General features: G+C 38.9%; 2 protein-coding genes and 1 long non-coding RNA gene across 6 annotated transcripts; all 3 read right to left on the bottom strand.

The window, feature by feature from the left end:
* Nucleotides 1–4,774: 4,774 nt before the first annotated feature.
* LOC143846786 (LOB domain-containing protein 22-like) lies at nucleotides 4,775–18,825 on the bottom strand. Of its 2 annotated transcripts, none has more exons than XM_077355350.1 (3): nucleotides 18,114–18,825; nucleotides 7,059–7,170; nucleotides 4,775–5,365 (listed from the first exon to the last, which is right to left on the bottom strand). In XM_077355350.1, the coding sequence occupies exons 1-3, from the start codon at nucleotides 18,761–18,763 to the stop codon at nucleotides 5,231–5,233; spliced, it is 897 nt and encodes a 298-aa protein (XP_077211465.1). In that variant the 5' UTR covers nucleotides 18,764–18,825; the 3' UTR covers nucleotides 4,775–5,230. The 2 variants fall into 2 exon arrangements, with proteins under 2 accessions (XP_077211465.1, XP_077211466.1); XM_077355351.1 differs by having other exon boundaries at nucleotides 7,059–7,167.
* A 7,466-nt stretch (nucleotides 18,826–26,291) lies between these two features.
* Nucleotides 26,292–33,001, bottom strand: LOC143845686 (uncharacterized). Of its 3 annotated transcripts, XM_077354093.1 has the most exons (3): nucleotides 31,168–33,001; nucleotides 30,860–30,974; nucleotides 26,292–28,906 (listed from the first exon to the last, which is right to left on the bottom strand). In XM_077354093.1, exon 3 carries the CDS (start codon nucleotides 28,007–28,009, stop codon nucleotides 27,095–27,097), a length of 915 nt encoding a protein of 304 aa, XP_077210208.1. In that variant the 5' UTR covers nucleotides 28,010–28,906; nucleotides 30,860–30,974; nucleotides 31,168–33,001; the 3' UTR covers nucleotides 26,292–27,094. The 3 variants fall into 3 exon arrangements, with proteins under 3 accessions (XP_077210208.1, XP_077210206.1, XP_077210207.1); XM_077354091.1 differs by lacking the exons at nucleotides 30,860–30,974; nucleotides 31,168–33,001 and adding an exon at nucleotides 29,037–29,575; XM_077354092.1 differs by lacking the exons at nucleotides 30,860–30,974; nucleotides 31,168–33,001 and adding an exon at nucleotides 29,055–29,575.
* A 351-nt stretch (nucleotides 33,002–33,352) lies between these two features.
* On the bottom strand, nucleotides 33,353–35,029 carry LOC143845825 (uncharacterized). Its single transcript, XR_013234539.1, has 3 exons — nucleotides 34,081–35,029; nucleotides 33,904–33,993; nucleotides 33,353–33,641 (listed from the first exon to the last, which is right to left on the bottom strand). It is a non-coding gene; the product is annotated as an uncharacterized LOC143845825 (long non-coding RNA).
* Nucleotides 35,030–56,553: the final 21,524 nt, after the last annotated feature.

Genomic DNA, 56,553 nt, shown 5'->3' with positions numbered 1-56,553 from the left:
TAAGCTTATATGAGCTCTAGCACACAAACATTAGAGAGAAAGATGTAAGGGAGGGTGAGAAAGTTGTGAGGGTGTAAAAGGTTTGGGGGAGGAGAGAGAGTATGTGTGTGTCTATACCGGTTCTTGTTCATGAGTTTTTAAATGGGGCTCGTGGTACCACTAATTTCTTTTTTTTATTAGCTAGAGGGGTTACACAGACCCCAAACCAGATACAGAGCAGAAAAAGAAAAAATTACAATCGAAGATACAATGTACCTTCAACATCCTCTTTGACAATGGAATGAAGAGGAGGGGTAACAGAACGGTTCTCAATACAAGCCCCTTTGATAGGGCAATCTGTCTTTGAGAGGAAGTCAGCTGCTCGATTAGCTTCACGCCAGACATGGGAAACTTTCCAAGAGGAAAAGCTATCAAGAATCGTATGGAAATTAGCCAGAGATGGTCTTCTTCGCCAGGGACATTTGCTGCAACCATTGATAACATTTATAGCTAGCAGGGAATCCGGTTCGATCCACAAGTTTTCAATGTGCTGAGATGAGGCAATAGTTGCACCATGGAAAATAGCCTCCAATTCCAGCTCTTAAATTGTCATGAGCTCCTTAGGCAATGAGAACACTATTTGAACAGAGCCATTTGGCTTACGAATAAGCCCTCCAATAGAAGCACTGGAGTCTATCAAGGAAGCATCACAATTTAGCTTCATGACTTGCTCTTGAGGGGGAATCCAGCATCAGTGCTTTTCATCTTTTTGAATTTTGAACAGAGGGAGATTCAACTCTTTTGATAACGACAGAGCAGCTTGGGAGCAAACACTATTAAGCCCAAGAAAGATGCATCTTTCTCTGATATTGATTAGGATCCGATTGAGAATGGATTGCTTGTGGGTTGGGGAGACTAAAAAAAAAAAAAAAAACACCATCAAATAGCCTAAACCTTGATAGCATTGAAAACTAGTTTGCACTTCTATGTTTTGAGGTTTTTCTTCAGTTAAGTTCGTGGCTCTATAGTTGAAGGCTGATGGCTTTTACAAGCAATTATCGTATGTATAAGCTTACTCTGAGAAATGGGACGCATCTTGTGTTGGAGATTTTCAAAATGTTTTGGGTAAATTCAAAATATTTGAAAGTGTTTTATCAAAATAAAATAGAAATTAAAACAGATTTTCAAATAGGACAGGTCGACTGCGAAGGTTCGGTCAACCTCGGATTGGAATCTGAAAATGTATATGATTTCCAGAAAGGTATGGCTGGTAAACCGCGGTAGCCCGGTTGACCACAGTTCTTTGGATCGGAAAAAATAAAAAGACCAGAAGCATATCGGTGGGCGACCGCGGCTGCAAGAAAATCTATCCGTTGGGAGAAATATGGACACATCTTTTTGCGAACTATCACCACCGACTCCTTAAAGAGTTTTTTATTTTATTTGGTTTGCGTTTAAAGTTTGGTTTATCAGTAGCTATATTAGGCAAGTTAAGAAGAGTTTGTTTTTATCTGGACTTCTAGAAGATAAGGCCATTTTATCTCTAACTTGGTTGTGGTTACCAAGTGAGATTAAACTATCTTAATGTACTTAAATACTTGAATCGTGTGAATAAACATAGTAGTGCCTATTCAAGTTTTTATCTTGGCAGAGAGTGCTTCACGTTTTAGCAGAGTGCTGTTTTCACTGTTTGCGTTTTGTGCATATAATCTCTCTCTCTCTTCAATAGTGTGTTGTCTTTCTTCTTCTTAGAATACCAAAGAGGGGTTCACAAGTGGTATCGAGCGGGTTGTTCGATCGGAACCGGTTTGTTCTTTTGTTTGCTTCGAGGGGATATCGAAGTGGAAATACTGATTTGTTCTTTGGTTGCTTCGAGGTGATATCGAGGTTGGAAGAAGAGACGACGGAAAGTGTTGGTATGTAGGCGGGAATTGAAAAGCTCCACAATACCAATTACATCTATTGGAAGTCGTGTTTGGAATCGTATCTTCAAGGCCAGGATCTATTGGAGATAGTGAATGGTAGCGACACCGAAACACTAGTAGAGGGAGGAGTGGATACACTACAGAAGTGGAAGATCCGTACCGGAAAAGCATTGTACTTATTGAAGGTGTCAATACAGAATGAGTTGATTGAGCATATTAGAGATGCGAAAACTCTGAAAGAAGCATGGGAGGCACTCTCATGTCTCTTTTCACGGGCGAACGATGCACGGTTGCAATTCTTGGAGAACGAGATTGGCTCATTAACACAAGGTAATTTATCAGTTTCTGATTATTTTATAAAAGCTAAAAACCGTGTAATGAGATATCTCAATTAGATGAGGAGTCTAAGATTAGTGAAAGCCGGATGCGGAGAATGATTATCCGTGGCTTGAGGCCCGAGTTTAGCGGATTTATCACCGCTATACGTGGTTGGCCAGCTCAACCGTCTCTCCTGGAGTTGGAGATTCTCTTGGTTAATCAAGAGATGTTAGCCAGGCAGATGGCCGGATTATCTGTGAAAGAAAGTGAGTAAGCGCTTATGGTGAATAGCAAGCGGAAGTGGCAGAAAAATAAGAAGCCGAAGGATGGCTATAGGAAAGGTGATCGAGCTAATAATAACGAAAAATCACAAGAAAAACCTGATTTTTTATTGCTATGGATGTGGCAAGCCTGGTCATATTAGAAGAAATTGTCGGGCTAAGATTGAGACCGATGATGGGAATGTTATCATCGAATCCAAAGACAAGGAGAATGATGACGATGGTGAATGGGACATGCAAGCTTCTTTTGCATTTGATGTGGCGGTGGAAGAGACTGCTACGGAATATGACTTTGAGGGGGAGGTTTCTTTTGCACTGAGTGTTGCAGAATCCCCTGTTGTGAAAAGTCAAGTGTGTGCAACAGGTTCTTCAGGAAAGAAGACTATTGACTACGAGAACAATTGGTTGATTGATTCAGGATGGTCCTACCACATGACTGAAAACCGGAATAAGTTTATGTGGTTGCGGAAATATGATGGAAATGATTTGTCTTAAAGAATAATGAATGAGCAGTAATATTGCTGTTGCCGCTCTCTTAAATGCTATTCGTTAAGATAGTGTAAAGGGTGATGTTGAACTTAAATTCCTGCACTTGTGAATTCTAATAACTGGCTGGATGATACTTTTCATAAGCAAGGTTGGGATTCTCCATTCCAGTTAAGTGGCTTGTATTTGTTAAGAGGGGAAAACAACAATGATATCCCTTGAATTTCAGTGGGCAATCACCACATCCTTATGGCAGAATTCTGTCATATGCCATGACTGTTTCCATGTCCTTTTCATGCACATTTGAAAACAGATGAAAGCCTTACTCCTTAATCTCACTAATTTCCAAAGCCCTTTATCAATAGTAAAAACATAGATGTTGTTTTGGTTAAAACAATCTTATTAACAGTTGATAAAAACAACAGACCAATGTGATGTCCACAAAGCCTCAAATAGGACGCTCTCAGTTTTTGGTGGGATCAATTGTGTGTGGAATTTAGCATGTAAAGGTATATCTTAGAAAACAGTCCCAATAGCGAGGATTCTATAACTGGAAACCATTAACTGTACGTGACTGAGCAGTGAAGAAATTTTTCTCATCTCAGTTGAAATACAGTGACAAGGATTCTGAATTTGACAACTCTCTACAACAATATTGAAAAAAAAAAAAAAAACATTCACCTAAGGCTAAAGGTTTAAATCCATTTCATAGGGTCTACTCTCAAGCCAACAGCCAAGAGTCTCTTAGTTTGAGTAACAATTGTAAGGTCGGAGATTTGTAGGACATTCCAACCAAATTATAATCGGCTTAAGGGAAATTTCTATATGCAGGAATCGCAAAATTTCTGCTCAACTGAGAGCTAGCAACCAGGGATATGAACCAGTCCATATCTGACTAGCAGGCAAGCTCTAATTCCATTCAGTACTTCAAGCAAATGATTTAAAGGCATGATTTTCGCTCTCCTACACTGATTAGGACTGGTCATTTATTATTAATGAATACCCATCCCAATTCTAGCATATCACGTTCAGGTCCAGATCTAACTTCTTTTACAACCCACGAGCTATTAATACTTCACTAACAGTTCATATAATCAATTCATCTAAGGAACTTGTAGGTGCCGCTCATCACACAAAAATTCTATTCAGACCTGATGCAAGGGGAGAAGATGTAGCTGGCTTTAAGAGTGACGCTGGCTCAAAGACAACCTAGACTATTTTCTTGTCCACAACAGATCCAGATGCAGGACAATTATTGGGGTTCCACGCAAAAGCAAAGATCCCACATCGGAAAAAGTGAGGTGATGTGGATGGGCTTATAAGGACTTGGGCATCCTCCCCTCAACAGTTAGCTTTTTAGGGGTGAGTTCGACCTGGGGCGTGGTAGCTCCCTTGTGCCTCCGAGGATGGAAAAGTCTCTCAGGGAAAATCTTGGTAACCCAAGTGTGCCTCCGAGGACAGAAAAATCTTTCCACGTTACTCCCGCGTGGAGGGGCGAGATTATTAATGGACAACTCGAGGGCATCCTAATATCATCTCTATGTTTTGAATTCGGAATTCATCTTGGTACTCAAGGCGGCACCTAAAATTTTATTGATAGAAATAAAGACGTACAAGAGGAGGGCATGCCACATTGCCACATTACCTCTAAAAACCCATACAAAATACAAGAAACCACGCCACAATATAAAATATTTATCTAACTTGAACATTGGTAATACCGATTTTGACATCATTTCTATAAACAAAAAGAAAAGAAATAGCCTCTTCACACGTTAACAATAATTCAGTAATTTACTCTTTATTTTTTGCTTTTTTTTCTCAAAATAGCAAAACTATTTTGGGATTTGTTCGGTTCCACACACAGTTAGGTAGCCCTCAAAAGAAAATGATATAGGGGATATGACTGTGAAATCTAGAGAATATCAGTGATAAATAGACCCCCATATATCTTAAATTGACTAGTGCTTAGAGAGAAAGAGAGAGGAGAGAGAGACATGGGGGTCGATTTATCACTGCCCACAGTAATGTAGAACATTATATCAGACAACTGCCATTGTCATGGTCCCGCTGAATTGGCACTCGTGCAAAAGATTGAGGATTAATGGGATGAGACTGACTGGATGAAGGGCCAAGAATAATCCAATCAAAAGTTTCTCAACAGATCCGATCATGTACACAAGCCACAAGTGAGCCTTAATATGTAGGGGTGTCAACGGATCCACTTCGGATATGATCCACCTATGCCTCACTCAGGATCCATTCAAATCCCTTATCGGTAAGATGAGATTCGGAGTGTTCCTTGTATCCTACTTCACTTGTCTTGGTCACGATCCATTTCAAATCGGACCGTCCGCTGGAGAGTCCTAGTAGGTCCTACACACGTTGTGTGCACAGTTAAAATTCTCAAAAGAGGGTGAGGGCTAGTTGCAGCAGCAAAGCAGATTAGGGAAATAATGTCAATGCTTAGAGAAGGAAGAGAAGAGGGTGAGTCAAGACATGAGACAGATGAATGACAAGATATTAAAAATAGCAATTGCTCGGAAAATGGGCGAATTAGTTTTACTAAAATACCCTTGAAATAACACAATGTTACAAAAATTGGAGGGTATTTCATAAAATAATATAATAATATCGGATTTAGGATGCTCAAGCGGGCAAAGTTCATGTGTGAGATAAGGTGACACATCATATGGTCCTGAATTTTCACATAAAATAAAAGGGAGATAAAAATCGAGAGAGACCTTCTGAAATCTCCCTTAATCTGAATTTCTAAACCTCAATTCCCAGACTAATTTGCACATTATGCATAGTAATCGACAACCGTGATTTAGGCGACGTGTTGGAAATTACTTCCAACAATTTCATGAATACCAATAATGTTTGAAAAATAGATGAATACCAATTATGTTTGAAAAATATATTATTTTGACATAAATCATGTTTAAGGCATTTTCAAAATATACATACAATTCTTAAAATTACTTAAACGACATTTTATAATTTTTAATTTTCCAAAAGATCATAGATACCACTTATTACATAAGGGAATTGCTAGGACATTTCGTAAAAGTGAATGAAGACAAAACCTGCTGAAAAGTGATCCTGTGTGGCTGCTCTGAGAGCATGTGCGGAATGGCTTTTGCAAAATGCCCTAGCAAATCCCATTAAATAATTAGACATTTTTGTGAGGAGGAGTTGGTGTACTATTTTGAAACTTTTTTGAGATCTTGATAAACAAGTTTAGCCCCACTTCAAGAACTTTAAATGACTTGTTAGATATATTTTAATAAGGGGCGATGATAAATTCGCTTCACTTTCACATTAAAAATCGTTTTAAGCCTGCCACATATCCTCCTTTAAAGGGGTGCGAATTAACCTACATGGGGTGCTGATTTATCATTGCCCTTAACAAATTAGGTATTTATAAGGAAAATCCATTAACAAAAACAAAAACGACGACTCACTGAGACTCTTGTGTAAGACATCCATGATTAGCTTCCATTTTTGTTGAACCATAATAGGATAGGTGTCTAATATGAGTTTGATTCTCGTTTAACACCTTCCGACCCTGTATACTGATCTCAAACTTCCTAGAAATCTTAGAACAATGTGTTCCACAAATAGTTATTGGGTGCTAGACCGTGATCTCGTTGGCGAGTCTATCAAAGGAAGAGTCTCTAGAACCAAAGGCTGAAAACCCTCCCTACCTTATATAATTTCCCCATTGTCCACTCTTTTGAGATGGCGGGATTCCATGTACCAATGATGAGGCAACCATACATGCATTTTGACCCAAAAAAAGGGCTTTACATCCATCAAAATGCACCCTGGGTGGGGTGGAAGAGGGGATGCAACCAAACCAGGCCCAGATGAAATGCAGTAGATTCAATAACAATTAAGGTGCTGCCCGGGGTTCTAAAAAGATGAAGTGCAGTGGGGATTATTTGAAAGAGATACAAAAGAAAGTCAAACAACTCAAAATAACAACTCAAAAATGATACATGTGAAAGGATGAAAGATGTGCTGTAACACAAATAAAGGGAATCCCCCAAAGATAAAATCATACTTGGGAAGTATTGCAGTTTGTGAGTGTTAAAAAAGAGGCCACACCCTTCAAATCATGCTCTTGATCATGTTCCGAGGACTCTTGCTCTTCTTTTACAGCCATCCTGCTGCTGCTGAAAGTCAAAAGACATAGATTTATAGAAGAAAAGAAAAAACGAGAGATCCAAAAACAAATGGAATTCGAGAGACATTCGTTTAGTACATAAACAAGCATGAAAATATGGCTAGATAGGCATGTCTGTCCCATCACAAGCAATGAAAGGAAATGGTTTAGGTTCTTAATTTGTACAAGGCCATTATATTAAGAACAGTAATCTTGTTATAAGTTCACAACGTAGATCATAATTTCCCTTTTTTCTTCTTCTTTTAAGAGCTTATCTTTAAAGAAATATATTGTAACAGTATCAATATAATGGCAAGAGTAATGCTCGGGAGACCGAGAGTATGAACGAAAAGGGGACCGAACAAATGGGTTTTGGCCACAACATCAAAGTGACATAATCCCATCCCTTAGGAATTGTTGAGTCTGAAAAAATTGTAATTTTTTAATCTTAATTGCGATACAAATCTCCAATGATTGGTCTCGGTAAAAATTGAGTTTATTCATATATAGTCAATTGAGAAAGCCAATTGAAAAAATTCAATAGAGAAATCATTTAAGTTGTGCAACAAATAAGAGATTTTTTGTAATCCTAGGATAATAGATAAACTCTTATACCATCACCCATGAGCTGGCACCTGATCAAATCTCTAGTGCAAATTACACTATTACTTTAGAAGAGGTTGATCGAAAGTCATATAACTTGTAGCTTCAGAGTTCGAAATATATTGAGAATCAAAAGGATGGTTGATCGCCTACCATGGTTTAAGATGTAATCATGCAAAATTTTAGACAAGTTGTTGTGAAAAGCAGTATAACCAAAATCACACTTCATTCTTCATAACTCAACAATCAAGCACATAGTTCTATAAAGGTTGATGTTTTAATGTAATTTATCATTGATCATAAATTAATAGTATGATGCACTCATGCCATTAATAGGATACGTCACAAAACTGGAATCAGAAACCCTGTGATCGATGGTTTCTGAATAAGAAACTGTATATAATGGAGGTATTCGATAATTGATTTAGTTTTGAATCGTTAATATGAGATTAATGAGCTTGAGATTGTTGGAGAAACAACTCATGTATTGCGTCTCAAATGGTTTTAAGGCATGGAGAGATCAAGGACTTGAGCTACAAGTTCCTCAATAAGGGTTGTGCTAATTCAATATTCGACAAAGTGATTATTTATCCTGTAAGCTATAAGTTGGAATTAGGTAGGGTTGGTGATGAAGTAAATCTTCCCACAGTCATTGAAAAAATTTAAGAATAATATGAATAACAACTGGAGAGCCATTGAAAAAAGACAATAACTGGCACATCCATAAATTATGAAGAACTATGGTATAAGAGGAGTAGGAGTAGGAGTAGAAGACCCAAGAGGAGAGCCAAGGAGTTAGACCAAGAGGGTTGAAAATATCAATCATGTGTAAGATACGGGGAATCTAATTCCTACAAAATTAGGACTCACTCTTCTGCTCCATAAGATTTATTTTGCTTGAGTTATTAAGTCAAGTTGCTAGGGCCTACATCTTTTATTTCTTCCAATTTATAATTTAAATTAGTTCATTTATGTGATGGGAGCCAGGTCTATTACTTTCTTTGAGTCAAGTTATGTGAGGTGGAGTCCATTGTGTTTAAGTTGTATGTCATTTAAAGTTTAAGTCACTTAGTATTTAGAGTGCTATGAAGTGAAATCTTGAAGAAAAACTCAAGGTCGATAATAATGCTTTTTTGAAGACGGTTGGGTTGCCATAAGTTGTTGGTAATCGAAGATGAGAACTCGGGGGCCAGTTCTTTTCAAGAAAGGTAACTTGTATAATATATCAGCCCGACAACATTGAAGAAATTGAAGAATGACATTAACAACAACTAGAGCATCCAAAGATTATAATGAACTATGATAGAAGAGGAAGAGGAGCTGAAAAAATTCTGAGAGCAAGAGGGGTGGAAATATAAAGCCATGTGCAAGAGAAGCACAATGCACATATGGCAGTACATTTCCTTGCACGTTAGCTCATCAACATGCCTTGATATTATCTAGTCATCATCTTAGGCATTAGATTTAGTTTTTTTATTGGACTATTTGGACCTGTGTTACTTTCTTTTTAGATAGTATTTTATTTGATTTATTAGCATTTTATTTAGAATAGATGTGGAAACATCCACACCAGCCTATGGCACACTTTACCTCATTTTTCATGACTTATCCTTTTAAACCTTTCGCTTATAGTGTTCTATCCTTGGCCTACTTATTTCTTATTTGTTATTGGTTAAACTCCCCAATCAAAGCCCTTTTAAAATATATTTTTAACCTATTGGTCAAATATAAAGTCCCATGACTTAAACTCAATCCCTTCATATATATATATATATATATATATATATATATATATATATATATATACTTTGAACGGCCACCTAAAACTCCCCTCTTTTTTCTTCCCTAATCCTATCCTCAACTATCCTTCTTCCCTTCTTTCATCATCTTCTACACGATCCATCGCAAACATCCTCTTCCATTCTTACAATTACCCCCTCCACTCCTCTTGGTATTCCTATTTTTTGTCATTTTCTCCCCTTTTCTCTTCACCATTCATGATTAGGTTTATAAACCACTTTGGATGTTGAAATTTTCTAGATCTTGATCTTGTTCTTTTTTTTCATCATGATCTCTTATTTATCTTGATCGTTCATGGGTACCTCTTTTCCTCCTTCTGGTGATCACTTGCCCAGTACGACATCACAAGTATGGATCCATCATATTTCTTTCATTGGCCTATCTACATCACCCTTTTCAGCTCTTCTAACCACTTAACTATCTAATGCGGGTACTTAAGAGGGAAGAAGAAGAAAAATAGAAATCAAGAACACAACAAGAGAAGAAGGAGAAAATGGGAGCAAAGCTCAACCCAATTGATATTCTATCAATTACATAAGTTAATCAACATCCAAAATCCCCTCTAAAGATGGTTTCTAACTCTTTAAATAAAAGAAAACCAAAGCAAATTCATTCAAGCTCCTCCACTAGCTAGCTTAGGGGCTAACATAACATTAATTGCATTGGAACTCACTAACTTTGACTGTTTTGGGAACCCAAAGACACAGTCCACAAAAACTGACATAACTTTCTACCCTCTTGTCCAATTTTTGAGCAGAAATACTTGTTGGAAAGATCTCAAAGAGACCTACAACTTTGTAGTTTATGACTTTCCATAATTCTAACATTTAGAGGTCCAAAAAATAAATTCAAAAAATAGGTCAGCAACATTACTGCAGGAATGCACCTTGGAACTCCACCAAAAACACTTAGGCTTGACATGGCTGCTATGTTGGCACTACATCACTATCACATTATTTTCCCCAACTCATCTCTCTTCATTGTCCTTAACTCTTACCACACACTCACCCTTGTAACTAGCTCACAATCCATCACACCTTTGTTTGGCAATAATTAGATATTTTTTTAATATATCTGGTTTGTTTAATAGATCAGATTGGATATCTAATTTTCTTGTTTAGTAATCTTATCTCTCTGATTTAAAAATTATTATATGAAACCCGCTTGAGTAATTGGGTTGGTGAAATAATTATAAGGCTTTGAATCTTTGTAAAAATTTTGCAGGCATTTGATTACTACTCGTTCTTTATCTTGTTATAAGAAAATATGATGTTGTTTTATTGATGTTAGAACCTATTTGAAGTTAGAACCTATGGGGGCACGGTATCTGAGCTCAACCTCAGATAGCTTATCTGTGCTAGCCACTATAAATACACCATCTCCCATGTTGTTTGACTCATCCAACCCATTCATTTTATAAAACCTGACATAGATAGGATCTTCCTAAGAAACCATCCCCATACAATCATCCTAACCGTTATATCTGTACAAGCACAAAATGGACCCATTTTCTAGACGTCCATTTTAAACCTCCACAAATCAACACTTACCATGATTCTATGGAGATGATTACTTAGGGCCAGCCTATCTATGTTAGGTCCTATAGAATCAATATGTAACATAACCCAAACAACATAGGCACCCACCTTATTTAGAGTCTGTAACTCAAATAAGCTATCTGAGCTTGAGCTCAGATACCATTTACCTTATATATATATATATATATATATATATATATATATATATATATATATATATATATATATATGAGGAAAGGGTTGCTGCTAACGTTAGCAGCTAAGCTTAGCTACTGACGTTAGCATAAAATAAGGTCGGGCCCACATTGTTGGGGGATCCAAAGCATTCATTTGGAAGGCCCATTCATGGATAGGGTGTGTACCAAAAATCAGCTCAATTGGATCATCTTAGGGCGTCCATTTGTGGGGTGAAAAAATGAGCAGATTAGTGGACAAACAGTATCCGTCTATTTTCAACCTCACAAATGGACATCCTATGATGATCCTATGAAGCTGATTTTTGGTACACACCCCATCCATGATGGGGCCTTTCAAATGAATGCTCAGGATCACCCCAACAATGTGGCCCCACCCTTGTTTTATGCTAATGTTAGCAGCAACCCTTTTATCTCTCTCTCTCTCTCTCTCTCTCTCTCTCTCTATATATATATATATATATATATATATATATATATATATGAGAATAGAGTTCCTAAGGTGTCACCTCATATAGCTTATATGAGGTGGCGCTTAAAAACATAAGGGGCCCACTTTGTTTGGGGTAATCCAAACCACTCATTTGAAAGGCCCTTAGATGGATATGGTGCCTACAAAAAATCAGGTCCATAGGATCATCCTAACCCTTCCATTTATGGAGGTAAAAAATGGGCATATTTATGGAGGTTTATACCCATCCATTTCAACCTCCACAAATGGAAGGGTTAGGATGATCCTATGAAGTTGATTTTTTGGGCACACCCTATCTATGTGAGGGCCTATCAAATGAATGCTTTGGATCATCCAAACAAAGTGGGCCCCTTTTGTTTTTAAGCGCCACCTCATATAAGCTATATGAGGTGACACCTTAGGAACTCTATTCTCTCTCTCTCTCTCTCTCTCTCTCTCTCTCTCTCTCTCTCTCTCTCTCTCTCTCTCTCTATATATATATATATATATATATATATATATATATATATATATATATATATATATATATATATATATATAAACAAATTATAAACAAATAAGAGAATAATAAAACAACCAATTATTCATTTTTTCATCTAGACTCATTAATTTAAATAGAAATTATCATGATTATTTATTCAATATCATAATAGGGATTGTTTTCTAAAATACTTGCCATATTCTAAATAGGTATTTCCCATCCAAATCTATGAATATTGGAAAATAATCGTAAAAATAACAAAAGACACATGTTCATATCAATTCTCAAAGAAGGAGCCTGCTAATAGAGCTAGGGATATGAAGTTGATGCCAATTTGAGTTGTCTTTATGACTTAGGAGCGTGGTTCTATTCTCCTGAAGTGTTGCATGCTCTCTTACGGCTACAATAATTAAAGATGGTTTCTACCTGAGAAGAACCTCATACCTCTTTTGACCCTTGAATTCTTGAGTGGTGCCCATACCCTCAAGCACATGCATTATGCTTGACTGGTCCAAACTAGTTCGATTTGTTCGAACTCTTCCTCCTTCATTGTCTTCTTGTTTCTCACAAGAGGGTTTTTGGACTTCTTCTAATAAAGAAGGGGAATGGAATCTTTTGATACAAAATTTTTTTTTCTTTTATACAAAACTTAATTAGGATTGGGGTTGAGCCTCTTAGCTCAACTGATAAAGATTGTTCTTTCACCCTCAAGTCGGGGGTTCGATCCCTACTTACCTAACAAAAGAAAAACTTAATGAGGATAAATCACGTGAATCATATAAATTGTATGCTTTTGTAAGATTCAAGCAAAAATTTGGAGATTCATGCAAAATAAGATTCAGCCATGGGATTCAATTGAAATCCATAATATTTGATTTGAATCGTAAATCATAAGATTTTGAAAACAATGTGGGTAGTTATACCCATCTCTACTCTTCTCCTGTCATGAATTACCCAAGTAGTTATACTCGTCTCTCATCTTCTTTGTCATGTGTCACTTTGGTACTTATACTCATCTCTCCTCTTGTCATGTGTCACCCATGTAGTTATACACATCTCTCATCTTCTATTAATAGTCACCCAAGTAGTTTTGCTCATCTCTCCTCTTCTCTTGTCATGTGTCACCCTTGTAGTTATGCCCATCTCTCTAAAAATTTTGCAGTCATTTGATTACAACTTGCTATTCATTTTCTTATAAGAATGTATGATGCTAGTTTATTCAAGTTGGAACCTATCTAAGATCCGAAAGTTCTTAGCAAATAACTTGTGAACGTTAGGCTTTCACCATGCCTCCATCTTTAGTCTCCACCAACAGGTACACTCTAGTGTCATCTCTTATGGCCCCTTGCCATATTAGGTTTACTCTACCACAAAGCTTCACAAATCTTTTTTTTATGGGCATCTCTTTAGTGTCACTGGAAAGCCAACCCTCTCATTATATCAAAGCTCTCTGGACATATGATAATCACATTATTCGACTACCTAACACTGCAAAAGACAATGTCTACCTTTTCATCTACCACTTCTGAACTTAAATCGAAATCGTAGGTTGAACGGCAGGTGCCACACGACGACTGCTCTTTTACTTCTAGCGCCTAGGAGATCCACTGAGCAACACTAGCACCTTCTTTGAAAGAGAAAACTCTACTCATGACACTTCGAGGTAGAGGAGTACATGCCACCAAGCCTCTCTTCTTTACTGCCTTGCTCTCAAAGCAGCACATGCCACATGTCTAGCTCAATGATGTATCACACAATATTGGGAAAGCTCAGCATCTACATTTCAGAAAGAATCTCCCGCATTAGCTTTTCTTGGCCCCTTGTCATTCTTATATGAAAGTATTTTTTCTCAATCAAAGATTATCAAGTTGTAAGTTGTCACAACTTGGCCAACATTTAGCACAAGTCAAATTTGCTGCAAAGGTGATAAGGTTTCCATTCTCTTGTGCCTCTACACTTGAGATGGACCAATTATCACAATCATTGCCACATCACTGCCACCAAGTGCTGACACATTTGATATCATTACCTGCACCAAAATGCGAGCTTCACCTTTGATAGCCTCGGATATGGTCATGCCAACACCCAACTGTGCAAGCTTGCAAGGTCTCTCTCTCTCTCTCTCTCTCTCTCTCTCTCTCTCTCTCTCTCTCTCTCTCTCTCTCTCTCCACATTTTCTACTCGATCAAGTAGATAACGTTATCTACTCCGTCGACATAAACATAGTGTGCCTACATTATTTGGATGATCCAATGCATTCATTTGATAGGCCCTGACATAGATAGGGGGTGCCCAAAAAAATCAGCTCCATAGCATCATCCTAACACTTTGATTTGTGGAGGTTAAGAATGGACAGATTTGTGGATGTTTATATCTGTCCATTTTAACCTCTATGAATCGAAGGGTTGGGATGATCCAATGGAGCAGATTTTTTTGGGCACACCTTATCTATGTCAGGGCCCATCAAATGAATGGTTTGCATCACCCAAACAATGTGGGCCCCGCTGTATTTTTGGCTGATCTAGTAGATAACATATCACTTGATCGAGTAGAAACATCTCTCTCTCCATATATATATATATATATATGAGGAAAGGGTTCCTGCTAACGTTAGCAGCTAAGCCGTTAGAATAAAACAAGGGTGGGGCCACATTGTTGGGGTGATCCTAAGCATTCATTTGAAAGGCCCCATCATGGATGGGGTGTGTACCAAAAATCAGCTTCATTGGATCATCACAGGATGTCCATTTGTGGGGGTGAAAATGGACAAATACTGTTTGTCCACTAATCTGCCAATTTCTTCACCCCACAAATGGACACCCTAAGATGATCTAATGGAGCTGATTTTTTGTTGACACCCTATCTATAAAAGGGCCTTCCAAATGAATGATTTGGATTCCCCCAACAATGAGGGCCCGACCTTAAGCTAACGTTAGCAGCTAAGCTTAGCTGCTAATGTTAGCATGAACCCTTTCCTCTCTCTCTCTCTCTCTCTCTCTCTCTCTCTCTCTCTCTCTCTCTCTATATATATATATATATATATATATATATATATATATATATATATATATATATATATATATGTGTGTGTGTGTGTGTGTGTGTGTGTGTGTGTGTGTGTGTGTGTGTGTTAGGGGTGTAAACGAGCCGAGCCGAGCCGAGCTTGGCCAGGCTCGGCTCGGCTCGTTAAGCTCATAAGTGAGGCTCGGCTCGGGCTCGGGCTCGGGCTCGGGCTCGAACCAGGCTCGGCTCGGCTCGGCTCGGCCAGGCTCGCGAGCCTTACCGAGCTTGGGTTATATTATGTTCACACCCCACATCTTCCCTGGACAGCCCTACTAGTGTAATTTGACTACTTTTTTTACACTATGGGGGGTGGTCCTAGTAACAAATGGGGTTCCAAAAATGAAGTGACATATTTTGCCCCCCCTTTAACTCCATGGACAACCCTTTTAATGTATATATTAATATATAATATATATATTTAAATATATTAAATTCTTAACGAGCTTTAACGAGTCGAGCCGAGCCGAGCCTGGCCTAACTCGGGCTCGGCTCATTAAGCTTAACGAGCCGGCTCGGCTCGGCTCGGCTCGTTAAGGATTCGAGCCGAGCTCGAGCCGAGCTTTTTTCGAGCCGAGATCGAGCGAGCCTCCGAGCCCGAGCCAAAATTGACACCCTTAGTGTGTGTGTAAGCCCACTTTTGAGGGAGTTTTTCCGTGAATGAAAAGTGAAGAGTTTTTTCTTAGATTTTTTTGTCTGCAACTTTGTTCTTTTCTTTTCTGTAGATCTTGTAGACTTCTAGGATTCACGATGCTATCATAGTATCTCGGTTAACGAGAAAGCTCGTCAAATTACTCTTTATGCCATTGATATAAGACAGTGATAAGCATGGCTAGTGATATTTGTGGAGTTGATGGTTCATTGCTCAGTTATAAGGATAGCTATTACACCGGTACTTTGCCATGAATTTTTTAGAAGGAAATATCCTGATATAGTCAAATTAATGAAGTTGATAAACCTAATCGGTTGGTTTTGTTCAACCTTGGATAAACCTGTGCTCTATAGTATACCGTACTTCACTACTGTGCAGGATGGCTAATTTGATCTGTACAAGACATCAAAGAATTGACTTATAGTTGTAATTAACTAAGGTATGATCTTTTTTTTTACAAAAAAAATTTAAGCTATTGATTCTTGAACTTTTTGAGTGTTTAATTTTGAAGAATCATATTTGGAGATAGTTATTAATCCTAAATTCATAAAATTACTAGTTAATTCAATTTTAATTATATGAGTTGTTGAGGCATAATTGGGAAGTTATCTCGAAGTTTCATAACATTTCTCCATCTTAAGGCTTTGGGTATTATCTTCTAAAGCAGTTAGTATCAGAGCATCTATAATTAGATCTGTTCTATATTATTTGGTATCAGATCCATAGTAGGATCGGTCCCGCAACATTTGGCTTGCATCTTTAACTGAGCCTAGACTTTTTATAACTTGGGAAATTGATCCATCAGTGTATCTGATTAAATCAGAGCTAATGAGGATTAGTTCAATCTAATCTCTATAGATGACGTCGTTGGTACCATCTAATCTAACAGACACTGAATTGATAATAGGGAGAGGAAATGTTAGGGCAAAGGAGACAGAAGTGATGCAAAGGGAACAAGAAGAGGAGAAGATTCAAAGTGATGATCATAATGCTAAAGAAAACAGTTAGAGGAGATCACAATGGCAATGAGGAGGAGAGAATCAGAAGTGTGTGTGTGTGTGTGTGTGTGTGTGTGTGTGTGTGTGAGAGAGAGAGAGAGAGAGAGAGAGAGAGAGAGAGTACAAAAATTATACAAGGTCCTTGGCTTTGGGGACACCTACTAATAACTCAATGTAAAATATCACTTTTGAAAAAAATACATTTATATTTGCAAATTAATATTTAGAATAAAGAAGTTACCATAACTCATCATAGAAACAAAAAGGTATAGAACATGGAGGTAATTTGATAGATTATTGGAGTACAAAAAGAACAGTAAACTATACATTCATTATGGAATAGGGGTTACTGCTCAAAAGTCATTTGATTTCCTATAAACTAGGAATGGTTTTCTTTTCCAGGAAATTATTCTTTTGAAAACACTAATAAATGAGTACAAGTTCAATTTTTCATTCCTTTCTTTTTCCTCTCTGTGTCTCACTTATTTCCTTCTCCACACTCTCTTTTCTTCTTCTTTTAAAGAAAGTAAGCTTTGAGCCCTCGATCTCAGAATCATATGTTTGAAATCATGGTCAATAGTTTAAAGGCAACACCCAAAAACTGCTGCTGAAAATCTAACCATTTTTGTTTCGGTAAGTTGCCATTTTTATAGCATAAAGGAAGATGTCTTTTTTATTTTACTAAAATCAAAATGGTATATAGGGTTCGAATTATGGAAGTTCCTATATTAGAAAAGTCTTTCTCGCTTTCTCTAAAGTAAAAAAAAAAAACCTATTAGATTAGTAATTTTACTAAATGGTCTATTAAAGGATGATTAAAATAGTAATTTTATGATTTATTTACAAAAATTAGTAAAGATCATGAATCCCCCATCCAAACACAAATCAAACTACTCATAAAATAAATCACTTTATGAATACACATTTGTCTTAATTGTGTGAATCAAGACAAATCTTTTTCCTTATTGCCTTCTATTTTTCAAGGTTTTCAATCTTTTGTTTTGCAAAAGTATGATTATATGCATAGACACATCCATAATTAACAAGTTATATGTATTTAGTAACATCCTATAAGCCTGGTGATGTGAAGATTCTTGGTGATGTTGATGATGAAGAAAAATTAAAAAAACTAAAACTAAAAGAAATAGAATAAACCTGCATGGGAATGATTCTTCAAGAAACGCTTGTTTTCCATTCAATTCTTGTTTGATAGCCTCACATTCATCAACGAATTCCGGTCTCATCATATGAATAGAAGAAGAAGATGAAGAGGGGTGGATGAAATTCTTGTTGGCATGCGGTAATATATGAAGATCTGAAAACTGATTCCCCATCATGTGAAGATCTGAATAATGATAACTCTGCTGTTGTTGCTGTTGCTGTTGATGATAGATCGGATGATTATTATAAGCATTCAAAGAAGATTGTTCTTGACTCCGAGCTTGATCTCTACAAATCTGAAGCTGTCGATTTACAAGTTGTAATTCCGCGGAATAATTATCGATCTGCCGTTGAAGTTCAACTATGATTTTGTAAGATCCGCCGACGGGATCTCTAGCACGAGCATCGGATTCGAAAATAATAGATTTCATTGCTTCTGGTTTTTGCACAGGGGCTAAATGTTTGATAATTTTGAGAATGTTACTCACACCGAAAAGCTTATGTGCGTTGAGAAATTGGCGTTGTTGGTCAGGTGGGAAATAAGGGGCTAGAACACATTGAGGAGCGCATTTTCTTCTCTGATATTTACACGCAGCGCAAGCCTGGGTGCCGGAGCCGGAGCCATTGCCACCCCTCACGCTCATTTTTTAACAGTCTCCGCTGCTTTTACGTCCTTTTTTTTCTATTTAGGAGAGAATATTAAGGAGAGATAACAATAAAAAGAGAAAGGGTGGGAGAGAGAGAGAGAGGAGAATAAGAAGGAGATCTCAACCGATTTTTTCTTATATTGCGGGCTATAAATCCGGAAGACTCATGGAGAGGCTTCAAATTAAAGATTTTTCAACCCTTTTTTTACTTTAGACAGCCCCTTGTAGTGTAAAAGAGAATTTACTATTTTACACAAGAGCAGTTGTTCCGAGTAAAAAAATGGGGAGGATATATTACTTCCCAATCTTTTTTGTTAGTTATCGTAAGATTGTTGTGATATTATGGGATATTGTTTTTATGAGCTGTCCCCAATTTAAGATTCTATACACCCTTTATCTCTTTAACCTCTGCGAATGAAGGTTAAGGATAAGTTTTGAACTTTTATAAGGTAGGGAAATGATAAATGCGCCCCTCTGATGGGTGTCCCTAGTAATGAAAAGAGGCTTGTTTGATACATCCACGCCTTTTGATTACTTGGGACACCCTGACGTGAAGTACATCAGTCCTTTGGAGTCATTGATGCACGGCTGCTGGGTGTCCCAAGTAACTTAGAGGGGAGGATCTATCACTTATTCTTTTGCACGGCATCTATGTATATAAAGAGGAGGGGGAGTTTTACTATTTTTAATCACCTTTAAGAAGGGATTTGCTAGGCAATCTGGGGTGAAGTCATCTGGCTGCTGACTTTTGCATGAGAGAAGCAACCTCAAATGAAATAAGTGGATAGGACAAAGTCTGCTGAAAAGTATTCTTGCTTGGCTCTTCTCTTGTGCAAAAGTTAGGCTAGCCACAAAATGTCTTCCGGCAAAATTCCTTAAAAATCCCTTCTAAAAAAATATTGGAGATTTGCTAGCGTCCATCGCAGAAGGCATTTCACGGATGGATGGTCTGTTGCATCTGACAGCAGCCACACAGGCTCACTTTTGAACAGAGTTTGCCTTCATTCACGAGTTGGCTCAACAGACCATCTGCGAAATGCCTTCTGCAATGGACGCTAGCAAATCCCAAAATACTGATACCCGCACCAACCATAATTTTAGAACGGGGAAGTCACCTTATTTGACTTGTTTTAACCAGCACGCTATTACAATTTCCAAAAATCACTAAGCAGCAAATTAGTGTAGAACAAGGTGATTAACCCCATTATCAATACATGGTCGCCCGGATATCAATAGCCTTATAAAAACTCTTTTAGACATCCTATAGAAACTAACACTTCCAACTTTTATATGTTATTTGCTTGTTGTAGGAATATATTGTTCGATGATCCAATCTATTTGCCACTACGTAAATAATTAATCACTGCTGAAAATCATGTCCATATGTTGACGATCCTTACCTTCCAAGTGGTTACGGAATATTAGGTCCATGAGTTTTTATAGGATGTGTGCGTGTGAAGTCTGGTATCTTTTGAAAAATAGAGTGGCCCACTTCAAAGGATGATCCAAACCGTTTTTTTGATAGAGTGGGGTTCACATTATTTGATGATCCAAAATTATTCATTTGTTAGTCCGTCCTGCATATGATGTTCTTTAAGCACTCCACTCTCGATTTTGTAGTTCTTATTATACCACACCATCCGTTATACTCAAGGTTTTAAATTTCTGTTCCAGTACCGATTTCAGACCCCACCGAAATCCGAAATTTTGGGCTGAAATTTGGTATTTTGGCTTGACTTTTTTTAAAATAAAAAATGGCATTAAATCGAAATTTCTGACCGAAATTTGGAATTTCGCAAAATTTCCAATTTCAGGAAATTTCGGTTTCTGTCCCCACAGAAATCCGAAATTTATCCGAAATTTAGGATTTCGGTCGAAATTTAAAACCGTGGTTATACTATGGGAGGGATTTGCCAGCCTCCTTCACAGGAAGCACCTTCGAGCCCGTACTTTGCATGTGATGACAGCTACTGTACTGAATAAGACAAAATCTGTCAAAAGTCAACATAGATGGCTGTCATCACATGCAAAGGTCGGGCGCGGAGGTACTTTCTACAAAGGATGCTAGCAAATTAATAGGATATCTTTTTATAAAAGTAGGGCTGTTCGATTTGTATAGGTTTCTAAGTACCCCTCCATCGTATCACACCACTGTACATGGGAAGGTTAGGATATTTTTGGGGCGTGATTATTTGATTCGACTAATCCATGAGTTGAACTCCTACTGTAACTTTTATGCATGGTTTTAAATTTCGACCGAAATCTTCGGTGGGGACCGAAACCGGTATTTGGCGAAATTAAATTTTTCGCCATTTATCAAATTTCGGCCGGAATTTCGGTAATTTTGGTCCGAAATTTCTGAAAATGCAATTTTTATTTTAAAAAAAAAAACGTTACAAAATTTCAGCCGAAATTTAGGTTTTCCGAATGTCCGAAACGGTTACCGAAACCGAAATTTTAAACCACGCTTTTATGCACGGCATATGCATTACTAGTATTGCTGGCATACATGTTTAAAATGGTGGGCCCCACCCCATCAAAACATGGGGCTTTAAATCTTTGAGCAAGGTAGGCCCCACCCATGCTTTTCAAAATGAACTGTATAGCCCGCACCATAGGATGAGCTACCATCAACAACTCATCCGCAGGATCCTCAATCGAGAAAAGCTAGTTGAGGGGAAGGGCCACAACGTAAATAGGTTGTCCTAAAAAATCATTTCCATAGGATGATCGTAGCCCTCCGATCTAAAGAGAAACTGCATATTGTGGAAACCTCTATATATTATATGATTGTGATCATCCTATGGAAATGATTTTGGGGGAACAATTCATTTACGTTGTTGCCCAACAAATGGACGGCTTGCATAATCCTTTGGTGTGGACCATGTTAAAGAATTTGAGGGTAATGTTGGTGATAGAAAACAGAAACTGTTGCTTCAAGGCATGATATCACTTTCCTTAAGACAAGATTCGCCCCCACCAGTAGTGTGCAAAGGGGATCCGCGAATTGCCTCCAAGATACAATGAAGCTAGTAGGGAAGCCCTACTAATGTTTGATGACGCTTCGCACTAGCGGAATCAAACCCGAAATGCCCTTCTGAAATTTCAAGCCTTACAGAAATTTCCAGATACTGTTTCTACAGAAGAAAAGTATCTAGAACAGTAAATTAACAAAAGAAAATTAGTATGTAGAAATACTTGGGGATTTTGAAAGAATGTAGAAGAGAATTTAAAGTCTGTTAGAATTGCCAATTCGTTTCTGTAATGAAATGACCGAATTCTGCACATTTTATAGACCACCTGGTGTCTTTTCTGTGTGAAAAAACACCTCTACAAGGCACCTTTCTAGAAGTTTGAAATCTAACAGTTACATCGTACTCATTTGATATTGAATGGTCCTGATCGATCTTAGAAGTAACTGTTGGCCCAACCCAACCGAACCATTCGGTACTGGGCTTGATGAGCCTACGAACCATTCTGTCCACCCATCCAACCGGTCCACCTTCATCTTGATCAAACGGTCCAGATCAAATCTGAAAAAATTAAAGGCTCCAATCGCTCCTCGCGACATTGCATACTTGCGAAGTGCAAAGTGCGCCTAAAAAGCGCCAATAAAGCGTCACTATGCGTCCTATTGCCCACGCCGCGCGTGCGTGTGCGAACGGTGCGTTGCACCGTCCCGCGGGTCCAACCATGGGTTCAACCCAATGTGCAATCAAACAAGTAGTAGAGAAGTGTAATGCTTTATAAGCCATTCTCTTTTCTTTCTCTCATTCGGAACGGAACTATATTTTCAACTACACTTCTACATCCTTTTTGTAAAAAGCAAATCTTTCCAAGAAAACGTTTTCTTTTTCCCAATCGCTATTGAGAAAATATTTTCCAAAAACACTAAAACATGGCAAAATATAAGATTTTGAAAATCCAAAATCACTAACAATCCCCCACCATTTTCAAAATCAAAGAAAATTTTCTCATCAGGCTTGAAAATCTTATGTATAGATGAAGGTATCTCTCAATTTGAACATTCACTTAGTGAAGACACATCAAAGTCAACCAGAATTGCATAGTAAACATATCTTTGACCTAGTTATTCTATTTAGTTAACCGGACACGTTTCACACACAAGATTTCACCTCTTTGGGCAATTTCTAAAAAACCGACACATGTACTGGCCTTGTGTCTATATCTTGGTTTCATGAGCACTCTAGAGACTAGCCAGGTCTTATATGAAGCGGCACCACTCCCACACTCACATAGGTAGGCTTATCAAGAGTGCCCCTGTAACTAAAACACTCCAACACTATGTTATAAGCCTATTAAGAGTTTAAACACTCGGTCTTCTCCTTTTAAACATTACAGGTTCCAAGCACTTTACCTTGGGATGGCTAATAATACATATTATAGTGCTTGTAATCACTCCATATGATGTACTTGGACTCATTGAACTCAAGACTTAATGTTTATTCAAGTGTTGAGTTGAGGTTCCATCATTGGTGACTATTGGTTAATGGCTTGAACCCCATCCCTAATGATATTTTACACACCAGATCTCTTGCAAGAGCTTTAGTGAATGGATCGGCCAAGTTTTGGCTCTATCTCACAAAATCAATAGTTACTACTCCATTAGTAAGTAACTCTCTTATAATACTATGTCTAAGTCCTATATGTTTGGACTTACCATTATAAACATGATTATATGCCCTTGATTGTGTGACCTGACTATCACAGTGGACATAAATCGATGGCATTGGTTTAGGCCATAACGGAATTTCCAATAACAAATTCTGAAGCCATTCCGCCTCTTTACTACTTCCATAGTTGAAGTTGTTATACATGTCTGTTTCTTAGAGGTCCAGGAGGCTGCTCCCCCACCAAGGGTGAAAATTCACCCACTGGTTGATAAATGGTCTATACGCTCAGTTATCCAACTAGCATCAGTGTATCCTTCTACTACAGTTGGATACCCACTATAACATAAAATATAGTTTATAGTTTTCTTTAAGTATTTTAAAACTCTATAGACTGCATTCCAATGATAAAAACTAGGATTACTGGTAAACCTACTAAGTTTACCTACAACAAATGCTATGTCTGACCTAGTATAAGTCATAGCATACATAAGGCTACCAATCACACTAACATACCCTAGTTGAGAAATAGTCCTACCAGAATTAAGATACAACTTCATATTTGGGTCAAAAGGTGTTGAAATGGGTGAACAATCAAAATGGTTAAACTTTTTGAGAACTTTCTCAATATAATGTGATTGTGTTAGAATCAAACCATTATCATGTCTATGATTCTGATATCCAAAATCACATCAGCTTCACCCATGTCTTTTATATCAAAGTTTTGAGAAAGCAATGATTTAATACTTTGAATGCTTTCAATGTCGGTACTAAATATTAACATGTCATCAACATATAAACAAATAACAACACTTTTGGCACCCTTAAAGTTACTATACACACATTTATCTGACTCATGAATCCTATAACCATTTGACACTAAGACTTCATCAAATCTTTCATGCCATTGTTTAGGGGCTTTCTTAAGGCCATACAAAGATTTGATTAGCTTACATACTTTATGCTCTTGGCATGGCAGAATAAATCCTTCAGGTTGTTCCATATACACTTCTTCATCAAGTTCACCATTTAAGAATGCGGTTTTAACATCCATATGGTGAATGTGAAGTTTGTATATGGAAGCAAGAGCAATCAACACTCTAATGGTAGATATCCTAGCAACTGGTGCATATGTGTCAAAGTAATCAATACCGGATTTTTTGAGTAAACCCTTTGGCAACTAACCTTACCTTAAACTTTTCTACGGTCCCATCTACTTTACTCTTCTTCTTGAAGATCCATTTACATCCTATAGGTTTAGACCCAGGTGGTAGATCAACCAAAATCCAAGTTTTATTACCCATAATAGAATTCATTTCGTCATTAATTGCTTCTTTCCAAAAAACAATGTTTTACATAACATTGCCAAATGTTATCTTGACCACAATGTAGGATTGATTTTCTTAAGATATGCATAAGCTTGCTTATCTAGCTTCTCCATCTCTACCATGTGCCTCTGAAATTCAATCGGAGTGCTAGCATATGCTGCTGCCCACATAGTATCATTCAAAATCTTACCCTTGAACTCCGCCTTAAAGTTGTTATACATATGCCTGACACAAGATCTGTGGTCCGTATTTGACAAGATATCTTCAAGAGTTTCAACCAATCCCTGCAATAACAAGGTGATATGTACAATTATAGAATTCTAGAATTAAATGACAACTAGAGTACCATATAAACACTTGAAACTGTAAATAAATGATGTATACCTTCTCTCTGTCAGAAATGAAGGTCCAACCATGAGTCTCAATTGGACCAATGTCATTGAAGAGTGTTGTCAGAAACCAAGTCCATGAGTGTTTCAATTCAGCCTCCACTATTGCATAGGTTATTGGGAATATCTGATCATATGCATCCTGCCCAACTGCACTTAGAATTTGGCCTCCCTATGGACCTTTCAAATGTCATGGCCAATGTTGGGGTAGAAAACTTCTTCCGAATCGGCCATTAAGAGAGGTTTAAAAAAAATTAGTGAGAGGAGAATTAGAATTAAATATTTGAGCAAAATGTCGCCCCCTTCTTGATTGGCGATCGTCGTCCTCGTGTTAATCACCAATCGTCGCCCTCTTGATGAGTAGTTAGTGCTACTAACTAGAGAGAAGTTGATTGGAGAGAGGGAGAAGTTGATTGGGAGAGAGAGAGAGGGAGAAGTTGATTGGGAGAGAGAGAAGTTGATTAGAGAGAGAGAGAAGTTGATTGGAGTGTTTAGATAATAGCGAGAGAGTGAGCTTTAGTGAGAAATGAAGGGGGAGGAAAGTTGTATTTATAGGATTGGGTGGGTTATTTTTTGACTTCCCAAAATACCCCCCCCCCCCCCAAAACTAGTTGTTGGGGGTAATTTGGTAAAAGACATGAAATGACTTAAATATCCAAAAAAAGAGTTGTTGGGGAGGGTATTAAGGGAATGTAAAAGATTTAAACAATGAAAATCCAAAAATACCCCACAAAACTAGTTGTTGGAGGGTAATTTGGTAAAAGACATGAAATGACTTAAATATAAAAAAAAAGAGTTGTTGGGGAGGATATTTATGGAAGGTAAAAGATTTAAACAATGAAAATCTTTATTTATTCAAATAAAATATGAACCAATTGTGAGATTATGAACCATCCATTTCTATGGCCAAGGTCCCCTGATATGAACTTTGTTTAGAGATCTGTAGCTCACACCCAAAACAGAGTATCGGAAAAGAGAAATGGAGAGACCGTTCAGAGAAGGAAAAATAAGAACACAGAAGAGAAGAGATGAGAGAAGAAGAAGAGCAAGGAGACAAAAGATATTTTTCATTCATACCTTTTCTGCTAGGGCTTACTCCCTTAAATAGGAATATGTTCCCTTTTACAACTAATTACAATTGAAATTGCATTTAATATATAACTACCAACTAAGGACTCTATTATTACTTAAGCTGGTTCATTACATAGTCTCCCACCCACATGGGTTTACGCTGGGCCCTTCTTTGTATGTTATCCACTTGATCCCCATTCATTTCTTCTATTCCCTGATTTGATTCTGGTTCACTTGTCAACCCTTGATGTAAGGATCTATCATTGCCGACCCCATGAAGAATAACCTTGTCCTCAAGGTTCAAAGCGAAAAACTCCAATTGCAGCTCATGTAGATTCTCCCACGTTGTGTCTTCTGGCAATAGTCCGTGCCACTGAACTAAGACTTGTTGAATTGGTTTGTCATTGTTTAGGACAGTTCTCTCACCCACAATCGTTAACGAGGAGATGAGCGGTTGATTGTTAATACTCAAAGTAGGCAACTGACACACAGCTTGGGGTGGAGGTCCATAATATGGTTTAAGCAATGATATATGAAAAACAGGGAGAATCTGACTTCCTTCAGGCAACGTCAATTTGTAAGAACCCTTCCTGATTATAGCTTCAATTTCATATGGCCCATAGTACTTTTTACTACGCTTTTGGAAGGTTCGACGAACCAGGAAATGTTGTCTGTAAGGTTGGAACTGTAACAAAACCCAACTACCCACCTCCAATTGCTTGTCAAGACGTTTCTGATCCGCTAGACAGCTCATTCTCGCTTGAGATTGATGTAAAGTATACTTGAGGCGGATTAAAATCTGATCACGTTGTGGAAGGTCGTCCTCCACTGCTTCAATGGAAGAAGAGCCTGAATTGTACAATGGTATTGTAGGAGGCTTTCTTCCGTAGAGTGCCTCGAACATTGTTCTTAGGCATTCTTTGAATGAGCAAATGCCTTTTGAGCTTCAGAACTCCACGGAAAAGCGTCTTTTTGTAAAAGGTCCGTGAGAGGGGAGGCTACAGTAGCATAATGACGAATAAATTGACGGTAGTATCCTGTCAGGCCGACGAATCCGCACAAGTGTTTCAAAGAGGAGGGCCATGTCCAATGTTGCATGGCTTGAACCTTATCAGGATCAGATTGTAAGCCAAGGCCAGATAACAAATGTCCCAAATAGTCAAGCATATTTTGGCAAAATTGACATTTAGACAATTTGGCAAACAGTTTGTGAGCGGATGAACATTCCAGAACAGCTCGTAGTTCCTCTAACCATTGAATGCCCAAAATAACATCAGCCCCTTTTATAGGTAGGAGGACTAAATCAAATTGGAATTCAGGTGTTTGGAGATTGAGTTTGACATCAAGGCATTTTTTAGGACAAAGTAATGATTCCCCGTTTCCAATTAAAACTCTGAATGGAGTGGGTGGTACTATTGGCAATTTAATTATTTTTGCAACTTGGTCCTTCACAAAATTGTGAGTTGAACCATTATCGATCAAAACATGGAGGGAATGGTTAGTGCTTACCCTTGTGAGAGGTATAGTACTTGGATTTTGTTGACCGACGAGTGCGGGAAAGCTGATTTCCGCTGGTTTATCCCCCAAAGTTTCAGTTGAAGTGTCCTCTAAAATTTCATCATTATCATCCTCCATGAGGCAATCAGGGTTCTCATCAATGGCTTCTAAATGATATAGACGTGTACGACAATCGTGCCCCGTAATGAGAATGGGTTTCTGATGTAGCAGAACGGTTTCTGCCGATGAGTCACCTGAAGAAGTCTCCTCACTGGTTGGACGATGAAGCAGGGTTGCCTGTGATTGGAGCTGAAGTTGTTTGAGCATAGCAACCAGTTCGCCATGTTGTTGCGATTGGAGGAGTCGGAACTCATTGATTTGTTGTTGGTATTGGTTAAAGTGCTAGTCGATCTGCACTTGAGACAGCGTATTGTCGGCCATTGATGCAAACGAAGGTTCGAAGGCTCAATGAAAGCGCCAATGATATGAACTTTGTTTAGAGATCTGTAGCTCACACCCAAAACAGAGTATCGGAAAAGAGAAATGGAGAGACCGTTCAGAGAAGGAAAAATAAGAACACAGAAGAGAAGAGATGAGAGAAGAAGAAGAGCAAGGAGACAAAAGATATTTTTCATTCATACCTTTTCTGCTAGGGCTTACTCCCTTAAATAGGAATATGTTCCCTTTTACAACTAATTACAATTGAAATTGCATTTAACAGATAACTACCAACTAAGGACTCTATTATTACTTAAGCTGGTTCATTACATAGTCTCCCATCCACATGGGTTTACGCTGGGCCCTTCTTTGTATGTTATCCACTTGATCCCCATTCATTTCTTCTATTCCCTGATTTGATTCTGGTTCACTTGTCAACCCTTGATGTAAGGATCTATCATCCCCCTACCCAATTGGTGAGATTATGTACCATTCAACATATCATATTAAAGAGAGAATTACAAACACTGTTATCATGGTACAAAGTTTAGAAAAACCAAATAATACAGCTCACTTGCTAATTATGCTTCTTAATACAACTCACTTTTTAAGCGGCGCTGCCGAAATCCAAAAAATACATTGGAGAGACATAAATATTTAGAAAAATGAAAAATAACTCACATTGGAGAGAGATAGAGATAGAGAGACTTCAAATAATACTAACTCGGTAAGCATGCTTCTTGTAATAAGTCAAAACGGGGACGGAATCCTTTTTTGGCGGCCTCGCTGAAATCCCAAAAAATAGTGGTGAAAAAATTGAAAAATAACTTACATGGGGGAGAGAGAGAGAGAATTGAAATATCCAAATAGAAGAAGAACAGATCTATAAATATCAACTGCAACCAAAAACAGAAACCTCTTGAAATCAATGAACCTGGAGGAAGCCCTTTTTCGACTTGATTGGCTCGATAGGAAAGCGACATAGCCAGAGAGATGGATGAGACCTTCCATCGGTATATGATATAGAGAGAGGCGAAAATCAAGGACATAGGCGAAAATCATGTTGTATATACCACTAAATTTTAGATGCGTACGAATATGAAAAGGAAGGGAAGCGTGGGAAAGCTTAATGCGAGAGGACGTTTGGCATGGCATGGAAACGTAAGGGGGCCACGTGGAAAAGCCATAGCGAGAAAACGAAGGAGTATTAAAGAGAGAGAGAAGGGGCGTTGGAATAGGAAGGGTTGCTTCCTTATTCCAAAGAAACTCTTGCTAAAAAATCTTTCCTTTCACTGAATAGGAAACATAATAGCTGTATTAAAACCTTTTGCTACAATTGCAAAATTATAGCAGCAATGAAAACGGAAAAAGAAACATTAGTGAAGAAACGTTTGAAAAAGGAATAAGTGGCTTTTTTAATATTCTGAGTAGAGAAAGGGGTGACACATGGCACTACCACGGCTTAGAGGATTCCGCTTTACTTATATACTGGTGAGACACCCTGTGCGATGCAAAACGATGTGTAATAGGAAGCATTAGAGCATTAGAACGGAAAAAAAGATAAGTGATATGATACCTTATTCACTGTTGAGGTCATCAACATATGTAAATTCCAACATGCAATTAACAAATCCTTAAAACTGTAAAAGTAAGAAAGCTCTTCCACACTCCACACCTTTAGATTTATTTATAAAGAATGATTCTGAGAGTAAAAATGCACACATGTTACTAATAGGTCAAAATTGCAATCTTCCGTCGATTGAACACTACATGTAAGATAATGGGATTAGAGAAAATCAATTCGGTACTCTAATTTGTCAGTTCTCTCTGTGTTCATGGTGGATGGTAGATTTAGGGTGACTCAAAATCGATTCTCAAAATCCACAATGAACAGAGCCTTACAACTCTCGGATGGATGTGAAGTTTAAACTAAAAAAACAAAACAAAAAATGTGTGCAATTGAAAGAAAAAAAATGAAAATTGTGCATCTATCCAAAATAGGGTGTAGTTAGGTAGGGCTAATAGCATGAGCATCAACCAAAGTGAGACACATAAATTTAGGCATTGTGCATCATGAGTTTTTTTTCTCTTGTTGTTGAAAAACAACCTCTTGCCATCTAAATCCCCATGTAAAAAATGGGGGCTCAAATTTGCACTGGCACAACTCACTTTGGTTTTAGACTTTTTTAATTGGATATAGACCTCTGTTTTTCATGGAGCATGAAGAACTCAAGAAAATAAATAACCACTAAACCGTGTCTTTTTACAGCTTTAAGTAGAAACTCAATAAACCAAGAACATGAAAGAGGACATTAATTTTTAATAAAGTAAATAAATAATCAACTGATTTCTTCACCAATTTTTTAAAGCAAAAAAGCAGCCAAACAATGGATAGATACAACTATTTGTAATGAGGGCAATGAATAATCAACCAGTTTCTTTGCCAAGAATATTAGCCAACAGAAGCTAATATTCTGGAAAAAACTGGGAAAAAGAAACCTCTAATAAACACAACCATTTTTCTGGAAAAAATGTTTTAATGCCTGAAATACCTCTTTCAAATCTCCAGTCTCTACATATACACTATAAATGTCTCTCCTATACGCCCCATATGAACAAAAAATAAAACATTAGGGAAACTGGGGAAATGATGGATGATCCTGGGAGCAGATCCTTTAATTTCCAATAAGAAGCAAAAATCTGACCACTACATGGAAATCAATGATGATGGCTATGTACCTATCATGGTGGACCCTGAGTTTCTGAACCTACTGCCCTCTCATGTGGCCTACTATGCAGGAACTGAGTTACCATCTCCTCTTTAATCACTATAAGCCAATTTCCAACGTACCACCTTCACTAAACAGTCAGTTTTGTTATAAAACATTTATTTACAGGATAGCCAATTAGGAGGAACTTTGTTATAAAGAAGTACCAATTGTTTATACACTAAATAAACCGGTTGATTCCAATAATGTCTTTGACTCACAACCATTATCAAAATCCAAAACAAATAGTCTAACAAAAAAAGAGAAAAGACAATTTACCCCAAAATAACTTCACTGTCCAGTGTTCAAACCATCATATGGACATAGACACATAGTGGACACGAAATCTTGCGCGCATTGCTAACAGGCCCCCAAGTTGTCTGTTCAAAATAAATTCAAAAAGGCAATGATATCAATTAACGGAATACATCAAGAATATAGGTGATTAAGGGAAAACGAAACACAAAAATCTAACAGAAGGGGGGGGGGGGTGGAGTATCCCTTGCTTTGCTCCTAATGTCCATACCAGATCCACAGATCCTATAAAAAAACAAAAAACAAACATCAAGCAAGTCAAAAGGCTAAGAATAAGAATAATAATGGTAATAGTAAATGCAATTCAATGTTGCCTTTCCTACAAAAAAACCTCTGGAAGCAAAACGAATCCGATTATTTGAGGGAACATAAGATTTTAGAAGAAGCGTTTTGGAAGGTATACCGATTTCGCGGATATGGCTTTGAAAGGAAATGCTTTTAAGAATCCCAAATCTTCATATTTTTAGAATGTCTATTGGACTCTTAGTAGAGTTTTTAGGAAACCAAATTGAATAGGAAAGTTTTTGAGGTTTAAATTATAGGAGTAAATCTTCATATTTTTAGGGTGTCTATTGGACTCTTAGGAGAGTTCTTAGGAAACCAAATTGAATAGGAAAGTGTTTGAGGTTTAAATTATAGGAGTAAATCTTCATATTTTTAGGGTGTCTATTGGACTCTTAGGAGAGTTTTTAGGAAACCAAATTGAATAGGAAAGTGTTTGAGGTTTAAATTATAGGAGTAAATCTTCATATTTTTAGGGTGTCTATTGGACTCTTAGGCTCTGTTCACTTGCGTTCCCGGGAAAGCAAATCCCTGGAAAACAACCTCTTTTTTCCTTGACAAGACCTTGACAAGACAGAATTCTGGTGTTCACTTGCTTTCCTGAGAAAGTAACAAGCCTAGGTGGAAAATGTCAAATAATGACATGGAAATTGCCAAAAATGATGTGGAAATGTCTCTTTTCTCACAAGTGTGGGAAACCAAATCCCACTATTTTGGTCGGATTTGCTTTCCCGGGAAAACTAGTGAAAAAAGGTGGGCAAGCAGTTTCTCGTGAAACCTTTTCTTGCACTGTTCTTGCGCACGTGAGCAGGTGTGGGAAACCTTTTCCTACACAGTTTTCCTGGATTTCTTTTCCTAATGCCACGTCAGATTCCCGGGAAACCTTTTCTTTTCCTTTCCCGGGAAAACAAGCGAACAGAGCCTTAGGAGAGTTTTTAGGAAACCAAATTGAATAGGAACTTCTTTGGCTCGTTTGAAGGAGGATGCCACGTATATCTCATACGGGATGGGGGAGCTGTCCACGTGGGAGTGAACAGTGAAACCCCCATCCAGCTATATTATAATAGAATATAGGATTATTTAATCGGAAAAATTCCAAAAGTTTTCTTAAAGCTTCTTTATTACGGTATTATCTTGCCCAAAAAGGTAGCACTGCTAGGACTGGGGAAAAAGAGTTGAAAGAAATGTTCACAAAGAAAATCGTCTGCCATTAGAATCTTCACAGCAAAATCCTTCAATAGCAAGAACACAATTGGCTTCTAAGAAGATTCCATTGTCCTCCAAGGATCGGCTGTTCTAGCTTCCACATCCCAACAATAGATGCTGGAGAAGCGGTCTTGGACTTTACCAATGACATAAAAATCAGCTCTACTTTTTCTTAAAAGAAAACAGTTCAGAGGAATGAAGACCAATAAGCCACTCGAATGCCTTTGAGTTTGGCATTGGTTCTGTGTCATTAATTAAAGTATGTCACTTAGGCCCTGTTTGTTTTAGATTATGACAACCGATTGTAGAGTCCCCACCCGATTATTGAACTCAAATTCCGAGCAATTTTTGGTTCAATACTCGGTTGGGGACTCTACAATCGGTTGTCATAATCTAAAACAAACAGGCCCTTAGTGGTTGGATTGTCTCTTTGTTTGACAAAATATGCATATATAGTTCATCTGAGAATCCTGAGATATGAGTAGAATAGTTCAATCAAGCTAGAATAGTCCATCCCCTATATCGAACACCATTGTGAACAAGGTTCCAGAAGGCTGATCTTAACTATGGTTTTAAATTTCGACCGAAATTCGAAATCGGTCAACACCCACATTAAGGCATGTATAGCTACTACAAACATTACAAAACAACACAAACCATGTATTCTCAACAACATGAGATCTGTATATCTAGAAATAATCATGAATTCTCAACAACATAGAGCTAAAAACACAACAAAAACCATGCATCCTCAACAATACGAGTCAAACCAACATGAAAAACAAGATATCAAAACTGACATCATCCAGGAGAAAACAGAGAATTTTCAAAAGAATACTATAGAACTACACACATGTCAGACCGTAGTGTCATACACAAACAAGAAAACAAGGAACCAAAGAGACCACACATATCCATCGTCTTGTCTCGCTGTGCATTTTATCCTCCTCCTACAAGCAAACAAGGAACCAAAGAGAACTTAAATACTGTAATAAAAAAAAAAAGGAACTGTCATACACAAACAAAAAGAGTTCCTTGTTTGAACAAGTGTGGATAACCACACTGGAAGCATATCCAAGTGTGGATAGCCCCACTGAAACATCCCCTAGTGTGGTTAACCACTCTAGTAAATTAACCTTGGATGACCACCTTGGCTTAGAAGTTTGATCCAGTCCCTCCTGTAATGAATATTTAGAAAGAGGAGAAATAGACCTGCTTGGAGTTGATCCTGTAACTGTTGAAGCGTAGCCTCCAAGTCGGATATTCCCCCCTGCAAGTTGTTCCGTGCACTATCCATTGAACCTACGGAGAAAGGAAACAATTCAGAGGATAAATAAAACAAGATAGAGGATAAAAATTCCTAAATAAAAAGAAGAACGAGAATAAAACCTGTCTGCAGACGACGATGAATGTATTTTAGTCTGTTGACGTGTCCAGTTAACTTTCCACATACATTCCGTACACGTTCTATAGAGAAAAAAAAAAGCAATAAATTATTTATAAAGAAACAAATGCAAAGAGAATAGACATGGGTATCTGCTCGCCCAATCTCATGTGCTATTCGCTGTTGTTTGTGGCTATTATTATTCCTTCATTACTTCTAAAATTTCTAAGAAAGCTATGATCAAAATTAAGGATGGGCAGGTGTTAAAAGTCTTCTGAAACTGAGGGCTTATCACAAGACTCATCCCCAGGCGTGAGCCAGCTAGCCACATTAACTATATAAACCAGTAAGGACTGCCTTTTCTTTGGATTGCTTGATGTTGAATTTGGTGTAAACTCTCTATTCATTGCAGCCTGACTTGATTTTAAATAAGTATTCGACTTGGGGCGAATTTTGGCCCCCAAAGTTGGGTTTATCACTCAAATGGCTCACGTGAAAAGTTTTTTGTACGGTGGTCCATCTACAAATAGGGTTGCAACTCGGGTTGGGTTTTCTAGAACCGTACCCTACGCTGGAAATTATCTTGGGTCAGATCGGGTTGGGGTTTCTTAAAGAAAACCCAGAGTCATAAAACCAACCCTACCAAAGATAGTTTCCCGGGATGGTTCGGGTGGGGTTGGGTTTTTACTATTTAGCGTAGGATAATGACTAATTTCAAAAATGGTAGGAAAAAAACAAATTTTCACGCCAAAAATCTCTAGATTTATATCATAATGTGTATAAATTTAAGAAAAAAAATTAATTTTCCACATAACAAACAAGATCAGCCTAATAAAAACAATTATATCAATATATTAGAAAATAATTGGTCATGATATTTAAGAGATCCTTAAGAAATTCATAGTACAACTATAGAGTTGGGGTCGGGTTTGGGTTTGGGTTTTTTTTTCTTTAAACCCTACCCGACCCAAGATCGAGTCCGATTTTCAACCTAAAACCCTACCGAACCCAAGACCCATGATTTCTAAACCCTAGGTTATTTTCGGGTCGTTGATGTGGCCCAACCCAAGTTGCAACCCTATCTAAAGACCAAGGTTTTAAATTTCCGTTTCAGTACCGATTTCGGACCCCACCGAAATCCGAAATTTCTGGCCGAATTTGGTATTCCACTTCGAAATTCCGGACAGAATTACCGAAATTTTGTAACACTTTTTAAAAAAAAAATTAAAATGGCATTCTCTCAAAATTTGGAACCGAAATTTGGTAAAGGGCGAAATTTGAAATTTCGCCAAATTTCGGTTTCGGTTCCCACTGAAATCTGAAATTTCGGATTTCAGTCGAAATTTAAAACCATGCTAAAGACGACAGAGGCAGCCATTGCGTGGAGATAAGAGACATTTCTGTATTAATTTCTTTGTATTTTGGTCATTTAAAACCTTATTGTTGCAAGTTAACCCTAATCAATGCTAACCGTATTAGAGAATGAAATAAAATCAAGATCAAATATTCTGAGCTTAGAAGATTTGATTTGATTAGGCTATATTGGTTGGTTGGGTTAGATTAGGCAAGTAAAATTAGATTAGAATAGTGTCTTTCCATAATTTTCTATTATTTTACAAACCGGGACACTACTCTTCTGGCTGATAAATAAGCTGATAAATAAAAGAGCAGACATCACTGGGACATTGAAAATTAGGAAATTGAAGCAGCTTATCAGCAAATGCTTGACTTGGTAGCAGTAAGCTATGCCATTAGTTTGAAAACATGGGTAATTAGTCATTTTCACTTCCATTTGGTCTTCGAAAAAAAACAAATTATTTTTAAAAATCAAAATCCCAAAATTTCTATTCGTGTCGTTAGTTGTTGAGATACTCTATCTCTTTTTAATATCTCCAATGTCTCAATTGTGAGGATTTCACCGATGATTCTTTGTTTTCTCAACTCCATCAAAGGAAAATCAGAACGGATAGAAACCTTTATACATGAAAATCATGCTAAAACAATGCATATTTGTTAGTTGTAAAAGGAAAGATGCATGCATTAATCATTCGAAAGCACCACTATTCCGTGCCCGTACTATGCATAGCTGTAAAACGGTGTGCCCCAACCCAAGCTGCAAAATGGGCGCACCACTCAAGAACGATGGCCCCACACATGCTATGCCGGTGGATGAGGCGTCCCTCCTTAAAATGGATGGCCAAAAGTGCTGATCTGAATTTCTTATCGCCATTGAACATGAACCATTGCTTTTGGACCGATAGACATTATTGGACTTTACCCAGCATTATTGAAGTAATTTCTGGACCATAAGAGATCCATTCGAACCCATTGAAATAGACTGTTTAGATAAATCCAAGTTGGGACACATACTGTGCCTGCACTGTTATTCCATTCAGTAGTTTTTTTTTCCCCCATTACATCAATTAATTTAACCACCTCGGCATTAGTTAAGGAATTGTTTTCTGCATCTAATGGCTCGAGTAATTGGACCGGCTAAGAAATAACATAAGATAGATGGATAAGGTTAATTTCGATGGTGCGAGTTCCGGCAATCCGGGTCCGGCAGGAGTGGGAGGGGTTTGTCACAATGATAAGGGGGATGTTATGTGGGCATACTACGGCTCTATTGGTGTGTCTGATTCCTCAGATGCGGAGTGAGGGCGGCACATTTTGGCATTTTGAATATTAATAGAAGGTTGATGGATCAAACCATTGTTGAGGGAGATTCGTTAAATGTGATTCGTTGGCTGAAAGGTGGGGTGGCTCCTTCGTGGAGATTTCTTTCCATTTTTTATGAGATTGAGTACTTAACTGCAGGGTCCGCTATCGGCTTTCAACATGTTAGAAGATCGGCAAATGATAAGGCGGATGCGCTAGCTAAGCGTGGTGTCTCCGGTGGTTCTATTCTGTGGTTCGACCACCTTCCTCCCTGAAAAGGGGTTTTCTCTGTATTTTGTTTTTTTTCTTTGTTCCTGTTTCTTTCTTGCTTCCTATTGTAGATATGGGTGGTCCATCTCGGCCTCCTTAATTTGCTATATATTATTATTGCCATTTCAAAAAAAAACATAAGATAGATGGAAGAAATATAACTGAAAGTGCTCATTTCCAAAAGGTAAATGATACGGAGATCAAGGGTGCCACAGATGGAGAGACCAACAATGAGAATGCGCCTTTTTGGTTTGTTTTCCGAGTGTGCTTAGATGGTTTGTACAAAGTGGCTTTTGCGTGAGAGTTCTTTGTTGAGATCAAGGTTGCCAGAGCGGGAATCGAAACGGGAATCGAAGCGGGAATCGAAGGCTCACAGGGAAGAATCCTGCTTCCTTGGTTGAGATCCCTGATGAGAAAGCAGTTAAAACTTTTGGAAGCCATTTTTAGCTTTTGGGTTACATATAAATGTCCGTAGTTTGGGAATTATTGTTAATTACTGTTTATATGGAGGAATTAATTATATATACTGATTCTTCTAATATGTTTTTTAAAACTAAAGACATTAAATGGTCGCGGAAGTGTTGATTAGGTGTCGTAGGAGTTAACAAGTAAAATGAAAATGTATTAGCCAGCAATAAGGTGGTCTAATTGGCAGAAAGTGCAGCCCCACAGGTTGTGTCAAAAAAGGAAGTGGGTTGGGTCTTAAATTTGCAAACACGAGTTTCAATATAAACCAAGTGGCTTGGGAAGTTCTGCATGTTCTCCACTTCAAGGCTGATGCTTAAGGTGAGTAGTCCAAGGTTCTGCAACTTTGATCATCCATGCAACTCCTTCCTGTTAGTTGAATTTCAAGGTTCTGTGACTTCATATCCAAGCCAGTCAATCGCATAGGTATGAAGGCCACAATGGCAATAGAGGTAAAATTCCTCTTTCTAGTTATAACTTGGAGATCAAAACTGATCCTTCCAAGATCAATTTGGCATAAAAGAGTAGTTGTTCCCAATAATACCCTCAAGTGAAAGTAAGCTACAAGAAGATTAATACTCATGAAAGACAATGCCATCCTTAAAACCAAGAATTAATAGAGCCTGAATTGAACAGGTGGACATAATGGGTGACATGTTTAACATTCAATTTGAATAGTATAAGCCAAGAATTTCAACAAATGGACAGTCCCAAACCAATCATAAAAAATGGAACTATAGACTCTCGATAAGATCACTGAAATGATTTGTCTTAAAGAATAATGAATGAGCACTAATATTGCTGTTGCCGCTCTCTTAACTGCTATTCGTTAAGACAGTGTAAAGGGTGATGTTGAACTTAAATTCCTGCACTTGTGAATTCTAATAACTGGCTGGATGATACTTTTCATAAGCAAGGTTGGGATTCTCCATTCCAGTTGAGTGGCTTGCATTTGTTAAGAGGGGAAAACAACAATGATATCCCTTGAATTTCAGTGGGCAATCACCACATCCTCATGGCAGAATTCTGCCATATGCCATGACTGTTTCCATGTCCTTTTCATGCACATTTGAAAACAGATGAAAGCCTTACTCCTTTTTTTTCACTAACTTCCAAAGACCTTTATCAATAGCAAAAACATAGATGTTGTTTTGGTTACAACAATCTTATTAACAGTTGATAAAAACAAAAGACCAATGTGATGTCCACAAAGCCTCAAATAGGACGCTCTCAGTTTTTGGTGGGATCAATTGTGTGTGGAGTTTAGCATGTAAAGGTATATCTTAGAAAAGAGTCCCCATAGCAAGGATTCTATAACTGGAAACCATTAACTGTACGTGACTGAACGGTGAAGAAATTTTTCTCATCTCAGTTGAAATACAGTGACAAGGATTCTGAATTTGACAACTCTCAACAACAATATTAAAAAAAAAAAAAAAAAACCTTCACCAAAGACCAAAGGTTTAAATCCATTTCATAGGGTCTACTCTCAAGCCAACAGCCAAGAGTCTCTTAGTTTGAGTAACAATTGTAAGCTCGGAGATTTGTAGGACATTCCAACCAACTTATAATCGGCTTAAGGGAAATTTCTATATGCAGGAATCGCAAAATTTCTGCTGAACTGAGAGCTAGAAACCAGGGATATGAACCAGTCCATATCTGACTAGCAGGCAAGCTCTAATTCCATTCAGTACTTCAAGCAAATGATTTAAAGGCATGATTTTCGCTCTCCTACACTGATTAGGACTGGTCATTTATTATTAATGAATACCCATCCCAATTCTAGCATATCACGTTCAGGTCCAGATCTAACTTCTTTTACAACCCACGAGCTATTAATACTTCACTAACAGTTCATATAATCAATTCATCTAAGGAACTTGTAGGTGCCGCTCATCGCACAAAAATTCTATTCAGACCTGATGCAAGGGGAGAAGATGTAGCTGGCTTTAAGAGTGATGCTGGCTCAAAGACAACCTAGACTATTTTCTTGTCCACAACAGATCCAGATGCAGGACAATTGTTGGGGTTCCACGCAAAAGCAAAGATTCAACATCGGAAAAAGTGAGGTGATGTGGATGGGCTTATAAGGACTTGGGCATCCTCCCCTCAACAGCTAGCTTTTTAGGGGTGAGTTCGACCCGGGGCGTGGTAGCTCCCTTGTGCCTCCGAGGATGGAAAAATCTCTCGGGGAAAATCTTGGTAACCCAAGTGTGCCTCCAAGGACGGAAACTTGGGCCAGGCACAACCCGAACCTGATCGGTTCATAGAATTACTGGGTATCAGAAATTTTTTTTTTTTTTTCAAGAATTTTATATTATTCAGAGGATTATTTTACTATGCTTGAGATGAATACCAAGAATATGATGTGATCACCATACCTTGTTTTTTTCCCCCTCCTACTATTATCTCAAACATTTAAACCTTATGATTACGCATTCACCCTCAGAGACCCTTCTAAATATAGCCATTGCCGATAATGTCTGTGATAATACATATGTACTTTTAGCTATAAAATACACACTAGTGGGTTATTTTAGATCGAAAAGGGATCATGTGTCTAGTAAAAACTAGTGTCAGCTTTAGAGTTTACTAGTATTTTGGTCCCATGCTATCCATGGGTGTAAAATACTAGGCCCCACACCTTATGATTTGGCAATCACCCTCAGAGACCCTTCTAAGTATAGCCATTGCTGATAATGTCTAAGATAAGTACCTGCTTTAGCTAGAAAATGTATACATAGACACACACACACACTAGTGCGATGCACGGATTAGAAGTTACTTTAGATCGAAATGGGATCCTGTGCCAAGTGAAAACTTGTGACAGCATTAGAGTTTAGAGTTATGTGCTTAAATCTCCTTGACCAAAAGACATGAACTAAAACATCCACTCAAGAAAGCAAGTCATGTGACTTTGTAGAAAAGCACATGCACAAAGCTGAAATGATTTTCTAGATGCAACGCCAACATTCAAACCTATCGCTGATATGTTAAACACTAGAAAAATGAAATAGGGGATTAGATAAATACTACTTGAAGAACCCACCCAAACAGGTAATTACTGTCTGCAGTAAGTGATAGTTGGCTATAGGAAAGTTACGACAATATGCGACGGCACGGCTGTGATTTTGGGCATACACGATCATCTATGTAAAAAAAATCAAAGAAATATTCTGACTAACATAAATGATGTAACCATCACTTGTCAATAATCATATCTAACTTCAGCAATACATGCACACCATTGCTCAACCCATAGGATACCTTAAAGACTGATTCTCGTAGCTCCCTTACTGTCTACAACATCCAAGCAGGCCACATGTATTATGACCACATCATAGAGCCATATGGTAGGAAGAAAAATGCTTATTCCAAGGGGAATTTCATTAAAAAATGCAGTAACAATCCAAAATCCAGTGGTTAGCACAGGAGATGAACCAAATCCAAGGTCCAAAGCATAAAACCCTAGATCGTGGATGACCATGAAAAGAAGGATTGTAAAGAAATGGATCACAAAAATGAAAAGAGAGAAAAATTGCCATGCTCAAAGTTTCAAAAACGCAGATGCTGATCAAAACATGGCCAAAGCAAATTCTATTCAATTCAGTGCAGCGCAATCGAGTACTTGGTTGATGTGACTGAGTACTCGGTTGATGCTGACATAAGTTAGGAGGGTCAAAGGAGTTTTAATTGACTTTGTAGGGCAAAATGTAGGACTGATGTAGCGATTCCAGTGAAGGTAATGGGAGTCGAGTCAGGTGAGTAGACTACGATGTGGGAGAGTTTCGAAACTATGTTCTACAAGACCACTGATCTTGTAAAACATCATGTGAGTGATCCACATGGTCTTGATCCCATCCTAATGGGCATCCCATGCGTAAGATAAATGACTACAAAAATTATGGTAAGGCTTTTCTTGGTGTAACCATAAACGACGCCGATGGATCAAGCGCTTAAGATCATCAGATAGAAGTGTTGGTTGCCAGTAAAAATTTTATCCCAGGGAGCTTTTAATCCAAACAGTGAAGTCAACGGGATTTGCTAGATTTTTTTTTTCTTCCTACAATTACTAAAATTCCCGCCAAAATTTAGGGGTGTCATTACCAAATATGGGAAGGGAGGAGAGAGAGGGAAGAGAGAGAAAGAGAGAGGACATCATTCCGTGTGAAAGAAAAAGATGGGAGAAGGAGTCCATGTCACCACAGAAGCAATCATTACAAGAGTGGGATTAAAAAAATTCTAGTGATAAAAGGCAACCAAACATGGGATGGGACGAAAAATTTACTAAAAATTTCCTAGGACAAAATTTTTACTGGCAACCAAACGGAGCATAAGGGATTTGACCTGACCTATGGGTTATCATTCTAGACCAATGGATCTGATCATGCAAATGAGGAAGAACTGGGGTGAAATAGTGTATTTTAGTACATGTGAATGATCAATCGTGTGCAGGTTTTTTGCTAATACTAGTTAGGTTTTATCTTGCACCATTACACCCAATTACAGTAAAACGACGGAGCCTCAGAACTTGACAACAAACATATGACCATCATAATTTGCTAAGATCCTAGGGGGAAAAGGGGAGTTCCTGTTCGTAGTTTTTGAGCCTTTTGGTGCAGTCTTTCACTTGATAAAAACATCTCTGCACCTGCAAAATGAACAAAAAATACTCCGATCTATAGAGGTTTCCATAATATGCAGTTCCTTTATAGATCAGAGAGTTGGGATCGTCCCACGGAAATGATTTTTTTTTTGGGCCCATCAAATGGACGGTTTAGAGTGTTGTCGGTACAGTACGTCTTGTAGGACCCAAAAAGTTGCCTTTTATAGTTGATCATAAAAGTGACTTTCTATGTACCCATTTTAATTTTTTAAAGGGTAAGCGATGCCACGCACGGCAGCGTGCACTATACCTCCCATACCAAATTCTGATGCGTGGCAAATCTAACGGTCTACCCGCTGCCAAAAATAGCAATAACTTCTTTAAATAATAACTAGTTAAATATCTAGATTTCTGGTGGGCCACAATCAAACCGAGTTTGGATGTGCTAGGATTGCCGCCATTTCTGCAATTTTTTTTTTTGAATAAGAACTCCATTTTAGACTCTAAATATATGTATTTATATCCCCACTTGCGCAGAAAAAGGAATAAAGCAGAGACTTTTACTTTCCATCTACTTTTTTTATATGTAAAGCCATTGTATCAACTATCAAGTACTTTCATTTAAGAAGTCATATATCTTTTCCTTAGACAGAAAACCAAGGAGAAGTGGTTAAAAGAAGGAGGCAGAAACAATAAATACTTCCATGCTGCAATGCACCATCAAAGGAACCTGGGAGGGGTCACCAAAATAAGACACAACGGGAACTGGATCACAAACAACAGCATGATCAAAGACTTGGCTTCCACCTACTTTGAAAAAGCATTAGCTGAGGAGGGGAAAAGGACTCACCACGGCCTTCTAAATCTCATCCCTAAGTTGATTTCTCCTGCAGACAATCAAATGCTTCTAGCAGCCCCATCGGAGGAGGAAATCAAAGAAGCCATATTCAGCAGCCCACTGGAAAGCGCCCCTGGGCCAGATGGGTTCGGAGGTATCTTCTACTCTTCTTGTTGGGACTTGATCAAATCTGACCTCCTTCTAGCTGCAATTGCCTTCTTCGAAGGTAGTAACCTTTCCAGGCACTACTCTTCCACATTCCTAGCTTTGATTCCCAAAAATGAAAACCCTCTCACATTCTCTGAATTCAGACCCATCAGCCTGTGCAATTTCTGCTACAAAAGTCTTTCGAAGGTCATGGTCTCTAGGCTTGCAAAGGTCTTGCCTAAAATTATCTCCCAAGAGCAAGGCGCTTTCGTTAAAGGCAGGTTCATCTCCGACAATATTGCCATCGCCCAGGAGATGATTGTCGGTCTCAACAAGGTCAGAGGAGGCAATGTGATCCTCAAAATAGACATGGCAAAAGCATTCGACAGATTAAACTGGCAATTCTTGCTGGATGTGCTAGAAAGGTCTGGCTTCTCCTTGGAATGGAGGAATTTGATCATGCAATGCACCCATAGAAGCTGGTTTTCAATAGTTTTAAATGGAGAGCCTCACGGGTTCTTTCAATCCTCTCGTGGCCTCCGTCAAGGAGACCCCCTCTCCCCCTGCCTCTTCATTCTAGCGGAAGAAGTTCTCAGTAGAGGCCTGGCCGCCCTATTCAGAGAAGGTGGATCATCCTACTTCCTTAGAATGAGAGGATGTATCCCCATCACCCATTGTCTCTTCGCTGACGACACGATTATCTTTTCGAACGGGAGCAAATCTAGCCTAAAGTGTATCATGTCCTTTCTTTCATCATATGAGCTGATTTTCGGGGCAAAAAATCAATAAATCAAAGAGCTGCTTGGCAGTTTCAGCGAAGACCTCTCTCAGCAGGAAGAGGATCATAGCCAATTCTACTGGTTTTTCCAACAAAACCCCTCCCATCACCTACCTTGGTGTCCCACTTTATGCCGGCCGGATGAAAACTTGCTTCTTCGACGATCTAATTAGAAAAATTAGATCCAAAATTGAAGGATGGAAGGGTAAGTTACTCTCTCAAGCTGGCAGACTTGTTCTCATCAACCATGTTCTATCCAGTTCTCCTATCTTCCTCATGTCTGCCATCACTCCTCCTAAAACTATCCAGCATAAAATCGACAGAATTATGTCAGACTTCTGGTGGGGCAGTGGTGACTATGGGCCTAAAACTCACTGGGTCTCCTGGCACCGCATTTCTAAGCCTAAAGCTGATGGCGGCTTAGCCACCAAGTCCATGGCAGATCTATGTTCAGCAGTCAGACTCAAGGCTCTTCACCATCTCCACGCCAATTCCTCCCTTTGGAGCTCTTTAATGCGATCCATCTACTGCAGCAACCATCACCTAAACCTTATAAAACCTGCCCAAGGTTGCTCTAAAATGTGGAGGGAAATTCTTTCTGTCAGAGAAAATTGGATTGCTAATGCCAGGTGGGTGGTTGGACAAGGTTCCATCGCTTTCTGGACTGACCTCTGGATTGGCAGCGCCCCTTTACATACCTTTGCTCTTCACAAAGAATCCATCGATCTCAACGTCTCCATTAAAGATTTGATCCTCCCTTCTGGGCACTGGAACCTGCTGATGCTATGTGACCACCTCCCTCCTTCTATCCTCCAAGCATTGATCAATTCCAAGCCGTCTCTCTCCCAATCAGATGACAAATTGATCTGGTGCCCTGCCCTGTCTGGCTCTTTTAACACAAACTCAGCCTGGAACCTGTTCAGATCTAAAGCTCAACCTCAAGTCTGGGCCAGCCCAGTCTGGGAACACCTATCGCCCAAAATCAGTTGCTTCCTATGGAAACTCTTCCAAAGGGCCCTCCCTACAGACGATAGAATCAAATCTCGCCATGTCCAGCTCCCCTCCAAATGCTCCTGCTGCTCGTCCAGCAAGGAAGAAACTCTTAATCACCTATTCGTCGATGGAGACCTAGCCCGTAGTATCTGGTCAGCATTAGCTAGCCTTTGGAATATCACCTTGATTCATTCCCTAGGGATCTTTGCTAGAATCCTCACGTGGTGGGCGGCTGCCGCTGAAAGGAAATCTTTCTGTTCATTTCTCTTCGGCATCTCAGCTTCTTTCATATCCTTGAAAATTTGGAAAGAACGATGTTCCCGGAAAATGGAAGGTAAGCACAATGATCCAAGTAAGATTATCTATCTTATTATTGAAGGAATCAAAAGCTTGCGCTTCTGTGATGGCTTCCCTAAAGCTCCCAATCTGCTACAAGAACTCTCTCTTTCCCAAATTGAGATTCCATCGAACCCTCCCTGCTCGCAGAAAGATAAATGGATTCTTTGGAAAAGACCTCCAAAAGGCTTTTTTAAGCTTAACATCGACGGAGCTTCAAAAGGCAACCAGGGTGAATCCGGGGGTGGAGGAGTAATTAGAGACCATAATGCAAAAATCATCCTCGCATTTTCCCTATACTACGAGATCGGATCCAACATGGTGGCCGAATCTCGTGCTCTCTTGGATGGGGTTAGATGCTGCTCGGCATTTAAAGTGCCCAAGATAATAGTTGAATCGGACAGTAAAGTTTTAATTGATCTCATCCTCAGCAAAGGCCAAATCCCCTGGGCCATCCAATACCTCTGGAAAGAGATTCAAGATCTTCTTGCTATCCTCTCCCCTAGCTGCCAACACCAATGTCGAGAAGACAATTCTGTAGCTGACTCCCTTGCCAACTTTGGATGCTCCTCCAAGAACAACCTCTTCTACTCCTCCTAGGCAAATTTGCCTCGCCATTCCAGAGGGGCTGCTAGATGTGATGCTGCCGGCCTCCCTAACATCAGACCTTCCACCAAGGTATGCAGAAGAATCCACTAGGATTTGTGCTCCCTGTAATTTGGTGCCTCGGGCTGCTTTTTCGCCCCTCCCCCCTAGCCCAATTTTGGTTATTTGGTTGCTAGCATTTTCTATTTGTAATCCTCCAGGCTAGTTGGCTCTGCCTCCTTTGTATTGACTGACTCTTTTTATATATTCTTGGCGGTTGGCGGTTGGCGGTTGGCGGTCCACCCCGGAGCTGTTCAATTTTCGGGTTAAAAAAAAAGAAAAAGAAGTCATATATCTTGTTTTTTTTTTATTATTATTATTTTTGCCCCCCTGTTTATGTCTGATACACATGTTACTTACGATGAAAAATCGTATTTCATCCCAACTTTGATCACAATGGATTTTGGAGGCGAGGTTCAAATGATCGCGACCATTAAGATTTGGGACCCTGGTGGGATAAGTTTTTCTCCAATAATTTGACGTTGAGGACAAGGTCGTTTGTAAGGAGGAAGGAATGTTATGTGTATTTTCTTATGTTGTTGTTACGAACCCTAATCGGTCCATAACGTTATTTGATCTTCTTAGAGGGAAAATCAACCTCTTGATCCACTTCGAGGGAAGGATCAATCCTCCTTTGTGCAAAAAGACACAATTTCTAATGTAGATTTCTTCATTGCTTTCCATTAGCAGTAATATGTTCTTATATAAAGCACTTAAAGATAAACATAGAAAAATCTAGAAAGATCTTATGATAAAAACGGAAATAACCAAATAAAGATTATCATATCCTAATCTAACATAAATACTAAATATATCATATCTGCTCTTATTCACTAAAATATCTAATTAATCAACTAAGTGGGACCCATCTAGGCACCTAACATTTCACCCGCCTCGTAATCAACCTCGTCCTCTAGGTTGAAGATTAAGCACTGGTTGGTGAAAAATGAGATCTTACGTCCCTTTCTTCCTCCCTTCGTATTGTAATTAGTCATCAATACACATGTTGTCATCAAGAGTTTACACGGCTCCACTTTAAAACTATTCTCATCGGACCGTTCATCAAAGTTCCTTCGTTTCATTTTTTTGGAATGGTTGGATGTTGATGCACGGATGGTTGTGGGGATCACGCTGGTGTTGGATGGGTCGAGAGGAATGACGGATTTTCCGACAACGAACTCAACGACGCTGAAAATCAACGCAGACTTTCTTTTGTGGTTTCTTCGATTTTTCTTCTATCTTCTTTCTTTCTCCCTTCTTTTCTCCTCTTTTTCTTTTTCATCATGCAAGACTTCTCGATCACCATGTCGATTTTGTTCAAGCCTTCCACAAATTGTCGTTGTCATTCCTTCAATTCCAAAACAAAGTGTTTTGATCTTCTTAAAATCTTCACGCATCGAATCCAAAATCGTTGAAGACGTAGCCATGGCGCATGATCGACAGCTGCAAATGAAACTTTGTTTTGGAGAGTTTTGGCTATTTATGTAGTAGCAATTCTATGAAATGATAAGAAAAGAAGAATTTTACAGCAGCAAATGAAACTTTGTTTTGGAGAGTCATGGCTCCTCTAGAATCGAGTCGTTAGGAGGTCCGGTTGCCTCGAATCAACCTCTCTCCCCTCTTTTTTTATTTTCTTTTTGTTTATTTGTGTTACGGCGGATTAGGCACGTAACAGAACCATGAAAATATTTCTATGGACCCTTGTTAGGGATGGGTGGGGGACGAGAGACTTGAGAAGTTGTGTGAGGGGGAGAATGAAAATCCCCCAAGCCTTTCACTAAGTGGGACCCATCTAGTCCTAAGCCTTTCACTAACCTAGCTTAAGGCCTAATGGTAACTTGGAGGGCAAGAAAAGCATCTTTCTATTTGCGGAATTGCCCTGGTTCAGGATAATACACCCCCTAATTATGTTACACACTAATCCGCATACCCCTATATTTCCCTGGATAACCCATTATTGAAAATTTGAACTGGTTTTCCAGGTTCCAGCGCACCCCATTTTCTGGCTAAATCCGCCACTCTTAATCCTACACTACACTACACTACAAACCTCATCAATTTGCTAGGCAAACCGAGACGGATTCGGACGAAATTTTATGGGGACTTAAATGAGACCGTAACCTATTCTAGGAACAAATTGGGGACACTAAAACACTCGTTTGATAGGGTTTCTATCATAACGACTCTATTAGGGTTCGGTCAAAATGGGGTGTCTACAGTGTGCCAAAATCAATGATTTCCCAGACGAGATTCTTCTCCACATAATCTCTTTCTTACCCAGGAGAGATGCTGTAAGAACCAGTATCTTGTCAAGAAGATGGAGATATCTTTTCTCCTTGGATTCACACATTGGAATTTGATGAGTCTAAGTTCGTAGAAGGGGGGAGGGGCAGTATCCGAGAACGGCCTAAGACACCTACATGTTCGGGTAGCAGCACTAATCCCGATCTCGACCAAAATCTCCTCCCTGGAGAAGTCCGAGCAGTGAATAAGACCGTTCTGACGGATCTCGTCGCGGATCATTGCTAAAGTGACCTCATCCTCGTCATCTAAAGTCGGTTTGCGACTCATGGACTTCGTGTTTACAAAAGACCAATTTGTGGAGACCGGCCATCCTTCCTCGCAGCTGGCGTAGAAAAACTTGCTCTTCCAAGTATGAATGGAGGTAGGAATACCGGTAATCATCCTCATCTCAGCTCGTTGGCTAATATAAATCAAACCTCCCAGTCGATGGCTTTTTAGTTGCGCGCACCTTCTGAAAAGGGGCACAGACAGGTTCCTTTGAAGACGGAACCGCACAAGGTAAACAAAGCCGGCTATAGTCCTCCACGAGTTCGGCGCCAGAGCGGGGGCCAGACCATAGAATCTCAACACGACGGCTATAAAGGAATTAATTGGTAACATAAAACTGGCATTCATGGCCTCCTCGTATATACACAAATCGACGCTATTGTTACACGCCCTATCCCCCTCTATAGCCGCTCTCAAAGTAAATCGGTCAGGAATACAGTACCGATCTCGAACATCACTACGTCGAGATGCATCAAGGGTGTTTTTCACCTGAGCGGCTACGGTACCCTCTCTAATACCGCCCTCCATCCTGTAGACACCCCATTTTGACCGAACCCTAATAAGCTTACTTAGGATAGAAATCCTGTCAAATTAGTGTTTTAGCGTCCCCAATTTGTTCCTAGAGTAGGTTAGGGTCTCATTTAGATCCTCATAAAATTTTATCTGAATCTGTCAAGGTTTGCCTAGTGAACGATTGAAGTTTGTAGTGTAGGGTAGTGTAGGAATAAGGGCGGCAACTTAGCCAGAAAAGGGGGTGCGCTTGAGCCTGGAAAGCCTGTTCAAGTTTACTGCGGTGGGCTGTCAGGAGGGTATGCAGGCATACAGATTAATGTGTTACATAATTGGGGGGTGCATTATCTGGGAGCCGGACAGTTTTGTAAATAAGGAAGATTCTTTTCTTCCTTTCCAAGTAATGATTAGAGCCTAATCTAGATCAGTGGTGGTTTAGGACTAGGATTAGTTGGGAAGGAATATAAGCTTCCTTGGTGGTTAAAAAGCCTTCAATCCTCACTATTGAACATAAAGAGGCTTTGGAGGGTTGAGATCAAATTTCGAAAGAGATATTTTTCATAATATTTCCCCCCTTGCTACTACCCAAGACCACCTTTGTTTTGGGAAATGGTAGTGATCAGCACTCCATAGGGGTTGTTTGGGGGAGCAAATATATCATTTTCCTTTTTATCTCTTCACCTACTCAGGGCCCACCCTTGTGCAATAGGGTGTTTTTAAAAGCATATTAAGGGGGCTGTCCTGGGAAGAAGAGGGGATCGAATATATCATTTCCTTTATAATGCTATCGAAAGAGGTTTTCTAAGGGGCTTTTGACTTCTAAAAATTAGAGAAGGAGAGAGCACAGTAGCAGAGAGAGAGAGGGAGAGGGAGAGGGAGAGGCCGGTTGTCTTCTACGACCCTATTTCCGGTCGGAATCCGGCCAAGCCATGCTGGCTGCATCTTTTTTTTCTCTTCTTCTTCTTCCCCACCTCCGACCACCATCTCCGGCCCCCCCAAATCGACCACCATCATCTCCTCAACCCGAACCCTCTTCTCCGCCTTCTTCCTTCCCTTTACCATCTCTGCAATTTCCAACTTCAACCCATTCTTTTCCGATCATCCCACCCATTCCGACCCAACCACCTTCTATCTCATACCTCCATTGATTCTGGCATGGTACCATGCCGGAATCCGTCCATCCCTCTCAATTCTTACACCATCAATCACTCTCACAGCCATCATCACCTACCTCCACCACTTTCATTCACAAAGGGTTTTTCTTCTCCACTTAAAGAACGAGGAGAGAAGGGGGAAAGTTGCAAAACTTAGGTCTCGGATTCTCCTTTCCGATCATCTCGCCGGCCATTTCCGACCACCAAAGCTCGACGGCTACCTCTCTTCTACCCCCCTCTTCACAGCCGCATCCTTCCACTTCTCATTACTACAAACCCCTTTTCAACCACCACCGTTTCATCCCCCACAACTCTATTTCATTAGCCACCCCCCCTCCATTCATCTCAAACCCATTTCCATACCCATTTCCCTTATACCTCTAACCCCATCCATCTTCTCCGATCCCATTTCCCACCGGAGCTCGACCCTAGCTCCATTTCCGACCTTTCATTTTCCTTTGAAACCTCAGATTGTCGGCCAAAAAAAAAAAAAAAATTTTGGCAAAGGAACGAGAGATTCGAAGAGGAGAGATATAAGAAAAGATTACAGGAGCTAAAAAAAAGGGTAGAGAGCATCAATTCAGGTAAGTTTTTATGGATTTTTTTTCTTTACTTTTTAAGTGATTGCTTGTTATGCTTTTGGGTCATTTCTCTTAAAAAATTTCAATCATCTCTGTTTCCTCATTAATTCTTTTGAGCAATTGGATTTTGTTTTGTTAACTGGTTAATACTGCTTGCTGATTATATCTTTTATAATCACTTGAAAATTTGAGATGAGGTTTGGATTGTCTATGCTTATTCTTTAAATATCTTAATTTGTCCCCTTCGCAAGAATTTCTTGTTTTCTTAAAATTCTGCTGTCCGAAATTGTGTTGGATTCTCGAAGGGATACATATTGTGCGTGACAGTTGATATGTTGAAATGGAAAGCTGATAAGGCCTTATAATTTGGATCCAGATCAAATTTTTGTTGTGAATTTTTGCATTATGCGTGTGCTGTGTTGTGGTTGAGCCTGAAGTGAATTCGTCAATTCAGATACCTTATGTCTGTAGCCTTACATAGTCATCTGAATTCAAATCAATTTTTTTTATTTTTTTATTTTATTTCCAAATCAAGGGCTGGTTGTTAAAAATTTTGGATTAGTAAATTGAATGTAGGGATAAGTAACTGAAACTCACAGATTTCTGTAATATTCTTTTGTTGAAATGTCATACTTTTCTTCCTTCATATATGGAGCTGGTAATAAGAGTTTTAATGAATTAGTCGGAAAAGAAAATCAAGCAGAGATCATTTAATCATCAGAAGGCGATAGTGCTTATCGCAATTTGATGATTCCATGGTTTCATTTCAGCTCCCTTCTGCAAATGGTTAATGAAAGTCTTTTAAGATTTAAAATAATCGGTTCTACAGGTGTTTAAATGGTCGAAATCAAATCATGATAAAATACTTGTGTTGAACCAATTCTCTCTCTAGTTGTTTTACAATTTGAAACAGAATATTCTCGAGTATGGCTTGACTGTTTTATAGGAAGTGAAATGAAGATTTGTTGTTATGGAAGTTCAGTGGTTGATGACTTGATGGATAAGGATCTCAAAAATAGTTGTCGGTGTCAAGTGCTTTTAATACTGATTATCAAGGCATGGTAAACATGATGGTAATGATTTAAAAGCATATTCCCTTTTCACCAGGTTGGTTGGACATATAATGTTAAAAAAAAAGCATGCCTTGATATTGCCTGATTAAGCTTGTTTTCTTTTGTTTGTCGAAGAGTGTAGTCATCTCTGTACAATTCCTTAAGCATTAAAATGTGGTAATGCTGACATCAAATTGTTTGGCTCGATTACATTTTTTATAATAGTATTTTAGGCCTGAGAATTTTCTTTAAAAGCCACCATAGTGTTTCGATAATCCCACAACACAAAATAGAAAAGGAGGCCTTGAAACTCGCACATCCATCATCACTGCGAGTTTGCAATTCATTTCTACACCCCTTTCCCATCCTATTCGACCCTATTTCCATTCACTGGCCATCTCCATGGTCTCGTAAAAATCTAGATCAATCACCATTCCCATCTCAGTCGTCCATTTTTTCCTTCTTACAAATCCCTATTCGGTTATCTCTTCCATTACAACCCAAGAATCAGCCCCCATTTGAGCACAGGTTTAACCCATGAATCAGCCCCAGTTTTGGCACAAATCTGCCCCTATTTTGGATTCAAATCTGTCCCTGTTTTTGGCACGAGTTCTGTCCACAAATCTGTCCCTATTTTGGATTCAAATCTGTCCCTGTTTTAGCACAAAATATGCACACGAACCTGTCCCTGTTTTAAGCACAATACTAGTCCATGTTGCTGCCCCTGTTTCAGCACAGGTTCAGCCCATGCCGTTTGTAACTCAGCCCCTATTCATTTTTCTTTATACTGATTTTATAATTTCAGTTTTGGGGAGCATGGGTTCGGTCACATTGATTAATGGTATTTATTCTTTAAGAGATATATATGAATATGTTGGTCATTTTCATTAGTCTCGGGCTCAGAAATGTAGAACCTGTATTGAATTCTATCTTGCTCGAGGCAGTCAAAGGTGGATATTGTGTCAAAATGTCCTGTGCTTGTACTTTTATCTCCCCTTTTTCTTACCAAAAATAAGGTCAATGACATCCTCTTCCACTTCAAGAGATGTCCCATATGCCGGACTCGCCCACTACTGAGCACCAGGTCGAGGAGTTCCATGAAAGAATTATAGGGCAGGATGAAGGTTAGAGACCCCATCTCTTTGCTTCAAAAGGTGCTGTAGTGCTCCAAGCTTACAGTAGGGTGGCTTGTGAGCCTAGAAATTTTATACAGGTAGTGATAACTTCTTGATCAACGAAGGTGGCAGTTTTTCTTATAACATGCTCGTAGATGTTTTATCCTGTAGAAAAATGCCGAGAACCTCATCGCATGAAAGTTTAGGGGTCGGTGGTACATATGGAAGGATGTAATGTAGATCATTGTCAGTATCCTCGCTGTTCTAATTCCAAGACACTGCTTGAGTATCATAGGAATTGTTAGTTGACAGATTGTCTTGTCTGTGTTCCTGTTAGTCATCTTATTGCATCACCTCATAAGATACAAAGTCGTCCTCCATTGGAAACTATTTCAGTAAAAGGATCGTGGAAAAATGTTGGCACTAATGATGATATACGATCCTCAGTGAAGCGCACTAAGATAAAGCATCCTCTCTCCTGCCGTGAACCCAAAAGTGAAATTTCTCTGGTATCAATTCCTTCAATAAATCAACCACATTCTTTGGTGGAGTCACAACCCCAAGTATACCAGCAAATTGAAGTGCCCGGCTCTGCAAAATCCGAAGTTACAGAAGTGAAAATAGAGCCGTCTTTAAGTTCTGGACGAGGTGATTTTCCCACTTTATGTGATATCAAGGTGGATAACCCAGAGGATGTACAAATCATAGAGCCCGATGTTTGAGCCTATTATTCCAAGGAGCATTCTATTTGTCCTAAGGAAGAGATTGTGCTGGCGATGAAGGCGTTAGCCCAAGACCATTCTTAGGGAGCTTGCCAAGTTCCAGTAGCATTCCCCTTCTCTTTTAGGAGACTTTCCCAGTCTTTTAGACACCCTTAGATATTAGTTCCATTTATCATTGCAAGGACAATGAAAGAGTCATCTAGAGCCCCCACTAGGAGACACACTATGTCTCATTAAGGTGATTCTCCTTTGGAGACACGCTTTGTCGATTAGAGCCCACCTTAGGAAGGTTACCTTGGTTTTGCAGAGAGGCATGCCTTGCCTCATTTGTAGAGCCTCTATTTGGAGATAAACCTGGTCTCATTTAGAGAGTTTCCCCTTTAAGAGGCTTACCTAGCCTCATGTCAGAGCCCCCTCATCCTTTTAGGAGTCGAGTCTTTGATTTATTTGCCCATCTCTAGAGTTGTTAGACACCATTTGTCTTGTCAGTACCCTTTTTAGCGTCATTGGTTAGAAGTCTGCCCGTAGGGTTAGAAGCTTTTCATCTGTCTTTTGTTTAGAGATTTTACTCCATAGGTTAGATATCCTCTCCTTTGGAGACTGGCTAAGTCTCGTTAGCTTTTGATCACCTCTTTGAGATTGTTTTCTCGTATCGGAATTTTAGTTCCCCCATTTGTTTTCTTCCCCCCTAGGCTTTAGGGATCCTGCCTCCCTCTTTTATACCCTACCATGATATGGTGAGTATAGAGGCTCTTCTATCGGATCTCCTTTAGCTGAAAGGGTGTTAACACTCACTCTAGACGCCTAAAACATAAAAGCACTTGAAAATTTCAAAACACTAAAAACATCAGAACTTGAAAAACTCAAAAACATTGGAACATTTTAAAACATTCAAAGACATTTGAAAACTAGAAACTTAAAAAAGTCAAGAAAACTCTTAAAAAGTTTTTAAGGTTTTAGTGGTGGTTCGAAAAGTTCGTTTTCGAACTACGTTGGCTTGATCATCTTTCACGAGGTATGTAGTGCAGCTTGGGATCTTTATCCCAAGTTCAGCCAAACTTTTGTAAATAACATTTTAAATCTTTTTTTGAATAAACAATTTTAAAATCTTGTTTTCAAAAAGCTCTTTTTCTAGAGTTCGGAGTTTGTTCTAAAGTTAGGTGTTTGTCCTTGATTTGTTGTGTGCTTATTGTGTGTTTGTGTTAGAGTTAGGAGTTTGTCATAGCTAGGAGCGCCTCCGTCCGGTAAGTTGGCGATTCACATCGCCGACTGATGACTAGGTCTTGGATACGTTAGTGATCCCATTATTTTTTCTAGGGCACACAGCCTAGTTACACATAGGTTGTAGGAACCACCTGCATTAGCTTAGTGCTAACCTGCATTTAATTAGGGCATATAGGGTGTCCTAAAATCCACAATCCACTGAAAGTTAAATAATTGCACAAGAAGCTTTAATAACTAGTCCGGTCTTTTAGGTCGAGTCTAGGATAGAGGTCTAGATGTCTTAGGCATCATAGCTTAGAATAGGTGCGAAGAACTACGTTGCCTTGATTCTCGTGGAGGCGGGGATACGTAGGCTTCTTTGGATGAACATCAGATCATCTAAAGACTCGGGCTTAGGGTCATGTTGTTAGCACATTAGGGTTTGTGTTTGCATATTGATGATGATTTCGCATAGGATCACGATAGCGTGTGTTCATTTCCTTGCTTACTTACGTGCTTAGCTATACTATTTACCTGCTTAAGTGTTTTACCTACTTGCTTAGTTGTAGCTCTTACCTGCTTAGCTGTAGTTCTCACATGCTTAGCTGTAATTCTCTATCTTTATTAGGTTACTGATTATTATCCTTTACTATCATCTACTGATGTTTGCTCATTGCGTAGGTTTACCTTTTTAGCTGTAGCGCTTTACTTCATTACTGCATTTTCTATCTGTCATTTACTGCTTTCTAGATGGGATGTGTTAGGATTTTATATTAGGCGCTATGTATTCGCCCCAATGTAGATAGGCGCTATGTGTTCGCCATAGGTTTTCATTACTGCTTTTTTTATCTGTCATTTACTGCTTTATGGATGGGATGTGTTAGGTTTTTACATTAGGCACTATGTATTCGCCCCAATGTAGATAGGTGCTATGTGTTCGCCGTAGGTTTTTATTTTATTATTCTTTTATTTGCCTGGCATTTTGTTTATTCCTTATTTCATTTACTATTTCTTAATTCATTTCATGATTAACTGCTAGTTTTAGATTTCTCATCTTGTGCAGATCTTATACCTTTAGCTGTAGCATGCATGTATTCGTCCACCAGAACTTAGATACCTATTATGCATGTCACTAGTAACCTAGCTATTCTTAGGTGACATTTATTTCGGTTCTTTCGTGTGTGCTTATTTTCATCTCTGAGACATGCATGATTAGATAGGCATTTTCTCGGAGATGCGTGTTCCCATTTCACATGATTTTTGCCTAAAACTCTTCGTAGTTAGTAAATAAATGGCATAAGAGACCAAGTGTTCGCACTAGGGCGAATTGGGGGTGCTCTTCAGACCTTCTCCATTAGTAACCAGGCATGGACCTTTTGTATCTCTGGTTATCCGTTGCAAGCAGAGCATTTGTTTTGGTTCCATGACGTATCCATGGATGGCGACTCTGAGTTATTTTTAGGTACATCTTGGTTTCGAGCCCACGCTCCGGATCAAGATGTATCTCATTCGTTATGTATTGCCACTCGTGCTATGCTGTGAGGGTGGCATCATCTCGAGAGTTCCTTGGTAGAGCTCTCCTTCACGTTATGGAGATCTCAGAGGATTGCAGGGGGTCTCGCGTCCCTCAGCACCGGTCCTCTCAGATCGGGTTCCACACATCCTCGCCGAAGCCAATAACTTGACTACTCTACTCCCGGCAAGAGAGACCGAAGCTCTCCTATCAAGGTTACTTTCCTCATCATCGTCTGCGGCTCCATTACTGTCGATAGTTGGGGAGTCCGGATTCTCGACCCGAACAGGACTCAGATTCAGGTCCACGATGACCTCATCC

Source organism: Tasmannia lanceolata, unplaced genomic scaffold (genome assembly GCF_043159265.1).
Source record: "Tasmannia lanceolata isolate RefF3 unplaced genomic scaffold, GAP_Taslan_0.1 ptg000015l, whole genome shotgun sequence".
Classification (NCBI taxonomy): Eukaryota; Viridiplantae; Streptophyta; class Magnoliopsida; order Canellales; family Winteraceae; genus Tasmannia; species Tasmannia lanceolata.
The sequence above is the reverse complement of the archived record's forward strand: the minus strand, read 5'-3'. Positions and strand labels throughout refer to the sequence as shown.

What these genes read in the sequence shown, in the direction of transcription:
- LOC143846786 (XM_077355350.1), bottom strand. Translation starts at nt 18,763, where the DNA reads ATGAGCGTGAGGGGTGGCAATGGCTCCGGCTCCGGCACCCAGGCTTGC. An exon ending in GAAGAATCATTCCCATGCAG is followed by an intron (nt 7,171 to 18,113) that starts GTTTATTCTATT and finishes TTTGACTTTCAG; the next exon opens with CAGCAGCAGGATGGCTGTAA. An exon ending in CAAACTGCAATACTTCCCAA is followed by an intron (nt 5,366 to 7,058) that starts GTATGATTTTAT and finishes CAACGTGTGTAG; the next exon opens with GACCTACTAGGACTCTCCAG.
- LOC143845686 (XM_077354093.1), bottom strand. Translation starts at nt 28,009, where the DNA reads ATGCTCAAACAACTTCAGCTCCAATCACAGGCAACCCTGCTTCATCGT.